A 72,089-nucleotide genomic window follows, 5' to 3' on the forward strand; every position below is an offset into this window, starting at 1 on the left:
GACGTTGATGTGGCCTTTGTTTACTAAGAAAAGTTATTGGTTGGTTTAAGGGCAGCGTCACGTAGTGCTCTACATGCATTATAATTGGGAGAGAGATAAAATCCACGATTTTGTATTAAGTAATTATAGAACATAAGGGAAAATGATGGTTTATGATTGATAAGGATATAACCACGTAATGTCGCTAGACCAACTAATAATTTTTCATTCATCAATTGGAGTAACCAGAATGGTCATCGCAGATGACATCTTCTGCATAATGTAGGTATAAAATTGAAACTTCTTGGACAAAATTGAAATTAAAACATTAGATATTTCTTGTGGTTTGGTCTATGTACAGATGATCCCTTTTCATTTGCTAAAAAAAAAAAAAAGTGTATAATCTATATAGTTTGTGGACTAAAAATACATCATCGTTAATAGCTCAAGTAAAAGGATTAAAATGTCTTTGTATATAAGTAATATCATTGTGCACACCACATACATTTTCATCGTTTTGTTGGAAAAAAAAAATGCAATTTTGTGTGTATGTAGTTCACCGACTTTGACATTTTAAAACAAGCACGTAACTCCCTTACCGTTATCATGTTATGTCATAATCAAATTCGTTTGAAAAATTGTTAATCCCAATTTGTTTGAGACTTCGTACACAATTCATGTCATGTCATAATCGAATTCGTGTAAAAAAAATATCAAGACATACCCATTAACTATATATACAATTAATATTGTGTTAACATGTCAAAAAAATATCAAGCTAAACCCATTAACTTTATATACAATGGCCTTGTTTGGGGTGTCATAAAAAAATCAAAAAGTCAAAAAATTACTATCATATTTAAGACACATCATCTTATTTAAGTTATATCATCTCTCCACCACATCATTTCAAACTTAATCCATATTTTATAAAAAGTCAAAAAATATATTTATTTAGAACATCTCAAAAAACCCTTAATATCATGTTAACGTGTCAAAAATAACCTTTTTTTTTTTTCTGCTTTCTTCTCTACTACATCACTAAGACTCAATTAAAATTTAAAAATTACAACTAGGTATCATTGTTCATTCCCCTCCACCCCCGTGCCATGCCGCTGAATAGTGGACCCAAAAAATAGTAAAGCTGTCACGCGTGTATGTGTAGTACAAGGGACAACAGTTTTATTTTAGATGGGACAACAGCTAAGTTAAATAGTGTTGGGCTTCTGAAAAAGAAAAAAATACTAGGGATTGTAAATATTTTATCAAATATTCTATTAAATATTTTATGAATAATGTTTGGTAGCTCAAGGATTCCCCCCCCCCAAATCCCCCTAATGCTCAAAATGACATCGTTTTGGGCATTAGCCTTTTTTTGTTTCTTTTTTTTCTTCCATTTTCGATCAGCTCAGGAACGGGAGGAGAGAAAGAGAAGAGAGAAAGAGAGAAAGAGAAGAGGGAATGGAGAGGGCCCTCCTTGCCGCCGCCGACCTGCCGATCGTCGAGCAGCTCCGATTGTCGCAGCAGCAGCTCCGCCGTCGCAGCCCCGCCCCTCGCAGCCCCTGCCTCTACCGCCTCCGCCCCTGGCCTCCGCTTCCAGCCCCATTTGTTGGGTCTCCTCCAGTCTCTCCTCCTCCTCCTCCTCCTCCTCCCTCCTCCTTCTTCTTTTTCCTGCTTCTGATCTGCAAAAAAAACAAAACAAAACAAAATAAAAAACAAAACAAAAACGGCGTTGTTTTTGGTTCGGTGGATTCGAGGGGAGGGGTTTCGAGCTACGTAGCACTGCCGATATTTTATATGAATATAAGACTTACACTATATAAATTTTATGTGAGTTTCGTACTTATGTAAGATATTTGATAAAATATTTAAAATCCCTAACAATACGCTTTGAAAAAAAAGTTGTACAATTGATAGTAATTTATAGTGAAAAAGTTAGGAGCTAGGAATGGTGGCACTTTTCAAAGTGGATCTTATTTTGGTTGTACCAAATATATGACCCATAAGGTATGAAATGCGGTACTAATGGAGTGAGCCTAGTTAAAAGTCCAAGTTGTTACCCATTGAAGTGAAGTCCAATTGAGAACCTTGATCAAAATCCCAACCCAAATATTGCAAATTCCAATTTTAAATTTGTATGAAAATACAGTTTAGCTATTTTTAAGTTATTCCTATCGAGTTCCACTCTTAAAAAAAATTGTTCCTTTCGAGTCAGGATGATTTATTTTAAAGTGGTCTAAAAGTGGTAAGGTTAAAGTTTAGGAATTGAAAGGTGAAATGATATTTTATTTGTGTACTAAGGCCTCGTTTGGCAAGTGCCCTTTTAGCTAAAAAGTCAAAAAGTTATTAAAAAAATTAAAAAGTCAACAACTCATACCAAAAAGTCAAAGATTCTATTTTCTCTCTACTTTTTGCACATCTTTTCGTAAAAATTCAAAAAGTCATCCCAAATATACTAATTTTTTTTACATCACATTTTAGTCAAAAAACTAAAAAATTACTAAAAAAAACCTACTCCCAAACGAGGCCTAAATTTTTATATAATTAAATCTCAATCGTCTACCTTATTCTTTTACGATCACTCACTGTAGAACATCATGAGTTATTTCTTTGTATCTTTTTGAGAAAAAATACAAAAAGATTTAGGCCTCGTTTGGGGACTAGTCAGATTAGCTAAAAAGTTAAAAAATTATTAAAAAAGTCAAAAAGCCAACAACTCATACTAAAAAGTCAAAGATTCTCTTTTCTCTCTACTTTTTATATATCTTTTCGTAAAAAGTCAAAAAATCGTCCCAAACATGCTAGTTTTTTTTAACTCATATTTTTGCCAAATAATTAAAAAGTTACTAAATTAGCATGTTCCCAAACGAGACCTTAGCCTACACAATTGAGAACTTTAGTTAAAATCTCAAACCAAAATGAAGTTAATGTTAAATGTAAATTCCAATTTTAAATTTGTTCAAATAAGAAAAACACATTTTTACCGTTGTTTAGGTTATTTCTCTAGTATCTAATTGACTAAAAATATAAAAAGAATTAGACTATGCAATATTGATTAAGATAAATTATTACAATACCAAAAAGATAAAAATTTGATCTTGTTTTATAAATTAGTGAAATTCAATTTACAACAAGGAAAAATGCATCAAATAAAAGCTAAAGTTATAATACAAAATAAAAAGTAAATAGTAAATCAATTGCAATATAATATTGCTTAAACATTACTCTTATTGTATTTTTACCTACAATTAAGTTTGCATAATCTAATTATCTTTTATATCATTTTCAATAGATAATATACTTAATTCATTCAATTTTTTTTTGTGACATGGCTTAATGTAGATAAAATTATGGACTTAAATAAGTTGAATTAGACTCTCATTTTTCAACCTATACTAATACTACAAAAATAAAATATTTTAGGACTCTTTCCGTTTGGCAAGAAAAAGCCCAGGCTTTTTTGGCTAAAATAGCCACAAAAAACAAAATAGGCTATTTTAGCCACAAAAAACAAAACATCAAATCCAACCCATAATCATTACAATCCTCTCTCACAAAAAAAGCCAAAAAAGTCAAAAAGCCAAAAAGCCCTTTCCAAACCAGGCTAAAATAGCCCAGGCTAAAATAGCCAAAAAACCAAAAAGCCAAAAAGCCAACCCACTTCCCAAACGGATTACGGTCCAAGACAATGGCCTTGCTAAGCCTATTGTTCTTAATTACTACCCCATCTTAATTACATTATCATCAAAAAATTATATTTTGAGCACACACGACATATTACATATATAAGTTTTCGGTATTTATATAGTACGTAATAATGATATAATAGTCATATTTTATTTATTATATTATATTACTTTAATAAATTTCACCACCTATATCTAACACTTATATGACATTGACAAATCATATAATAAATATAATTAGTTATCATAATGTGTTTATATACATCATGTTGCTTACCTTGTGTGATTGAAGACCACATTTAGAGAGAGAATGTGATTTTTGTATGCATTATATATATGGTCCTACTGGCAGTACATACCTTTGGTCCCATATTTATAAAACACATAAAGATGGTCCCAATTAACCAATAAAATTACGAAAAATGATATGATAAACAAAATATAATGAGAAATACTATTTATCTCCAGTTTTAACTAATAAAACCAAAAAAATCAATATAAATTTGATTATTATAGCACTACTCTATTTATGAGTGTAGTTGGGCAAATATCTAGTTAGGCCGGCCAACCCGTTTAATTTGACTCAATTCAATTTAAATTGGACAGCTTTGATGTAACGAGCAGATAGATGTTGGCCTAACAATTTTAAAAAATCAGATTTTGATTGGGGGATGAATATACAATGTTGAATCCACAAAATCCATTCCAACCACATGAAATAAGGAATTCTTCATAAATATTTATAAATGTACATATTATTTATTTTTTTTAATAAACAAACTATTGTAACTTGAAATGTATGCTTTTTACTTCTCCGAAACACAAAACCCTCCCTCTTCATTTTTTTTGTCAATCAATAAGAGAGTAATTATAAATATGATAAATATTTACATCATTAAATAGACTACTAGTCTGTAATAGTTAGAAAGTCAACAAAACCTAACAACTAACCTACCATGCGTACCAAGCCCAAATTCAACAATCATTACTAACTACATGCAACCTCATATTAGGAGAGAAACAAACCACAACCACAAATATATCAAACTCTTCTTTATAAAAGTTGAACCCAAATGTCATACTGTAAAACGTGTTACACAACGATTAGGCCAAACGACCTAATTCCTCACTCCTCATTGTTCACTTGAAAAAATTAGATTTTTCCTTTTAAAATAAACATTAGAGTTTTGTTCAATCTGCAATTCGATTCGCACTCACTTGTCACTTCGTCCAACCTCCTTAATCAATTTCAAAATCATAAATGAATTAATTGTAGATGAAATTTTCTCAATCCAAACCGAACTGACCCAGCAAATGCAATCATTTATGAGGATGTAAAAGAGCATACGTATGAAGCTCAGAAGTCAATAGTAAAAATAAAATAAAATAATTAACCTATTAACTTATTTGAGTCATAGTTTTTACACACTTTCTTCCAAAAGAAAGCAATAAATTAATTTTTTCTCTACTCCCAAAACAAGTCTCTAAATACAAAATACTCTTGTAAACAGCGATTTGAGAGGTTCTCTCATTTGCTCTCTCTATTTATTATATAAGAAAATGCTTGAGATCACTAATTAGTGATAGCTCTAATGATGTGACAGTAGACTCCACCCACTGCCACAATGTTTCTGTGCCTTATTTTTTATTTTTATTTTTTTTTTAAATTATCACATCAATAAAGCTCTTGTTAAAGCTCTATTATTAGAGGTCCTGCCACTGTCGTATTATATATTCACATGTTTCTTATAAGGGTGCACAAAAAATCAAACGCAACTTTCATCAATGGTCAAACCAATTTCAGTGGTTAGATAATATGATATCATTTGATAGTATTTTATTCCCTTATCTTTTAAAAATAGTCATATTGTTATGTGATTTTAGACTAAAATATAACTGTTGACTTCATTAACTATAAATGTAAAATAACTATAATACTCTCAAATCTTATATTTTTTGTTATTTTCTTTTTCTCATATTTCATACGTATAATTTTTAAGGGGACTAGAGTGTATTATTGGACCCGTGGAGCATATCACATGTTCCGTTTCAATAATCCAAATTATTTAATGTGTAAAACTTATCGAATACTTTGTGCATATAAAAAATCATGTTACTCGGATATCGATATTCCCTTGATCGGAAAACATTTTTGTTAACAATTTATTTTTAAAATCATATTTACCACTGACAAAAATGTGTTCGATCAAGGGACTACCGATACCCAATCAATGTGATTTTTTACAAACATGAGGTACTCGATGAGTTCTACACATTGATGGTTCGGATTATCTAAATAGGACCTTATGGTGGGCCCCACATGCCCAACAGTACACTCTCATCCATATAGTAGATTAAAGAGAAGCCTCTCCCGATTTTTAATGTATTAATTCAATCAGATCACAATTAATTATGAATTCTTAATTATTTATTATAATTCTTAAATTTTTATTTTAATTTAATTATATTTTAGATCACAAGTAATCCTAAATATTTAAATATTTATGGTAATTACTAACTTTTTTATATAATTTTAATTTAATTATATTTTATATCACAATTAATCCTAAATTCTTGATTATTTATTATAATTTTGTTAAATCTAATTTTAATTTAATTACATTTTAGATCACATCTTAATTATTGTTTATTTTATATTTCATTTAATTATATTTTAAATTAATTATTAATTATATTTTATATTTTATTTTATTTTATTTTAATTAACATATTAATCTAATTTTAGATTTGTAGAAAATTGGGGTAAAATTATCCTTTTGTTATATTAATTTTATTCTAATTTTTCAAAAAACAAAACTCACTTTAAAAAATGATGTGTAATACACTTTCCGTTAGTTTGGATGAAAAAATTAACTGTAACACTTTAATTTAAAACCACATAAGGGCTTTCTGGCCATATTTAAATGACAAGAGAGTAAAGTACTCTAACCCCAAATCCCAAGGGGTAAAGTGAATTAAACCCTAAATTTACTGATACGTAATTTAAGAATTTATTAAGAAAAAATTTGAGCGCACAAAAAGTTTTAAATACATAATGTATAGGTACACGAACATTTTTATCTTCCTTTTGTGTATTTCATATTTGGAATAACACAGCTTTTATATTTACTCGCTTATAAACTGATCAAACTTATTTATATACTTATGTATGAAATTATTTTATCTTCATCCTAATACAATCAATCCCCAAACCTAATAGCATACCATTAATTGATTGTTTGGTTTTGGTATCTTAATTTGTGAAAATTAATTTTAAATATATTTGATAAACTTTTGGATTTTTGGTTGAAATATAATTTTGTTTTAAACTAGAAAAAAAATTATAATTATATGTTCAGTGAACTTTTTCCCATTATATATTTCAAACCCACCCAATCCGCTCAAATTGTTGTTTAAAATTGCCAAAATATTATAATAGTCATATTTTATTTATTATATGGGTAAATTACAAATACACTCCTGAGGTTTATTTAAAATATAAATTATCTCCTGTGGTTTGAAAAATTACAAATTCTTCCTTGTCAAAATTTTTTATTTAACAGAATTAACTGAAAAAGTGAAATTTTTAATTGTTCACCTATGCAATAATAAAATTTTCTGAATTATTAATTGAAATAAAATTTTAACGTTATTAAAAATTGTTAATTAACTTGATGATTTATTAATAAAATGACTTATTTATTATGAAATTAGAAATATTATGAGATATATTGTAATTTCTAAAATTATAGAAAATAATTTATAATTTAAGTATATTTCAGGGGATGTGTTTGTAATTTACCTTAAATAAACCCATCACGTTGCTTACCTTGTGTGATTGAAGACCACATTTAGAGAGAGAATATGATTTTTGTATGCATTATATATGTGGTCCTACTGGCAGTACATACCTTTAGTCCCATGTTTATATAACAAATAAAGATGGTCCCAATTAACCAATAAAATTAAGAAAAATGATATATGATAAACAAAATATGATGAGAAATACTATTTATCACCAGTTTTAACTAATAAAACCAAACAAATCAATATAAATTTGATTATTATAGCACTACTCTATTTATGAGTATAGTTGGGCAAATATCCAGTTAGGTCGTCTAACCCGTTTAACTTGACTCAATTCGATTTAAATTGGACAACTTTGATGTAACAAACAAATAGATGTTGGTCTAACAATTTTAAAAAGTCAGATTTTGATTGGGTGGCGAATATCCAATGTTAACAAAACCTAACAACCAACATACCATGCATACCAAGCCTAAATTCAGCAATCATTACGTAGTACATGTAACCTCATAATATGAGAGAAACAAACCACAACCACAAAAGTATCAAACTCTTCTCTATAAAAATTGAACCCGAGACATCATACTGTAAATGGTGTTACACAACCATTGGGCCAAATGACTTAATTCCTCACTCCTTCTCATTGTTCACTTGAAAAAAATTAGTTTTTTTTATTTTATTTTATAAAATAAACAATAGGATTTCTCTTTTTTGATGAATAAAATTAAAATTGGTTCAATCCACAATTCAATTCGCATTCACTTGTCACTTCGTCCAACCTCCTTAATCAATTTCAAAATCATAAATGAATTAATTGTAGATGAAATTTTCTCAATCCAAAACCTTATTCAATCAATAGATAAATGACATACAATTCACCGAACTGACCCAGCAAATACAATCATTTACGAGGATGCAAAAGAGCACAGGTATGAAGTTCAGAAGTCAATCAATACTATAAAATAAAATAATAATAAAAAAAAAGTCAACTTATTAATTTATTTGAGTCACATTTTTTACACAATTTCTTAAAAAAAAAAAATCAATAAATTAATTTTTTCTCTACTCCCAAAACAAGTCTCTAATTACCAAGTACTCCTGAAAACAGCAATTTGAGGGGGTGTCTCATTTTCTCTCTCTACTTATTATATATTCATATGTTTCTTGAAAGGGTGCACAAGAAATCAAACGCAACTTTCATCAACTGTCAAACCAATTTCAGTGGTTAGATGATAAAAATTAATAAATTTATGAATAAGATTTATTTTATCTCTCTATGATATTATTTGATAGTATTTTACTGCCTTATCTTTTAAAAATAGTCCTATACTATTATATAATTTTAGATTAAAATATAACTGTTAACTCCATTAACTATAAATATAAAATAACTATAATAACCTTAAATCTTTTTTTTTTTTCCTCTTCTTTCATACATATAATTTTTAAGAGAGAGACTTCTCTTTAGTTCACTGTGCAGGCTGGAGCGTACTGTTAGATCCATGGAGACCATCACAAGTTCCGTTTCGATAATCTGAACCATGCAATATGTAAAACTCATCGAGTACTTTGTGTTTATAAAAAAATCACGTTACTCGGATATCGGTAGCCCCTTGATCGGAAAATATTTTTGTTAACAATTTATTTTTAAAATCATATTTACAATTGACAAAAATGTGTTTCGATCAAGAGGCTATTGATATCCGATCAACGTGATTTTTTGCAAACATGAAGTACTCAACGATTTCTACATATTAAACGGTTCGGATTATCGAAACGAGACCTGTGGTGGACCCCACATGCCCAACAATACTCCAATCCACATAGTGGACTATAGAGAGGCATCTCTCAATTTTTAATGTCTAGTATTAATTCAATTAGATCACAATTAATTATAAATTCTTAATTATTTATTGTAATTCTTCAATTTTTATTTTTATTTAATTATATTTTAGATCACAATTAATCCTAAATATTTATTATAATTACTAATTTTTTAATATATTTTTAATTTAATTATATTTTATATCACAATTAATTCTAAATTCTTAATTATTTATTATAATTCAGTTAATCTAATTTTAATTTAATTATATTTTAGATCACATCTTAATCATTGTTTATTTTATATTTTATTTAATTATATTTTAAATTAATTCTTAATTATATTTTATATTTTAATTTATTTTATTTTATTTTATTTTAATTAACATATTTATCTAATTTTAGATTTGATGAAAATGGTGGTAAAATTATCCTTTTGTTGTATTAATTTTATTCTAATTTTTTAAAAAACAAAACTCACTCTAAAAAATGGTGTGTAATACACTTTCCGTTACTTTAGATGGAAAAACTAACGGTAGCACTTTAATATAAAACCATATAGGGCCTTTCTCGCTATATTTATTTCAATTAAATTCATTGATATGTAATTTAAGAATTTATTAAGAAAAATTTTGAGTGCAAAAAAAGTTTTACATACATAATGTATAGATACACGAACATTTTTATCTTCCATTTGTGTATTTCATATTTGGAATAACACAGCTGTTATATTTACTCACTTATAAACTGATCAAACTTATTTATATATTTATGTATGAAATTATTTTTTCTTCAACCTAATACAATCAATCCCCAAACCTAATAGCATACCATTAATTTGATTGTTTGGTGTCTTAATTTGTGAAAATTAATTTTAAATATATTTGATCACCTGTTGGATTTTTTGTTGAAATATAATTTTGTTTAAAACTAGAAAAAAAAATCATAGTTATATGTTCAATGATGTTCTTACCATTATAAATTTCAAACCCACCCAATTTGCTCAAATTGTTGTTTAAAATTGCCAAAACATTCAACTAATTCACCAATTTTGAGGATGGATGATTCGATGAAATATTAGAAAATTCTCAATTTGCCAAGAGCAATTTAGTTGATATATTTTCTCAAAATTTAACTAAACCGACTGACGCACATCTCTCTCTTTATTCATGGCAAGAGAGTGAAAACATTTTAGAATCCAATTTTATTCACTCATCATCTCTCTTTTTTTTATTCAAAAAAAGTTTAGGAGGAGGGGTGGCTACCCCCACTCCAGGGTCAGGGAAAGTGTTACGCAATATCGCCCTCCAACAAAGGATTGCCGACAGCGAGACTCAAACCTAAACCAAATACGTGAAGGGAACGAGCCTTACCAACTAAACCAACCCTTGTTGGTATTATTCACTCATATCACCTTCCTATGTGATTGACTCTTTCACGGTGATACACCAATCTGAGCTCACTTAAAACAGTGAATTCGAATAAAAAAACCATTTACATAACAGGTTAATATTTACCTATTTATCAAGTGGATAAACAAATTTATTTTGAAAAATTCTATTCACACCGTACAAAAAATCTCAATACATATACTATTTATGTCATTCGGACATAAATTTCAAAATAAAAGTTAAATATTTTAACATAAACTTCCGAATAAAAAATAATTATTCAGATATATATTAAGCCTTCGTTTGATTTTCATTGTGGTTTTCATTGTGAGTTATATAATCACAAAAGATAAAAAAAAAGTTACAAAATCACAAAAAGACAAAAAAAACTACAAAAGTACCAAACTACCCCATATACAAACAAAAAGTCAAAAAAGCATCATTCTATACTAAGGGCAATTTTGTCATTCTAAAGCCAAAAAGTCAAAAAAACCAAACAAGAATACCAAACGACTAAAAAAGTCTCAGGTTAAAAAAGTCAAAAAAATCAAAAAATCAATTAAAAAAGCCAAAACCAAACGACACCTAAACAAAATATGTATTTAAAGAATTTATTTGTATTTGGACACAAATGATGTGTATTGAAATTTTTTATATTGTGCGAACAAAATTGCTCATTTATTTTTGGCATTTTGGGCGCAAAACAGATGCAGCCTTTTAAAATCTGGAAGCAGAAGCACTTTTCCTTGAGCAATGCCAATGAAATGAAATGTCAGGAATTTCAGTGAGGTTGCATTACAAGAGTCCCTTTGATTTGATCAAAAGCGTAAACACCTTAACTATAAGGTCAAAAAAATGGTGAAACATGCAAAACGACTTATCCAAAGTGAAACTTGTGGCAACTTAGTAAGCCCTTGAAATATAAATATTGAGGTCTCAAGTTTCACTCTCTGACATTAACCGCAGGCAATATTATATATGGTTGATAAGACATACCTTTCAAATAGGGGTGTAATCTTGGCCCGTGGCCTGCGGGCGGCCCGAAGTCTGCCTGCAGCCCGAGGTGGACCGGCCCGTTTAGATCCGAGCCCGAGCCCAGTCCGATGGCTTGGACCATCATTTTGAAGCCCGGCCCGACCCATTGGCCCACTCAAAGCCCGCCCAAAAGCCCAACCCAAGGCCCGACCCACCCGATACCTAGTGTTATTTTTAATGAAAAATAATAAAATTTTAATGGAAAAAATTAAAAAAAAAATTAAAAATGGGTTAAGCCCGCTCAAAGCCCGAGCCTAGGCCCAAGCCCAGGGGTCTGGCCCACTGGCCCGTCCAAGCCCGAATACCCCTTGGGCCTGGGCTTAGTTTTCTGGCCCGTGGCTCGGCCCGGCCCGATTTTTTTGCGGGAGCTTGCAAGGCCCAATATGATCTGGGCTCGGGCCAGACCAAAATTACACCCCTACTTTCAAACCTGGGCAAATTGTACCCAGTATCAAGAGTTTAGGTTTGAATATCCGCCTATTTATGAGTCCCGCAACTTACTACTACATAGTTGAGTAATCCTGCTATATAATATCATATAAGGATGACCTCTGAAATCTCGACTCCTTAGGATGAGATCACCCTTTCTAATTAAACCTTTGACTTTTTCAAAGTAACTTATTAACATCTTCAAAGAGTAACTCAATTTTACCAGTCATTTTTGCTAGTAAAAAGGAACAAAAAGTACAATCTTTATTTTAGCTCAATAACTTATTCTAACACTTTGTCTCTCTCTCTCTCTAGTTCTCAATTGCTATATTTTTTTTTTAGATACATTAGAAAACCTTAATTGTTATATTTGAATCATAAGTTTAGATAAGAATTTGAAAAAGTAAACAAAAAAAGAAAATGATGAGTGAAATATAATTATATTTTATTCACATGTCACCTTGATTATCGAAGGTTGGAGGTGCAAATCGGAGATAGTTGGCAACTGTGAAATATGGTGGTGATTTCTAACAAGACATGGTAAGCAAACATGATTGTCAGTGGTGGTTGGTAGTAATTGAAAATGACTTCCATCGAGAGGTAGTGGCAAAAAGTGACCATCACTAGTGATTTCCAAAAGAGGTCATCGACAAAGGTGGACCGGAGGTGGTGGTGATAAGTGGTGGGTGGAGAAATAAACAAAAGAATTTTAAACAAGTGAAACCTAATTTTTTGTGATTACAAAAATTTAATAAAATTTATAAATTGTTTACAAATTTTTAAAAACCAAAAAGGATATCAAACAAGTTTTTGTTTACAATTTTTTAAATTATTGCATATATAAACATAACTGTAAATACAAATGTTACCAAACAAGCGTTAAACAATACCCAAAAAGTGTATTGAAAATTCCATAATGCAATACCAAACAAGACCTTAGAATGTGTATATATATTATAGAAACAAACACAATACAAGTAACAAGGTTGTCCTGAGTCCACAAGCATAATCTCACAAGCACAAATGCCAAGTTCTAAAATGCAAGGCCAGGCCAGCAAAGTTGTACACAAATTGTGATTAGCACAAACTCAACATCAATTTTCTCATCTTCCAGATTGAAATGTATTTTTCAGATTTACAAATTGAATTTAAAATAATAAAAAAAAAATGAAAATCAAATGAACATTTACCGGCACAATGAAGAATGGGCATATGTACAGTTTACCTATCATCTTTGCTGCCTTCTAAAGTACTCTAGATCTTCCAGTTGTGCTTTCAAGAATGTGTGCTCGTGCCGCATCTTTTCTAGCAAGGTCTCAATCACATGCATTTCGTCCTTGAGATGGTCAATCCGCTTCTCCACCCAGGCCATCGTTCCAGGCATTCGTTCGCTTAAACTGCACGTGGTACTCATGTAATCGGGTTGAGGAATCAATTGGACTTGTTGAGGTCTACTTAGCAGCATGACTATGCTTAGCTGCAGCAAATGAAGAAACCAAAAACAAGTCCTAAGTTTGAGCATAAGAAAAAGTTTAAGCAATATGGAGAAGTAACAATAGTTAGTTTTTTTCCTTCTATAAATAATGTTATGAAAAACAGTTAAATAAACATGAGCAAAAATTGAAATAGTAATAATATAGTAATAGTAATTATAAATGGTCATTGATAATATTGAACAAGGAAAATGGATATGGATAGATGGGAAAATTAAATCCTGGTAACCAGCTCAACAACAGAATGGAGCACATAACAAGAAAAAAACTAGTCTCACCAGGCAAATTTGTCCTACATGTGCAACATGGCAGCTGCCGTACAATAGCCAACAGCGGAAAAAGGTTAAAAAAATATTAAGATATTCTCTAACTATTTTTGTAATTCTCATGTTTGAAGCTCATTAATTTGTTCAGTTCAACATGAACTCAGCTTAACAAGCTAAGAAGCGCTCTGGGACTAGATAGAATCCAACTAATCCAACTCAAGCCAAGATCAAATGAAGTAGGAATTCATTGAAACTAATGAGGAACCCACTAATTGGTTTGGCCCGGCTCATTTTTACCCTACATATAAGGGTTACACTCTCTTCATGTGTGCACATATTTAAGACACCCTCAATATACTTCACCCACAAACTAAACCAGGTATATTTTCAAACAGCAAGGACAAACTAAATTCCAATCAATATTAACTAAGAGGCAAGATGGACTTTCTTGCACACACCACGGATTTCCAGTCACGTTCAACAACTTATTCTAGCATTATGGCAATACTTATTATTAAAATATCAAAAGACTATTTACATCATGTGCGCTCCTAAGACATCCTCAATATATTTCACTGTCTAAACAAGGTATATTTCCAAATAGCAAGGATAAAATAATTTCCAATAAATATTATCTTATGGGGGCAAGATGAACTTTCTTGCACACATTGCAGATATGATCCAGTCATGCCCATCAATTTATAATAGCATTAAAGGAATACTAAAACTTTCAAAGATAATTCCTTTCTAGACTGATATCATAACATTAATATATAACCAACACATCAAAATTAATTCAAAAACAAGAAGAATTGAATTTTGAATTGATATTGATATGTAAATCGCTTGAATTTTTAACATAATACTAAACAACAGAAATTTTTAAAATTGAATTCTATGACAAATCAACATACTACTCTATGCCATTTAAGTCCTGCATCATTGTACGAAAAATCAAAATTCAAAACCATAAACAAATTTGCAGGTAATGGTCGAGATAAAACAGAAAACATACCCTATCATTTAGCAAGATGGTTTAAATAACTACCATGGAACAACAACAATGGCGCAAATGAATAAATTAAGACTATATAAACACTTCAGCAGTAAAACATCTTGGATTGTCTCTAACAAGAAATCCAAAAATGGATCACCCCTCAACCATAATAATAAGAACAACTATCGTCATAAGCTAAATGAACCAAATTCCTAATTCAAATGAAAGAATTACTTAACCCAATTACCCTCAATGTAAATTGGAAAGATACTCATGAAAGTTAAGAAGTATTTACCTGCATCAGTAGAAGAATCATAACAAGGGTAATCACTACAACCAGTGGAACTTGGCTTTGAGATTTCAAAGACAAATAGAATTTCACCATGGATTCTCTAAATAAAGATGCAAGGGAAGTAACACCATTCGACATCCCATGCAAGCGATCACCAACTAGTTGGTTAACATCCTCAGAATCTGGCAACATCTGTGACATCCTTGAGTCGCTTGCTCCTTGTGACCCTTCCAAAAGTTCCCCGGTTTTTTCTTGCCTTTCTTCATGAATTTGACCATTCATAATGAGGACAGCTGTAGGACCAAAAAAAAAAAAACAATAGGAGAAGCACTCCTATTATCAGTATCACCTAAAGCATGAAAAATATAGAGCAGTAACTAGTTATTAAAAAATTGCCACTTTAACAAACCTACCTTCTTCTTTCTCAAGGTTCTTTTGCTTCAACAGTACATGTGCCTGAATAAAAAGCTAATATATCAATCCATAATAGAAAGTAAAACTCTTGATAGAGAGCAAATTCAATGAACATGCAAGAAATGGGAAGCAAGAAGTACATGTTTCATCCAAACCACATAAGCATCTCGAGCCTCTTCAACAGTAGTCTGCACTATCTTCCCTGCAAAAACGTTCACCAACCGGGCATTCATCAAACCAAAACTCAAGATAATGCTTATAAGGAATTTTAATCAGCATTTCAAGCCAAAAGAACAGCATACAGAGGAAAAAGCCACAGTCAAGCATACTCATAGTAAGTTATTTTGGCCTGCATCCAAGCATATATCAACAAGATGTACAGTGCAGCAATGAATAAAACACAAGGGTCACAACATGCCTTAATTTACCCCACATGAAAAAATATTAATCACTAGATATTAACCTTTTTTATTGATTCATTTGCTTAGGCGGAATCTTTTGTCTATCAACATGTTCAACATCTCAGTAAATCTAACAAGTCTAACAAAGCTTCACAATTGCAGAAAGTCCTATTGCAACCACAGGACCAGAAAATCACTTTTGCTGCACCCTTGGCAGATGTTCAATAGAATCCTAGTCTAATATATATCAGTTAGTAGAGTTAACCTTTGTATCAACCACTAACCTTAACTCATGAAGATATCAACTAGTTAAGAGACTGCCAAATTAGGCTTGTGAACTCAAATCCAACTAACCATTTGCATTAAAACTATATTTTTGTAAATAACTGGTTTCCTACATATCTATAATACGCAAGGACTCAAACTGCAATTTATTTCATTTTGCATTGTCATTATTTTTTTACAGACTATAAAGTGCATATTCTTTTCAGTACTATTTCTAATTTAACAAACAATATATGAATGGTGCTATTTATCCCCACAACAAGTAGCTGCTAAATATAAAAATGTTAGTTCTAGACAAATTCGAAATAGATGTGGAATCATGACACTGTCAACACCACCTAGATATATCCAAAACATTTGAGACATATTTCCAAACTGAGATCAGAAAAAAGTGACATTAAGTTGTGCTTACCCAACAACTTAGTCCAAACTACTATCTGCAAGGAACTAAAATCATAACATGAATGCATAGCCTAAACACATTTGTTTGTCAATTTAGGCACACCTTTCCACATAGTTTTCTTGGAAAATACGACATTCACATATACTCTCACAATGCAGCCTTCTTTTGATTCGTCACCATCTCTCTCAACATCCCAGAGCCCCTGAGCAATCGACGGGAAAAAGAGAAACAAAAAATATGTTAACTGCATGAGAAATTTCATTAGTTCTGTACAATCTACAAAGGCAACGGCCCACTAAAAGTCCAATAAGGAAAACAATAACATCTTCAGAAGGGTCTGTCTGTTGTCTGTTGCTTTTCTTTGAACTCTTTCATCACTTAAACAGTTTTAAGTTTCTACGGTTCCTCTTGGATTTGTGTGTTTAGCACCTTGATATACAAAGCCAAAGTACAGCTCCCTGCCATTGAAAAGGCGTACTAATCCATACAGCTCATAAACAAAAACAAAATCCTAATGCAGAGTGCCAACAATTAATATGCCATCTTAACTACTACTAAATATATACAAAATTTACAAGAAATATCGAGATGGTTACCACAGCACAACATCAGCAGTGATATTAAAATTTAATACATAGCATGTAAATCAATTAGGTAAAGTATATCTCATACCTCAACATGGAAGTAATCTCCATAAGGTACATCACGGACTTCTTGGGAGGTTTCAATAACCAAATGACTGGCATAAATCAAAAACCAAAGTGTCAAAAACCAACTGTTGCATGCCCAATGATTAGAGTAACCAAATAAGAATGTACTATACAATCATGGACTGACACACAACATTACACAGAACAAAGACGATTAACGCATTGAAGGAATCAGTGGGCTTGGTGATCACCACGAAAAACTAGAGACACATAAACTACGGACAATTGGGGAACAAATAAACATGAATGGTACATTACCAGACCCAGTCTAAACATGAATGGTACATTAACAGTAGCGGCTACCGTCACAGTTGAAGTAGCAGTGACAGAGACGCAAGTTGGAGCAGACTTTGCATAATAGTCGCAACTACCAGAACTATCAAATTATTCTATGGATTGCACAACTTCACCAAATAACAATACAACATCATGTATTAACTCTACAATCACATAAATTTTGATTTCCACATGAATCTTCTCATAAACACAATTCAATATGTCCAATAAATTTTAAATTCTGTTTATACAAAAATTACTTATTTACAAGTTTATTTTTTGTACACCTACCATTGGTGTCATTTAAATCTAAACCATAGTTACCAGCAAAAAAACAACCCAAGAAATTTATGTTTTGGAACATGCATCCTGAAAAACTAAATTTAGCAAACCAAAGAGATCCAAACATTTTTTCCTACTCCTTAATTCTTTCCTCCTTGAGGAAAAACCATCAAATGCAATTAATTTAAATCAAGAAAGCCTCAAATTTTGAAGGGAACACATCTACAAAAAGCTGACTGTAATGCATCCAAAGCTGGTTCTATATGACTAGTTTGAAATTAGAGAACTAAAAAAAATAACTACAAATGCATTTTAATATATTGTGTTCCATTGAGTGTCCAGTTGTTAATAAAAAATTACACTCGACATTTAGCATTATCACTTAATACATTAACTACTGTGCTCTATTTAAACTAACCCTTATCATATCCCATTCTCAAGCATTTCCCATTCCCATTTTACGAACTACCACGATCATTTTCCAAGTAAGATCGACATAAACATATAAAAATCCAATATGTAAATATACAATCTAAATTGACAGTGATAGGCTAGAGAAAGAGAGCTTTCGCTACAATGGACTTGCAAAATTATAAAGGTCTTCACAATTTCAAGCCTAGCCTTTACGGTTTATTAATTAAACCCGACCTCAAATGAAGCCACAGCTTTGTTTCCTCTTCAACCATTCTTTTCTCGGCCTTCATATATATATACACATGATTCACTGCAGCACCAAACGAGCATAAATTTATTCCTCTCCCTCAAAAAATCAATGGTCAAATTGGCCTCGATTGCCACTGACCTAGCGAATAAAGCTATCTTTGGAGTAGCTAAGGAAAATACAATTCTACCCCCAAGACAAATAACAACAATAACAACAACAAATTACACCTACCCAACATATACCAACTATCCTAAACCCAACTCTTTCCCCAACTCCCCACTCTTCCTCGTTTTCACTCAAAAATCACAATCAATCTTATAAATTATAGTCATTGTTGTATTATTCACATTTATTTGAGTGATGAGAGCGTTCTAGAAATGAAAACATGTATATTTTTCAACATAATTGATGATTTGAAGACTTTTTCTGATTTCGAGCTTATTTGCCCAACCAGGCCCAAACAAATTTCATATGTTTGGACAAATGCGGCTAAATTGAGCTTCCTCTCTCTCTTTTCAAATCACACAGATGTACATCAAACCATTCTCAAATAACTCTCCGATGCATACCAAATTACTCCAAAACTATTGTAAACACTAAACAACATACACAAAAATAAATAAATAAAAACAATAAGATCGATAGTTACAAAACTATAATTACAACAAACTAATAATTGTAAATCCTATAAAAAATTAAAAAACTAGAACTAAAACACACACGCAAAGAATGGCCAACAATGGAACAATGGACCGACCTGGAATGGACGGTCATTGGAGGTTGTCATTTGGCAATGAACTAACCGACGACGGGAGAATGGGTGGAAAGAATGGTTGATGTGTTGGATTGTATAAAATGAGTGGGTGTGGAAAGAAAATTATTTTTTTAAATCTTTGGAAGGAGCAAAAGAAAAAGTTGGTGTTCATGAAGTATACACTCCATTTTAGTCATTGTATCTGTGCGAACGTCAGACACACCTCTAGCACGCTAGAACATGTGGAAAACACACCACATAGCATGTCAAGTTTTTTAATAACAATACACATTTAAGGTTTTATCATAATTTTAGACATGTGGCTTGGGGTAGTGAAGGTATAGCATTTAAGAACAAAAAGGGGTAGAAATTGGTGGGGGGGGAGACAAAACAAAAACAAAAATTTTCCCCTAATGTGTTCAATCTTCAATGTCTATCATATGTGCTCTAATATTCATTTGAGAGAGGCAAAGAGCATATCTCCTTGAAAACTTGGTCACTCCTCTCATCTTCTTTCTTCTCTTTTTTTTTCTTCTTTTTTTTTTTTTTTCCCCCGGGGGGGGGGGGTGTTTACTGAAAAGAAAAAAAGAAATACAAGAAAGCTTATGACACATGTCCCAAAGGGCAAACATTGGCATAGCTAAGAGACCCACTACCTCACAAAACAAAGCAATTAAAGAACATACCTAAGCCTACATAATCACCCACATGCCCAAGAGGATAGGCCAACTGAACAAGACATCGTCCTACAACCCGAGAAGAATGGATAACACAAAGCAACATAACGAAAGACAAAAAACAATCCGCTTGGTTTAGTTTTGAAATTCATTTTGAAAGATAAGTTTTTGAAAAGAGTTTTGAAAATTTAAAACTTTCTTGGTTATGAGTTTTGAAACTAGTTTTTGAACTGCACATCTTTTAAAGTAGTTTTTAGAATTTGCAAATTGAAAACTTGTTTGGTTAAGAGTTTTCAAAATTAGTTTTTAATAGAGTTTTTTCGAGTCTTGTATATATATATATATTTTTTTTTTGATCTTGTAGTCAAAATTTTTTACAATATTATAGTCAATTTTGATTACTTCTTTTACATACGTAGTCAAAACTTTTATAGTTATTTTTCTTTTTATTTTTTATTATCATATATTTTTATTTTTATTTTGTTTACTTCTTTTAAATATGTAATCTAAATGTATTTTGTAAATAGATCTAATATAATCTATAGGGCAGAGTTTCATATATATATATATATATTAGTTCCTAACAATGTTTTTAAAATTTTAAAACTGCTTTTTCTGATTTATATCCACTCAATTTACATACATTTAAAACGTTTCATATTTATGACATTTATTTTTCATTTGTTTACTATTTACGTATATTTTTTGGATCGTCCATGTATATCTAAAACATAACAAATTATTTGCCCAATATTTGGAAAAAAATTTAGAAAAAAAATTTAAAATCACTTTTCTTTTTACTACGCATCAATCAATTATTTTTTTCTTACTTTTTCTCTCACACCCATCTATTCAACTACAAAATATATATATATATATATATATCAAATCATTCCAAACTCCAAAAACTATTTTCAAACAATCAAACAAATTTTTAAATTTTCTAAACTCCCTCCAAAAATTTTTTTTGAAATAATATCTCAAAACACAGACCAAACAAAGCCAAATTTAAAACTTGTTTAGTTATGAGTTTTGAAAAGAGTTGAAAATTTAAAACTTGTTTGGTTATGAGTTTTGAAAATTTAAAATTTATTTAGTTATGAGTTTTGAAAAGAGTTTTCAAATGGTTGAGTTGAATATAGGTTTGAAAACCCAAAACCAAATAGGTTTTTGGGTTTTGGGTTGTCAAATTGTGATTTGAAAAGTAAACCAAACGGAATCAAAATATTTTATGAGTCCCCGTCACCTTGTTCTAGTAAGTTTGAAGTTGCTAATCTTTTCCTTAAGCTTCTTTTGGTTTTCCTTCATGGGAGGAAGTGTGCCTTCCAATTTTCCCGTCATTCCATTTAGAGAGGCACAACTACTTTCCACCTCAACAAAGCCCTTTGAACCATCTTCTTTGGTAAAACAACTTGCTTCGCTCTTGCTTTTTAATTCACCACTTGAATCATTTTCTTCCTTGAGAATACACGAGGAAAACACCTCAAACATAATTTGAAGATGAAACTTTAGCCCCACTTTTTTGGGTTGCTCCTCTCATCTTGCTAGCCTTCCTATTATCTACTTACATTATGTTTGATTATGTGGAATTTTTTAGTAAACTTACGGTTAAAGTTAACAAAAAAATTATTTCTTCTTAAGTTATTAAACAAAATAATAGGATTTTACTCAATTTTTATGGGTGATCTATTAATTACTGAACTTGAATGCTTTTCACATTTGTGATGTAATGATTTATGATTGATGAAATAGTATTTTGTATCTTAAATGACATTAAATTATAGATTGAGTGGTCTTTTATATTGAATTAGTGTTAGTTTTTCCTTATTTTTTGCTGTTTATAGATATAGATTAGCATATGAAGATATATGTTTGACACTTCATCTGATCTATTAGTAATTTGTATAATAATTGCCGCCTTCAGTTAGCACAACCCTGCACTTCTAGGAAAGAAGGGTCGGGACTGGACTAGGGTTCATACATCCCCGTTGTATCCCAGGACAGAAGGGTAGGGTCTTGACTTTGTGTTCATATATCCCCCTGTCATATCGCAGCAGTGTTCCGTATCCTTTTTTTTTTTTTTTTAAATTATCATGTTGTGTGCCCATGCTCGTGTTTCTTCATAGAGAGAAAATTTGGAGGTGTATTTAGAAGCACTCCCAACGGTAAAATGTTCACACCAAACACTGGATTGAACTAACCTTGGGATATTGTAGTAGCAAAAATAGTAAATAATTAGGTCAAGGTGTTTATTGTGTGCCTAACTGATAAATAATACATAACTACTCACTATAAAAAATAAAAATAAAAAACAGCTCAGACACTCCATATTAGCACTAGATTTCCATTTTGCAAATAAACCCCAAAATTATATACCTGTTCCTATAAACTCGAAATTTCTGAACCTCCTGACAGCTGCCGTATTTTGCACCTAACAAAAAGTTGAAAAAAACAACACTAAGAGACAAAATAGCATAATATCTGTTGCGGAAAATATAAACCAGTTACAATTTCTTGCCAATTTGAAAACACATGAATACCAAAATAAATTTTAATTGGGTGTTGAAACGACACATCACGAGCATGCCCAAATTTTTCATGAGGATACCATGAGCTGCACCTAAATTCTGCAAAGCAAGAGGGTGCAATTATAGAATGATGACCTCCATCTATCATCAAGATTTACAAAATATTGAAACAAAATAAAATGGCTCTTTCATAAAAATTCAGACCGAGGTACCTTTATCTCCACATTTTTCATGATATGATTCAAGGAAATCAACAGCATCATCCGAATAAAAAAAATTAAAAAACTCATCTACCCTAATCTGCACACCAAGAGTTGAAAGCGTACATCAGAACAATTTCTTAGGCCTCGTTTGGAAACAGGCTTTTTTAGTAACTTTTTGGCTTTTTGGCCAAAAAGGACACTTGCCAAACGAGGCCTTAGTACATGCCAACATTATAAAAGGTAACCAAAAAGAAACATGATGGAATATTATTATAACATTAGGTTTGAAAAAGAAAATCCTACCGGGAACTTTGATTCTGCCACCTTTGTATAATAGTCAGGTACTGCACATCAGAGACAAGCAACTCAACACAAACTAGAAAAATTAAATCTAATGACTAATGGAAGAGTTTTAATAGACATTCCAAAGAACATAGTACTGTGTAAAAAGTAATTTAAGATCTTAAAAGTAATTAATTATGTCCCAAAGTGAAAGTGTGCCACCCCTCCTGCAAGATTGTGCACAATCATGTGGACAAGTATGAATATGCATAGTATAACAGATTACCCGATCAGGGACAGAAGAAAATAAAAGGACAAACACAACCACCAAGGTAGAGTCTAGTTTGCTAGAATGATTTTGGGTAGGAAAGGAATGATTATTCCTTGTCCTCCCAATGGAACGGTCATACTCAAGGCTCTGAAAAGCGGTTGCGGTCGCGGTCGCCGTAACGGTGGCGGTGACTCGGTTGCGGTTGCGGGGTGTAAAGGCCGTAGTGTAACAGTTGCGGTAATCGGAACCGTGAATTTTTTTATTTTTCGCACAATTTGAAAAAAACTTAACGATACGCATATTTTTTTTCCATGATCATATTTATTGGGTTAAAAATAGATATTGATCAAATTTTTATAAATTTTTAAATATGATCCAATATATTTCATATTTTTAAATCACTATAAACTGAGTTTTTTACATTTTATTTTAATAATTAATGACTTTATATTTTACAAAAAATCAATCACTAACTATTATATATAAGATAAATAATGACAAAAATAAGAGAATAAATAAGAGCCTAAATATTTATATATATATACATATTTTAACCAAGCCAAATAGATAATGACCACACTTATTATTATTATTATTATTATTTTCAAACAATATATAGATACACACACACAAACAAAATGGTTTAGTGAAAGCAGCTGAATAGAATAGCATAGGTCTTATAGTTTCAACAAATCAATGACATGTTCTTCATCTTCCCTCTTCTCTCTCTCTCTCTCTCTCTATCTCTTGCTCCTCTATTTTCTCTCTTTATCTTCCCTCTTCTCACTATCCCTCTTCCCCTATTTTCAGCTTTTTTTTATGTGTTTTTTCGAAAGAAACAGTTTGGAACCGTTACGTAATAGGCCGTTACGGCACCGTTACGACCGCTACTACGGCCGACACACCTGTGAATCTCAATCACACTGCAAAAGCGGCCGTAACGGGTGGCGGTAACCGCCAAAACCGTTACGTAACGGCGTTACGTAATGGTTGCGGCCGCTTTTTAAAACCTTGGTCATACTCCTAAATTAGTGAATGGTGATTCCATTTTGAATGTATATTCCTCTTTTTTTTGTAATGAACTAAACATGAGAATGGGTATTCTAACAGAATGATCATTCCAGTCTAGCCTTCATTCCAGTGAACTAAACACTCCCTAACCGTAAAGAATTAAGTATGTCAAGGTGGTGAAATGATGCGGAACAAATCCATGGTACAGTAGCAGTAACAGCAAGTTCAACAGAGGTGTTACAACCTACCAACAATCTCAAGTACACATTATCCATCAATACATTTGCTCAACTGAAGTCATAGTCCAAAAATGAGACCAAAATTTAACTAACCTTTAGGAGCATCAGAATTCTCCTCAACCCATGCCGAACACTTTCCGGAAGATGAAGATTCATTATTTATAACTTCTTCTGCATCTTCTTCCATGTTATTTTGCACCACTGAAGATGATACAATTTCACCTTCAACTTCCAGTGGAAGATCGGAGTCTTCAAATATAGGAATTTCCTCAGGCCTGCTTCACATAGATGTTATAGACCAAAATGATTGAGAACTCGCCTTCAATAATATTAATACTGGTTATGAAAATACCTTTCACTGGAATCTGACTCATATATGTGTTTGGAACTCTTGGCCTTTTCGGCCACAACATCTCCATTCTCTTGGCTATTGAACTCCAACTTTGTATCCTAATACAAATAAAAACAGATGAAAAAAACCCACACGTGCATCTAACTTGGACTAACATATGGTACCTAAGTTTCACTACTTCTAACATAGCCGTACTTAAGGACGGACAGTGCTTTTGCGAATGTAATATGACTCAGCAAGTAATAATCTTGCTTGAATGAGTCTGGCCCTACTACAAGTGGCTAAACATCACTTACTTATCACAAATTATTAATGAGACAAGCACAAATGTTCGACATATGTTTGGAAGCTCCAATGTCATTCACCAACCCACAAGCTACATTGGGCACAAGTAGGCCAGGTTATTTAAGAGCAACAATGAGATTATATATGAAAAAACCTGAAACTAATTATACATGAAAAAACAAGAAACTAAGTGCCACAAACCACATCATCAGAAGGAACAAGAAGATCAAATCAAAATGTGACCCCAAAACTGTCAAAAAATGTAGTGTCCAGCAAATTAATGTGGTCAACCTATTCAACCAACATATGATCATGAGGACAATGTAACAGACCGTACAAAAAGGAAACCCTACACTAAGTAATGATAAGTTCAAAAAATCAATTTAATCACATTTAGTAGTTATAAGAATTATGTAGAGCATAAAATTCAAGGGTTAGGAAGCAATCTGAGATTTAAGGTACGACAGAAATGTTTCAGTTTGCTGCCATTGTCAATACTGTAATGATCTCAGTTCTAAATTCCAATCATCCGCAGAAAACAGGGCATCAAAACTAATAGAGTAGCAGAGCCTAAAAATCAATACATTCAAGTTTCACAGCCCTGTATTTTACACACTCGGTTCCAGAAACCTTCTATTTATCATGACAGTCAATCTGATCAATCAGGTATCTCCTTAAAGGTCCTTAAAATTCCTTAAATCTTCTCTACTACAAAATTCTTATTCTGACTCCCCAACAGTGATTAGCAGTTGAGCCATGTCCATATCATTACACGAACAAACTTGAACTCAAAGCCTAAAATTTTATTTCTTTAGCGGTTAGCCGTCTCAAAAGAAAACCAGTGGCATCACTCAACCAACAACATAAACCTGGTCACTGTGGACATCACCTCTAAGTTAAGGTACATAATTACATTTGTGGGTACTTGTACCATGCTGGGAACATGGTAAGCCTTATGTGTGCCACATCATCATCACCATACCCCCACATTGCAGACCTCTAAGGCACCATGATGTCCTGAATTGTCACAGATCCAGATCCTCTCCAAGACTTTATTCCTCCAGCCATCCTCCAGCGCTTATCCAAAATCCACAATTCAACAGGTAGTCATTATCATATTTTTGTGACCTTTAGATCAATTGTTGGATAATGGCTGTAGGAAGAAAGTGCTAAAAGAGATCCTCTTCGGGTTGTATGCCTACCCTAAGAGGGGACATACACACCACCAAGTATGGATACTCAACTCCCTAGTGCGGTTGCCAACCTAGTAGGCATGAGCTCTAAAGTGAATGAGTCAAAGTATGAAGAGCCCAACGCCGCTCGCACAGTAGAGTGAAGCTCGCTTGCTGCCAGCCTGGCATAGCCCACTCAGCAGCACCATGGCTCACCTAGAGCCCTCGCTCGCCATGGGCCTTCTTGCCTCTTTCTCATAGGGAAAGCTCCAGGGTGACTATTGTTATGGTATATATGATTAATACCAAACTCCAGGATGTGAGCAAACAATCACGCACACAACAAATCTAGAACGGAGAAATAAAAGAAATAAAAAACAAACAAACAAACAAACTCACAAAACAACACGAGATTCACGTGGTTCACCCAAATCATGGGCCACGTCCACGGAGACACTGCGGATTTACTAAGATCAATATGAAAGGAGTTACAAGAATCTCTCGTACTCAATCTCACAAACTATCTCTCTACAATGATCTGTATCTCACTCTCATTATTGTGTCTCTCTCTCTAAAATCACAAAATTAATGAATGAATTAAAAACATAGAGCTACATGGGTGTATTTATAGAGCTAGCCTTAAACCCAATCCTAAAGTAATAAGGAAACCAAAACCTAAACTAACAAAGAAAAAAACTCAACTAATAAGGAAATAGTTCAGGGTCCAAATTTAACCAAATACTAATTTCCTTGTTTCCTTTTCCTAATCTAAATAGGTTTAGTCTTGTTTCAAGCTCCATCAATAACAACTATCTCTTTACAAGACATTCCCGCTCAACTACAACATGTTTGGACCTTTGGCTTGCATATGCCTCTCCTATGTGCTCACTTCTAAATGAGGATTACTCTATTTAATCACTTAGTTGCCTAGGTTGAGATCAGATCCTAGGCATCCCTTGCTGGCGATCATTGGAGGATTGTAAAGTGCCAAGATCGTGGGTTCCTCAAGGTTGCCTGCCTGTCTACACTGGCATGACAGCTCCACCTTAACTAGTCTTAGAGAGTGAGGACATTGAACTTACACTCCCACTTGCTACATGCATGATACACTCCCTGAGATAACATACCTACCTCTATAGCTCCTATGATACAGCATCCCAAGGGCCTGAATCATAAGACATGGCAGTAGGGCTGATGTCACCATCATATCGAGTTGAGGAGAGCTCGCCACTTGTCCATAGGTGACTTGGACTCCAATACTCATGAAGTCTATATAATGGTATTATGAATGCAGCCACAAAACACAATCACAACACATTACAATACACAGCAAGATAAGAGTTGTCGCCTAAAAAACACGGACACTTCTAAGAAGGTGATGTATCCGTGTTGTGTCCGTGTTAGACACTGACGCTCTTTGGACACTGACACTCTTTGGACACTCTTAAGACACGTGTCCAACACTCTTCAAAACGCGTATTATTTTTTAAATTTGTTTAAAGACCCGGAGACTCTTTGGACACTTGGAGGACACTTGTCAATTGTTTAAACACACGTGAAACTAATTATAAGTTTGAACAAAACAACTTGAGAGACAATAATAATATATTCATTTATACAACATATAATAAATATATAAAATTATATATTATAATGCGTCTCCCTCACGTGTCGTGTCCTACATTTTTTGAAAATTAACCTGTCGGCATGTCTGTATCGTATCCGTGTCGTGTCACGTGTCCATGCTTCTTAGGTTGTCGCCTATCTTGCATACAACCACACCCTACAACCTAAGTGTTCAAGGTCTCTCACTACCACCCTCTCTATCTCTAAGGTTTCCTAGGTCTTTCTCCTTCACTGCATCTGGTGATCTTGAGCCATTGCAGTGACTGTCATCTTCCCATAGGTCAACAATCAACCACCTCTAACACTCACTACCCACAACATTCTTCCCAAGCTGAACAATACCTCTTCAAGGGAAAACTAAGAGTGAATCTCTAATTTGGATCCTCATCCATTCCTTCTGTTTACAACAGTAAAACCCAGTAATATTTAATTCAAGAACTGTACTGTGGAACACAATTTAAAATAACTCTTAAAAAAGAATTCTCCGTAAAAGGCTTACAAGTTCAGAAGTGATAGTGAAACTATAGATTGCAAACTCAGCAAGCTCTGTAAAAGATTAAACCAAAGACAAGCACAAGCAAGCATTGCCAGAAGTGCACGTCTTTAGGACAGAGCAACCATCAAATCACCCACATGGGAGTATTAAATGGGATGAACTGAACATAAATTGCTGTCTTTAATATATACAAGTCTAATTGCTGTCTTCAACAAGTACAAAGCAAACAGGTTCAATCCCTCATCAGAATGATAGATGCTTCTTCCAGAATATTAACTTCATGTGATAGCAAACCAGCAGCTGGATTTGCATCTCCTTGACTTGAAAATGGTTCCTCTTTTATTGGTCAAAGTATCGAGTATGATTATATTAAAGAAAGGCACCAAGAGGCCATATAGACTTTAAGGCAAACAAAAACATCACTTTACCATACCTAAGTCTTTACTCAAAAGTCTCTGCAAAGTCCAAGAATTGCTTCAAGGATGAGTCAACTACATCCAAGAGAAACAAAAGGAGTAATATTCTACTTTTCAATTCAAGATTGGAGCTTCCTTTCCATAAAAAATCCTCTGGTTATGCTCCCCCAAATAATACACAACAAGCTAAAGGTTTCAAAACCCAAGCTTTCTTCCTTCTCTTCTCCACTCAAGCCCCCCTCCAAGATAGGATAAGATGCATAACGCTCTCAACTCACACCGACATCATCCCAACACAGTCACAATTACCATTTTAAGAATCTAAAACCTATCTCCCTGATGTCTCTAAGGATGCGTAACTCTGAAAATAGATATAATCGCAGCAATTCCATTTAGTTAATATCTTGATTAAGGCTAGAAGAAAACAAATGTTCTAATAAGTGCAAGCCAAACTTATAAAGACAGACTAGTTATGAATGGCAATGCACCACAGCAGTCGAATAAATAAACATCCAGCTTTATAAAATGCTAAAACCCCACAAATCCAACACAATTCAATCATGAAATTTCCAACTAGCTCGTCCATTAGCTAAATTCATTTTGAGGAAGGGGTAAGGAAACCAAAAGCTTTGCCGCTCTGAAATCCAATCAATCATCCAACTCCAATAAGAAACTTAATACCAGAAACAGATTACTAATCAAGACCATCTTCTATGATGTGCCATCATCCCAAATGAATGGAGAGAGGGATAAAATACCTGCAAATCTGTGATTTCTTTAACCACATTACCATGTTGCGACCAACCATCATTCATTAGCTTAAAAGCTTCATCGCGGGACAGAAAAGATGTAAAGAAGTACTGCAAAACAATAGGTGAATTAAGAGGTCACCCATACAATATAGAAATATCAAATTCTGGTCATTCCCTTCGAAATACCCTTGAAATGCAAGCATTAGAGAACATGGCAGCACTGGTCAAGCTTACTACCTTCTTTCCTCCAGCCATAACTTCTATGGCAGTTGGAAATATTCCTGCAGCCTTTGCTCTTCGTACAGATGTGACTTCATGAAATGGGATTACTTTCTGCATTATAAAACCGTCAAAATTCCAATGGATAATTTACAACCAGAAATTAGAACAAAAAGACACATTAACTTCTCAATAGGAATTGATTATATTATGTATGAATAGCAATTAATTATATGATGTTTCAATAATAACTAAATATAGTGAACAACCAAATCCACAAATACATGCTTTGAACCACAACTACACCTCAAATGAGTCATATTTTTTAAAAAATTTTACAGCAGCATGTCTTACTGTGAAAAAAAATCAACATCAGAAGCAATATCAAATTTTACAACATACTTGGAACAGCACAAAAAGGATCTAGTGCAGATAACTACAACCAATTTATCCTCCAACATTAAGTAAACTTGACTATAGATCTTTTTACATAATTCAAAAGCAACTTAAAATATACAACCAGGATTCTACAAAGTAGAATTTGAAACCTGAAGGCAGTAGCAACAAATTGCACATCATATATTAGTTTTTTTTTATCAGCATATATTCCATGGTCATTGTGTACAAGTACATAGCTAAACTTCTACAACTACAATTTTTTATTTCTTTTGGGGTGTGAAAATAAAATTCTTTCAAAAAGTCATTTAACAGAGAAAAAAAAAAGTGCATACTTCACAAGGTACTTCCAGTGTATGTCATAATCTTTGCAGATTATGCAATAGAGTGAAAATGTAATATTTCAACGAGTCACTCTAACTCGTATGATTTTATGTATAAATGAAAGGTTGCTTCATCCTTAATATAAATATACCTTTAAGCTATTAAGCATGGACACTCCAAAATCAGTGCCGTGGCAATGTCCGACAAGGGGACACGTACGGGACACACCATCTGGCGTGTCCCTTTAATTTAATGATTTTTTTGTAGGGAACACAGTGGGGACACGCGTGTCCATATGGGGACACAGCAGGGTTAGTATTTTTTTTTTTTCCTCTCTTATTTAGTGCTTTTGTGAAGAATATTGTTGGATGTTGAATGTTTTTCCCTTCTCGTCTTAGTTCTTGTTATTGTTTATTATGACTTTTTTGTGAATGGATGATCTATTAATTTGTTTAAATGTAGTGGTTATATTTATTAAATTAATGTTACTATGTTAGTGTTTGTTAATTTTGATTTAAGATGAATGTAATATAAATCTACATAACACATAAAAATATATCAAAATAAATAATAAAAAAATTCGTCATGCCCCCCGCCATGTCCGTGTCCCCATATTTTGGAAATTGCCGTGTCCCGTGTCCGTGTCCGTGTTCGTGCTTCATGGCCTTTAAGGAATCAATTTCTGAATCTTACTTCTAAAAGTCCAACAAGAAGCACTCCTGGTGCTCAAACCCAAAGATCTAGCTTATTAATTCTAACTGTAATCATATACGAATCTTTGGCCCTTTTTCATATCATTTAGGGTTTATTAAAATTTCTACCTTTAAATTATCGCCAAATTGGCTATTTAGTGCCTAAACTATCAATTGAATCTCCTTAGTCCCTAAAGTATATAAATTAAAATCTATCTGGTCCTTACACTATCAATTGAATCTATCAAGTCCCTAAAGTATTTAATTTAAACATATTTAGTCTCTAAAAGGATTATAAAAATAAAATATAATCCCATAAGTATTACAAATTAATAAAATATCCTATCTAGTTAAAATTTTATTTCAAAAAAACCTTAAATTTTTATATTGTCTTCGAAAAATAGGCGTAAGATCTTCTGGAGAATTTTCTTTATAAGAGTAAAAGTAATTATTTATAATATTTTCTTACTTATCTTGTACAACGACTATTTGTTTGCTTTTATCTAGAATTACATACCGAATTTCATTTAAAATTTCTAATTGATTGTTTTCAAGTTTTTTGATAAATTCTTTTTATAACTTAATTAATGTATTATTTTGTTCTATTATAATTTGTAGCGCAGTGATACTATTTAAATTATATAATTCTACTTCTTTAATATGTCTAATACTCGTATAATTTTATTGACAAAACTGAGAAACCAGACTCAGATAATAATTTAAACACATCGCAAAATAAAACACTTTTTAAAAACCAAATAGAAATTTAAAGGTAGCGTTTAGTAGAGTTTTAGAATTATGATTTGATAATAGAATTGTATTTTGAGTTTTTGAGTTTTCGAATTATGATTTGAGTGAAAAATTTGTTTGCTTATGAGTTTTGAAAAGAGTTTTGAATTGAGTTTGAAATTTTTTATGTGACATATAATATTTGATTCAAAAACTTACAATTCATAACCAAATACAACCCAAAATTCCATTCAAAACTAATAAAAAAAATTTAAAAATTTTGAAAATATTTTTTATTTAAAATATAAAAAATAACATGTGCCAATTTTGTCCCAAAAAAAAAAAGAGAGAGAACATTGTTCCAGACGACCGGGTAGGCCAAATTTCAAAATTCAAAACCCCGCCTGAAACGAGCTTGCAAAAGTGGGTGTGGAATTAATTTTTGAAATTTGTATCCAAACACCACATTCAAATATAGGTGTGGAATCATGATTAGAATTGCATATCAAACACAACCAAAATTCTCTAAAATAAAATCTTAACTTGGTAGGATCTTTTACTAATTTATAATACTTTGTAAAAATATATGTATTATTGATTGATTGATTACAAGATTGATTGATTTTGTGTTATGTATTACAACTCCTATATATAGAAGAGAAGGTGGTAGTAGGTGTAGTGTAGTGGAGGTGGTAGGTGAAGTGGGTGCTAGTGGAGATGGTAGGTGGAGGAGTAAATTGGTAAATTCTAACAGCCCCCCGCAAACTCAAGGAGGATAGAAACTAACCAACTTGAGTTTGAAGAGAGGAACAAAACAAGAAAATACATAAAAAATAAAATAAAGATAGGAGACACTGTATGGTCGTGTCAGACCGTTGGTGAAGACACTGAAAGGTGGTGCCATAACGTGGTAGAGGACACTGTATGGTGGTGTCATAACGTTGTAGAAGACACTGTATGGGGGTGTCATAACGTTGTAGAGGACACTGTATGGTGGTGTCATAACGTTGTAGAAGACACTGTATGGGGGTGTCATAACGTTGTAGAGGACACTGTATGGTGGTGTCAGACCGATGTAGAAGACAGTTTATGGGGTCATGTCGGACCGTTGTAGAAGACAGTTTATGGGGTCATGTCGGACCGTTGTAGCAGACAATGTTGTGACAGTTGTTGTGACAGTTTACGGAGTCTTGCTGGACCCTTGTAGAAACTAACCGGAATCAATGTCGGGACAGTTTACAGAGTCTTGTCGGACCCTTGTAGAAACTAACCGGAATCTAAGTCGGGACAGTTTACAGAGTCTTGTCGGACCCATAAAGGAGCTAACCGGAATCAATGTCGGGACAGTTTACAGAGTCTTGTCGGACCCATAAAGGAGCTAACCGGAATCAATGTCGGGACAGTTTACAGAGTCTTGTCGGACCCTTAAAAAGTCGCACCCTCAAAAGGTGTGCCCAATCTTTCAAAAGGCGTGCCATCAAAAGGCGTGCCCAATTCATCAAAAGGTGTGCCGGACATGATGGCGAGGCACGTGGGCGCCTTGGCTTGCGTGCCCGTTTGTCGGCTGGTGGCAAGAGGCGCGCGATGCGCGTGGCTGCCTCGGCTATTTAACCATGACAGAGCCTGAGGCCGAGGCAGAAGCAAAAAAACTGCGAAATCCTCTGTAAAACTCTTCGTTGTGCTGAGAGAGAGAGGCAGTAACACTCTGTTTTCTGAGAGAGATTTCTGAGAGAGATACTGTGTAACACTCTGTTGCCTAGAAAATGGCTTCATCGTCTTCCCGCGGGCTGCTCACCCTCTTTCCCGACCTCAACGAGTCAACGAGAGAGAGAACTGGTGCGGTGGCACTGGAACCTCAACCAAGTGCCCCGGAGTTTGCTCCGTTGAACTTTCCGATGCGGTCGGTGGAGCAAAGAATGGCAGGGCAGTCGGATGTGGAGGCCAATCAGTATACTTTGAAGGCATGTGTGGAAAGCATGACAGCGGTCACAAACCTGTCGAACCGGCTGCAGAGTAGGACAAATGAGGTGCAGCATTTAAACTCCCAGCTGGCTCTGCTCCAACGCATGTATAAGGATGCGCGAGCAGAGATAAGCGTGCTAAGGGCAGAAAACAAGGAGCTGAAGCGGAAGGCCACCGTGATGTTCCGATTTGGAGGGCCGCCATATGCGGCAGTGGAGGAGCAGGGAGTAAATGTGCTCGGTGGCGTGGGAAATCCGGAGGCAACATCGTCAAGGGCCGTCCAAGACGGAGGCAAGAAGAAGAGACCTGCAGCAGAGTAGAGAAAAAAAAAAAAATCCCACTGTGGGTGTGGATGTTTGTTTTTTTTTTTTTTTTTTTTTTTTTTTTTTTTTTTTTTTTTTGTGTTGTTGTTGTAAAATGGTGATCGGGGTGAGTCCCAACATGAATAAAATGAGTTAAGATTTGGTGTGCAAACTTTATCACACGGATTTGTGAAAAACAGCAATGGTGTTTGGAAATTTTGTGTGTTTTTTTTTTTTTTTTTTTTTTTTTTTTTTTTTTTTTTTAATGTTGAAAAGAAGAGATAATAAAAAATAAAAAATAAAAAATAAAGAAACAAATAGTAAAAGTAAGCAAAATATATATACTATGGAAAAGTAATAAAAATATAGATGTGTGGCCAGCAGGATGATTAGGTTTTGGTGGGAGAGAGAAAATCTTTTTTTTTTTTTTTTTTTTTTTTTTTTTTTTTGACTCAACTTTCTTTTATTTTAATATATATATATATATATATTAAAATAGGGTGTTGGGTTTGCAGATGAGCAGGTTTTGGGTTTAAAAAAAAAAAACATAAAAAAAAAGGAGATGGATGTGCAAAAGGTGTTGGAGGGATGAGTTGGAAAGGTAGACATATCGTGGATGGAGCATACACGGTCTGACCCAACTCAAGTGCATTTTGCAGTGAGTGGAGCATATACTTAGTGCAGTCCACCATGTGTCCCCCATACCCCTTGAGTTTGTCTCCCGTGAAAGCGGGTGCGACAATATGGCGCTTGTGATGCCAATCATCGCCGTTGGCATTATACACATTTTATATTTGCTTTCTAAATTCAGTTTCTCTCTCTGAGTTTGCTTTGCATTCATGGCTTCTGTGACGGCGAAAGCGAACTCTGCGAAAGTGACGAAAGGGAAGAAAGCGTCTGCTCCGAAGGTGCCTCGAGCACATCCTCCTTACGTTGAGATGATTACGGATGTGATTGTGGCAATGAAGGAGAGGACTGGTTCGAGCCAGTACGCGATTGCGAAGTTCATCGAAGAGAAGCAAAAGGCTCATCTGCCGCCGAATTTCAAGAAGCTTTTGCTCATTCAGTTGAAGAAGCTCGTCGCATCTGAGAAGCTTGTTAAGGTTAAGAACTCGTTCAAGCTGTCTTCGGCGGCGAAGCCTGTATCAGCCGCTGTCAAGAAGGCTCCTGCTGCGGCGGCGACAGTGAAAGTTCCTGTGAAGAAGACGGTTGTTGTGAAGGCGAAGGCGAAGGCTGTAGGCGGTGCGAAGGCGAAGGGTGTTACGCCGGTGAAGACAAAGAAGGTTGCGCCGAAGCCAAAGGCCGTGCAGAAGAAAGCTGCGAAGACAGCGAGGGTGAAGTCGCCGGGGAAGAAGGTGGCGTCGAAGAAGGGGAGGAAGTGAGGAGGTAGTGTATAGAAAATTCGAGCGGACTAGGTTGAGGTCCGGCGGGCGGTCAAGGCAAGGTTGCCGCCCGCCGGAAGGCGAAGAACACCAAGATCTTTAACCTATAGCTCTGATACCATGTAAAAATATATGTATTATTGATTGATTGATTACAAGATTGATTGATTTTGTGTTATGTATTACAACTCCTATATATAGAAGAGAAGGTGGTAGTAGGTGTAGTGTAGTGGAGGTGGTAGGTGAAGTGGGTGCTAGTGGAGATGGTAGGTGGAGGAGTAAATTGGTAAATTCTAACATACTTGTGCGCATATATTTTATTTTTGTAATCCTTTCAGGGACTAAATAAATTTGAATTAAATATTTTAGAGACTTCGGCCTCGTTTGGCAAGTAAAAGTTTTAGCCTAAAAGTCAAAGTTACTAAAAAAATCAAAAAGCATATAACCTATACCAAAAAGTCAAGGATTTCATTTTCTCTCTACTTTTTGCACATCTTTTTGTAAAAAATCAAAAAGTCATTCTAAACATACTAGTTTTTTTTACCCCATATTTAAGCAAAAAAGTTATTAAAATAGCCTATTCCCAAACGAGGCCTTAATAGATTCAATCAATAGTTTATGGACTAAATAAATTTTAATCACTAGAAATTTGCCAAGCTTTTTTCTCACATATTTCAGGTAACCTAAAGCAAATTCAATCACAAATAAAGTGTATTGTTTAAGAGTATATAATTTCTTTTTTGCAACATCAAGATTTAAAAAAAAAAAAAATTCCCAAAAAGAAAAATAGACAAAGAAGAATCCTAATTGATGCTTTGACAAATATTTGGCCATAACACTAGCAGCTTCCTTCTTTATGATGCTTTGAGTATTTGACCATAGCGGGTACCAACTTTCATCTTTATGAGCTTTCAAACAATCCAAAATAAATTATAACAGGAACTCAAATCAGAAGAGATGTGCTCTGAACGTTGATCTCAGAAAAGCTTATGATTCTATGAACTGGACTTTTGCCATTCAGACTCCTAATGCCATGGGTTTTGCGCACTGGTTGCATCTCCTCAACCAACTTCTCTATTAACATGAATGGGAAATTAAAAGGCTATTTTACAGGCGCTAGGGATAGGGCTGTTAATACAAACTACATACCCGATGAAACCGACCGGCACGACTCAGCCCTCATCACCACGGACAGTTTCGAAATACTTTTGGGCCAGCAACGGTTCTGATTTAGGAAAATTAGTGAGTTCACAGTCAGCCGTAGATTTAATATATACTATTGTCCGTCGGAACATATTTCCTTCTTCAGCCGTCCACTTGTCAACCATCCATTTAATTTCAAACCTTTGAGATTGCAAATCTTGAATGACTCCTCTGTGTATCACATGATAATTTGACTTATAGGAGACGCACTCTCTCTCATATTTCCAAACACTTGGTACTTATAAGTTACAAAACTCAAAAAAAAATAATAATAATAATAAAAGAAAATATCTCTCTCATATTTCCAAACACTTAGTAATTACACTCATTGATATTTTCAGAAGACCAAAACAACAGAGCAGCTGAGAAGACTCTCTGGCTGCCTCTCTACTTTATACCTCCCCCCCCCCCCCCTTCTCTCTCTCTCTCATGCACATTTCGCCTCAATCATCTCTCTATCACCATTTGATTTGATGTCGTTTGCTCTTCCTTGATTTCTTTCTTCAATCTACTGGCTAGTTTGAAGCATAAATGTGACAAGGTCAATCTTCAACCCTAGAAGAGGGTTTTAATCTTCCAAATATTGAGGTATCTTTCTTAGGATTTTTACTTTTGATCCTGATTTTTTTACCTATGTTTGTTGATAGTTTCATATTTTGATTCATTGGTTTAAAATCTTTTGAACTGATGATGGATAATTTAGATTCTTTTGAATTGATCATGATTGATTTAGGTTTTGTACTTATTTCATGATTTCGTATTTCATTTAGGGTTTTTAAAAAAATTATTTTATTTGTTTATTTTTTATTTAGGGTTTTCGGTTTTTTTTAACAGCAATGCATATTAAAACAGGCCCAGCATTTTATCTATCAAACCCACTTAACTCAACTGCAACCAATCCGACAAACTAAACAGGTGCTTAGCCGATTTCGAAAGTCAAATGGTTCGAAAGTAGTTTCACTAATTGGAAACCCTACTATGGGGATATAATTTTTTGAATGACAACACGTGGCCGAAGTGTCACCGAAGTGACAGCCGAGAAGAGTGAAGAAGGGAAACACTCTCACCGGCCTTCAAGGGAGGTCGAGCGAGGGGAGTCAAGAAGGGAAGAATCAAGGAGGACGCATCGCACCAAGGAAGCCGACCCCAAACAGCATCGACATGTCCAAGGGCAAAAGTTGTACTTCGACGCAACCAACGGAGAAAGGACCAAGAGGACTCACAATGACACAGGCAGTAGTGCACCGAAAAAACTGAAGTCAGGAGATAGCCGAGCTCCTGGGCGGATCAAAGAGACTTGAGAGATTACCTCAAGAGGAAGCAACAAAATGCCGAGGTAACTTCCCCTATTAAGCCGAGAACACCATTCTTGGTGGAGTTGAACAAATTTGAGACCCTGAAAAGATTCAGTATGCCGAGGTTCCAGATATACGATGGTAAGTCGGACCCTAACTTTCACGTCGGTTTATACCTGAACTCGATGGCATTGTACACTAGGAATGAGTCGTTGCTCTGCAAGGTGTTCCCTTCATCCTTCGGGGAAATTGCATAGGATTGGTTTCACAAATTGCCGAAAGGAACTGTGAAGACCTAGGAAGGCCTGACTGAGATGTTCGTGGCCAGGTTCGTGACAAACAAACTACAGCCATTAAGGGTAGACGCCCTGATGGCTCTGAGAATCAGTGAGGATGAAGGCCTTAAGGCCTACGCTAAAAGGTATTATGAGGTGTTCAACCGAATACCCGAGTGCAACCAAGAGGTGGCGGTCGTGTCTTTCAAGAACAGCCTAAAAGATGATTGTCCACTACGAAAGTCATTAGCAAAGACATTGCCAAAAAACATGAAGGAGCTCATGGCCAGAATTGAGAAATATGCCAGAGCCGAGGAAGACACGTCAGGGACAAAGGCGCCGAAACCAGAGAAGAAAAACGGCTCACCGAAGCGAGGCCGAGGTGATGGTGGACACAACAAACCAGAGACAGGACTAAAGGCTACACAGGCAGTCATGACTGTATTCCGAATCCCAATTCACAAAGTCCTGGATAAAATCCGAACCCAGCCCTATTTCAGAGCACCAGCAAGGGTACCAGGAGAGTTTATGGGAAGGAGCCTAGGTAAGCATTGTGCTTACCACAATGAAGATGGGCATCTGACTCAGGGTTGCAGAGCCCTAAAGGCACACCTGGAAGACCTGGTAAAGCAAGGCCATTTAAGGGACCTTGTAGATGAGGCCAAGACAAGGGAAGAGCAGGCAAAACTGCCTCAGGCACTAGCGGCTGCACCTCCCCCAGCACAGCAACCACAGGCAGGCCGACCTCGGGTAATTAATGTAATTCACTCGAAGGTCAACGAAAACGAAATACGGGGAGAGACCCGGAAGGTAAAGCACTTGCAGCATGTGTACCAGGTCCAACAGAAAAGACCTCGGGACGAGGAGTGCCAGGGACCAGTAGTGTCCTTTACTGAAGCCGACCTGGAGATGGTACAACATCCGCACAACGATGCCTTGGTAGTATCCCTCCAGGTTGGGGAGTGCTAAGTGAAGCGCATCCTAATTAACCAAGACAACTCTTGTGACATCATGTATGTCAGGTGTTACAAAGAGTTTGGCCTTCACCCAGACGATAAGGAGCAATCCAATGGCCCAATGGTCAAATTCAATGGAACGTCGACGTGGCCACTGGGAGCAGCAAGCTTGGAGGTGCAAGCTGGCAGCAAGAAGATAAAGACAGAGTTCACCATAATCGACACACCCTCCCCTTACAATGCTATCCTGGGAAGGCCATGGTCGCATGCAATGGGGTTGTTCCCTCAACATTACATCAGCTATTGCGGTTTCCGATAGAACATGGGATAAAGGAGGTTAGAGGGGATCAGCTGCAGGCAAAGAATTGCTCCATGGCAGCAATGAAATCCACTTACAGCATACGAGAACCAGAAAGGGCAGAGATCGAAGACGAAGACGTGGAAGTCCTAGAGGACATCGGCAAGGAGCCAGCCGAGAAGAGTGAAGAAGCCCTGAAGAAAATCCTCGTCCAGCAGGAGGATGAAGAACGCTTCTTCCTTCTCAGCTCAGGCTTAGCCGAAGAAGAGGAAAAAGAATTGGAGGCTTTATTGAGAGCAAACATTGAAGTGCTTGCCTGGACGCCTTACGAAATGCCGGGCATTGACCCCGAGGTCACTTGCCATAAACTGAACGTAGACAGGCCGGCCAAACCTGTAATCCAACGGGGAAGAAGACCGACGTTGATGCATGTTGAGGCAGTGGAAGAGGAAGTAGACAGACTTTTGGAGGCCAGAGCCATTCGAGAGGTAAATTACCGGCCATGGCTATCGAATACAGTGGCGGTGAAGAAAAAGAATGGTAAATGGAGGGTCTGCGTGGACTTTACCAGCCTAAACAAGGCCTGTCCCAAAGACAGTTTTCCTTTATCCAAGATTGACCAACTTGTGGATGCCACTTCAGGGCATGGAAGGATAAGTTTCCTGAATACCTACAGGAGGTACCATCAGATAGCCATGTACCTCCCAAACGAGAAGAAGACTGCGTTTATCACCCCAAAGGGGCTGTATTGCTACAGAGTGATGCCTTTTGGGTTGAAAAATGCAGGAGCAACTTACCAGAGATTGGTAACCAAGATGTTCAGACACCTAATTAGCCGAACAGTGGAGGTATACATCGATGACATGGTTGTGAAGACCAGGGAAACTAAGGACCATCTGGAAGACTTAAAGACAGTCTTTGACATCCTAAAAACATATCGGCTCTAACTCAATGCATCGAAGTGTGCATTTGTAGTTAGATCTGGTAAGTTCTTGGGATACTTGGTGACCAGAAGGGGTATTGAGGCCAGCCCAGATCAGATCAAGGCCATCCTAGAACTGAAAAGCCCAACATCGGCGAAGCAAGTACAGATGTTGACTAGAAGGGCTACAGCCCTGAATAGGTTCATAAGCAGAAGCTCAGACAAATGCAAACCCTTCTTCAACTTAGTGAAGAAAGCCACAGACTTCTTATGGACAGAAGAGTACGAAGTCGCCTTGGCCGACTTGAAGAAGTATTTGACCACGACTCCAGTTCTCTCAAATCCAAAACCTGGAGAGGAGCTATTCCTGTACTTAGCAGTTTCGGAACATGCGGTAAGTGCAGTGGTAATCCGAGAAGAAAAAAGAGAACAAAGGGCTGTTTACTATGTAAGCAAAACCCTGGCTGATGCAGAAACCAGGTATTTACCCTTGGAGAAGTTAACGCTGGCTTTAGTAATGGCTTCAAAGAAACTGAACCATTACTTTCAAGCCCACAAAATTATGGTGCTAACTGAACATCCTTTGAAGTCCCTGTTACAACAGGGAGATCTGACAGGCAGAATAGCAAGGTGGGCAGTGGCCTTGGGCCAGTATGACCTGGAATACAGACCCATAACAGCAATTAAAGGCCAAGTTTTGGCCGACTTCGTGGCCGAGTTCACGCCAGGATCCATCGTACATCGGGCTTCGTTGAGCCAAGATGAACGATGTCCAAGCGAGCAAAGAGGAGCCCAGCCGAAGGCAACGGAACAAAGGAAGGAAGAAAAACTCAGACCCTGCAGCATTTACATCGGCGACTCCTTTCGCCTGTTTGTTGATGGGAGTTCAAACCGACAAGGAGCGGAGGCAGGAGTAGTACTAGTATCTCCAGATGGACAAATACTAGAACAATCCATTCATTTGGGGTTCAAGGCCTCAAACAATGAAACAGAGTATGAAACACTGATTGCAGGACTGAAACTGGCAGTAGCAGTAGAAGCAGATGAGGTGATAGTCTTCTGTGACTCTCAACTTATAGTCAACCAGACAACAGGCGAGTTCGCAGCCCGAGACGAAAGGATGTCGGCATATGTAAAGAAGGTCGGCAGATTGGTGGCCCTATTTCAGAATTGCCGACTACAGCAAATTAGCCGAGATGATAACAGTCACGCTGATGCCCTAGCCAACCTGGCTAGTGCAATACAACCTGGAAAGGCAAGGACGATAATGGTTGACTACTTGTCGGGCCCGAGCATCGAACCACTAACCATAGAGCGTGAAGCGATGTGTGTGGACATGGGATCAAGCTGGATAGATGCAATAATAGCATTCCTAAAAAGAGGAAAACTGCCAGATGATCACAAGGAGGCACACAAGATCAGATTGAAGTCGGCAAGATTCAGTCTGACAGCAAAGGGACATCTCTACAGAAGATCCTTCACTGGACCCCTTTTGAGGTGTATGCATCCTTCACAAGTTGACGATTTTTTGTACGAAATATATAGGATATGTGGAAGCCACGCTGGGGGCAGATCACTTGCTCATAGGGCCATTACCCAGGGGTATTGGTAGCCCTACATGCAGAAAGATGCAGAAGCCTATGTCAAGAAGTGTGAAAAGTGCCAAAGGTTTGCACCTCTGATACACCAACCAGCAGCAGACCTAAACCCAATATCCAGTCCCTGGCCGTTTGCCCAATGGGGCATGGATCTTGTTGGAAAACTGCCCCAAGCAACTAGGCAAAGGAAGTACCTGCTGGTAGCAACAGATTACTTCACCAAGTAGATAGAAGCTGAACCCCTTGCCAAGATTCAAGACGTGGATGTGAAGAGCTTCATATGAAAGAACATCATCACCAGGTTTAAGATCCCAAGAGCAATAGTTGCAGACAATGGAACACAATTTGACAGTAAGCTAATCAAGAGCTTCTATGCAAAATTCAAAATCAAGAATTACTTTTCGACCCCAAGTTTTCCTCAAAGCAATAGACAAGTAGAACCGTCCAACAAAGTTTTCTTAGATGGGATTAAGAAGAGGCTACAAGCAGCAAAGGGAAAATGGGTGGATGAGTTGCCCAGTGTACTCTGGGCATATCGGACTACACCGAGAAGATCAAGCGGGGAATCCCCATTTGCCATGGCTTATGGTACAAAAGCAGTAATTCCACTAGAGGTCGGCATCCCAAGAATCAGAACTCAAGGAGTAGAGAATGGAACTAATGATGTATTATTAGCCCGAGATCTGAATCTGCTAGAAGAAAGAAGGGAGAGAGTCGCAATTCAGCTGGTGGCATACCAGCAGCAGCTTGCCAAGGCTTATAATAAGAAAGTCAACCCAAGGGAGTTTCAAGTCGGTGACCTCGTCTTGAGAAAGGTCGTCAGCAACAAGAAGGATCCCACATAGGGCAAGCTTGGCCCGAATTGGGAGGAACCCTATAGAATCATCTCGGTATTGGGCAATGGGGCATATCGGCTTGAAGATAATGAAGACAAAGAGATGCAAAGGCTCTGGAATACTTGCAATCTGAAATTTTTTTATCATTAGACTTTCTTGTTCTTTGTTATTAGCCGAAGTAATAAATAAAGTTTTAGCTTAATTATTTACACTTGTGACTGACAAAATAGTTGATGATGTTTTTGGAATACATACATAATGAGAACCCAAGTGGAACTTAGGTTCACATTAGGGGGCAGAGAGTTGGAAAATGGTTCCTGAAAAAGTAGAATTTACAAGCTAAAATTAGTTTAACGCTTGTTGAAATTTAAGTTTACAAGTTGAAGTTAAACCGAAGATATGTTTAACACTTGTTGAAATTTAAGTTCACAAGTTGAAGTTAAACCAAAGACATGTTTAACACTTGTTGAAATTTAAGTTCACAAGTTGAAGTTAAACCGAGGTCATGTTTAACACTTGTTGAAACTTGAGTTTACAAGTTGAAGTTAAGGTCATGTTCAACACTTGTTGAAATTTGTGAAAATTTTACAAGTTGAAATTAAACTGAGGTTATGTTTAACACTTGTTGAAATAAGTGAAAAATTTATAAGTTGAAGTTACAAGTTAAAGTTAAAGTTAAACCGAGGTCATGACTAAAAGAAAATTGGTCTAAACACTTGTTGAAATTTTGTCTAAAAATTTACAAGTTAAGGTCAAGGTTGTATTAAAATAAGTATTTATGTATTTACCGAGGTAAACTATTGGTTTGTATACCCAAGGTACATCACCCCGAGAAGATTGCACAGACTAAGATGTATGTTGAAGAAATCCAAATCAGTCCAAGTATAGAGTCATATAAAACAAACATACAAGCATTCAAAAGAGGAAGTTGCATTTACATTCAAAAGAAGGCACATCGGCCACATGGAGAGCTTACATTATTTCAAAGAAAGAAAAAAGTACAAGGTACAGAAAAAATGAGAAAAGCATCAAACTAAGACTCTTCGGCGCCTCTGACTGGTGTGGTCTGGAGTTCGAAAGACTGCTGAGAAGACATCTCGGCGGCCTTCTCAGCCGCGAGCTCGACATCTATTTCTTGAAGGGTTTGGTCGAGGCTCTTGTCGACAATAGGCGCGTCCAATGTTGCCTTCTCAGGAGTAGCATCTTTGGAGACCTCCTCACCTTCCTCATCCTGAGTCAAGTCCAGGACTTGCTCATTTGGAGTAGGGAACTTGGCCCCATCAACTTCCTTCGATTTCCTCACCAAAGCTTCCTCCTCAGACTCAGAGTCGTCTTCGGATTGGCTTGGAGTAGGAGGGAATGGCAAAGTGAGGACGTTGGCATTCTTGAAAGAGGAGTCATCGGGGACGTCAAGCTTTTTTAGAGCAGCCATCCAACCAAGGATGAAACCCTTGTTGCATGCCTGCTTCACCTGACTCTTGTAGTCCGCCGTGACATCAGCCACCCCCTCATTGTATGCCTTTTCATCTGCGGCCCTGATCTCGGCATCTTCTGTGGCCAGGGCAGCCCGGAGCTCGGCTTAAGCCTCAGCAATTTTTGTTAAGGCCTCGTTCTTCAAGGACCTTCTTAATGGCCTCTGCAGCGTCAGCATTCTCCTCAGCCGCGTCCTGAGCTTTTACAGCTGCCTCGGCTTGATCTGCCAAGGTCTTCATCTTGTCCTTGGCCCTGTTGAGGGACTTTTCTAAAGCGGTGACCTCCCTGATTTTGTCGGCCAACTCCTTCCTCATTTCAAAAGCTTGCATTAAGAAGGAGTGGGCATGCTGGATCGCCTGAAAGAAAATGAACAAGACAGAAGTTGGTAAAATTCTCTGAGTATGAAAGAATGGAGAAAGAAAAACACCAAGTGTGAAAGACTTACTTGAACTAAATGCTGGGGCATCAGAGCAAAATTCTCGTACTCGCTCATCTCGGCGTTTCGGTTAAGATCGTTTGGAAGGAGCAGAGCCGTAGAGAGGGCGACGCCGACTTCGAGGTCGGTCGCACTGTCGCCAGCTCTGACCGGCTTGTCCTCAATGGTGATTGGGGGAGCCCAGGGGGCATCTGGTTTCATGGGCTCTGAAGTTGTGGCAGACTCGGACCTCAGCCTCTTTGACCTGGTTGATTGGGATGGTTCGGCCTCAGCGGCCCTCTTCTCAGCGGCCGAACATGTCTTTTCACTCTCAGCCAATTTTGAAATTGGCAAGGTGTCCTCAGTGTCAATCTGAGTCACTATTGCCTTTGGCTGAGCCTTCTTCAGCCTTTTTTGCTTTGGCTTTGGTGGAGGCTGGGACTGCGCTGGTTGGGCGTCGACAGTGGATGGGATGTCGGCCAAAAGATCTTCAGCAACTGCTTTCTTGCGACCCATCCCAGCAGCGAAAACAGTTTGGCATCATCAACAGCGTTGAGATGGTGGGATCAGTTGTGGAGCCGAGGTAGATAGCTGCTCTGCTGGATCAGAGGTTGACCCTTGATCTGGCCAAGATGATGAAGTTGTGGGAGAAATAGTAGCAGACGGAGGAGACTGACTCTTCTTCTTCTTTGGAACGTCGGGAAGAACCGACTTGTAAGTAGGAATGAAGTTGAGTAGCAAAGGGGCTCTCCGCTTATGAACGCCAGTAGCTTCTTCAAGTCCTTGCTAGGGAAAAAGGACTTGCGAAAGCCCTTTGGTGGCTTTGGAAGAACTGCAAAAAGGGGAGCACAAACGTTAGAACAAAGTATTGAAAATTTGGAAAAAAGTAAGGAAATGTGACACTTGACTCTTACCATCTCCTTCCCTGAAAACTGTTCGGCTTAGGGGATAAAGGTGGAGGTCATCGTTTGGCCCAGTTACCCGAGATGATGATGTAATCGTCCCCAGCACCCTTGTTTGAGTTAGGGAGGTCGGCAATGAGCATGTACTCAGTGGACCTCAGCTTGAGGTAATAGATGTGTCCTTTTTCCGATTTTGGGCGACACATGATGTAGCAGCATTGGATATCGGCTAAGGTTACCCTAGCATTCTCTTGTTTGGCTAAGGCTATTATACCATTGATAACTCGGTAAGAGTTAATGGCAAGCTGCATCGGGTTCAATTTGTAGTAATGGAGAACTTCTCGAAAAATGATGTCTAAAGGAAACCTAAGTCCACATTCTATAAAGGCCACAACAGGTAAAGGCATGAGATTTTCATCAGGCATGATGGGGTCATTTTCCCCGGCCAACCTCAGATGAACGTCGGCAGCGATAGAAAACTCCTGCATAAAGTACTCTAACTTGGTCGGGGTGACTACCCTATGCTTCCACATACCCATGACGTCGGCTTAATGGGAGGAGTTGGATTTCAGAATGAAGTGTTTTGGAAGGGTTTAAGGGAACTCGGCAAAACCTAAGTTCACGCTATGGTAAGAATTTGTATGGATCTAAGGGGAATTTGTGTCAGTTCTTCCTAGGATTTGTAAGTTCTATAGACAAATCCCAAAACCTAAGTTCAGGCAAATGAAGATTGAAGGCAAGAATCTGAAAAAGAAACACGACAAACAGAAACAAGAACATGATTCAGAAACAAGAACAGTGACGAATCGTCAAGAACACAGTGACAAAACTTGTAAAGGTGTGTGAGGCCAAGAACAGTGACAAAAATCAATAGATATGTAAGCAATGTGAATATTCAAGAAAGGATTGGGCAAAAACAGAATCACGAAGCAAACATACTCAAACACATGGTGAAAATCAAGGTACAGATTAAAATGATCAAAGACATAAGCATGTTCGCAAAATACGACAGAGTTCGCAGTGAAATCAAGAACTAAAAACTAGGAGGAATAGTGGCTTACCAGAGAAAGTGAGGCCTGTGTGAGGATCGCCGAAGTCAGACGATGGTTGCAAAAGCGACGGAGCGGTGAAAATCACGCCAGAGGAGGTAAACGGAGCAAGTTGCAGAGCTAAGAAAGCTTGAACAATGATCGATTAGAGTGAGAGAGAGAGAGTTAGCGCGAGAATGAAGAGGCAAAAGTGAAACGATGAAGAGGGGTGAAAGGTTTTGTCAAAACTCGAAATGGCGGCATAAAGGCAATTAATGTGCCTAAGATGATACACGTGTCAGACGGTGCACACAAAAAGCAACACGACTTAGTGGCGTGTATCAGGTACAGCCCAGAAGGAGAAGGACGCGTGGCAAGAATGGTTGAGTTGTTATGCGTAACAGCTCATACGCGTAAAAGAGCTCTTGGAGTTCTAGATTTAATGGAGTAGTACCTCGGCTTGGAGAATGATCTCAGCTGAGAAACTTGAACAAACCTGGTTAATGGTTCTGAGACATTAGTGAAAGCAGGCTATAGGTCTTGGACATATTAAGCCGACAAGTTCTGACTTCGGCAATAAATATTGAAACGAGCTTAACCGACGTGCAATATGGAAGAAATGATATAGGTTCCATCACCTCAGGATGCCGCAGTAATAGAACCTAGGGGGCAGTTGTGGGGATATAATTTTTTGAATGACAACACGTGGCCGAGGTGTCACCGAAATGACAGCCGAGGTGCCACGTGTCCTGGTCATGACGCCGAGGTGACCTTGGCTAGGCCGAGGTTATCTCCGAAGATACCGGAGTCCGAAATAAGCGGTTAAGGGACAAGAGTCCTAAAATGAGTAAGGACCTCAGCCTGGATAAGGATAAGACTTTTAGGGAGTTTATCTTTATCTATTGAAAAATCCAAGATAAGCACTGAGCTGAAGTCCATTAAAGCTAGGCTTCTATTGGGACTAGGATTGAGTTGGCCATAAAAGAGAAGTACCCCCATGGGTCTAAGGTACGCAATTTATATTCTGAATAGTGAGTTAAGCATTTTGGCTATCTTCGAGAGATAACTGACTTGATCGTCGGAGTGCCCCCGGGTGGACGAACTACCGCCGGAATCTCTTCTTTCTATTGCAGGTCGTTCGGGCTTAATCTATTCTGTCAGTATTCTCCAGCTGAGTACTTGATTGGCAGTATGGTCGGAAATCAATACACACCTACTATGTTCGGTCAACTAATGGATTGAGACTAAACCCGACCGAGACCAACCCGTGAACACCCTAACTAGGGAGCTTAGGCAAGGGGACCCTATACCTTTTGTCCTTGTCATTGTTATAAGTGTTTTTTCCAATATTCTTCGGTTTAAAACTGAGCAAGATGATTTCCAATACCACTGGCAGTGTACCAAGGCAAATTGACCCACCTCAGTTTCGCAAATGAACTGATGCTATTTTGTAGAGCTGAAATACAATCTGTTACCATTCTTCAAGAGTCTTTAGCTGAGTTCGAAAACCTCTTTGGTTTTACTCCCAACCATTCAAAAAGATATGTTTTCATGCCTAGTGTTTCAGTGGAGGAAAGGTTGCTATTCTCCATATCATTAGTTTCAGAGAGGGCAAGCTTCCTATCTGATACCTAGGTGTCCCTCTTATTACTACAAAGCTCAAGGCAGAGAGCTAATGGCCTTTGATCGAGAGGTTTACAGCTAGAGTTGAGCTTTGGACTAACAGATTCTTGTTTTACTGGTCGAACTCAACTTATAAAATCAAGTATCTTCTCCATTCAGATTTATTGATCTAGTGTATTCATCCTCCCAAAAGAGATGCTTAACAGTTATGAAGCATGGATACTCCAAGAATGGTGTTGTACGAGTACCGGGTACTTACCAGGTGCGGGTACGCATACTGATCTAGTGTATTCATCTTCCCAAAAGGGATGCTTAACAGTTATGAAGCATGGGTACTCCAAGAATGGTGTTGTACGAGTACCGGGTACTTACCATGTGTGGGTATGCGTACCGGTACGGCGGCACATGTACCGGATATGCCAAATACATGCCAAGTACGGAAAATACATTTGGGTACGTCATTAGTACGACATGGGTACAGCACCGGTACAGCGATTTTTTTTTTTTTTTTTTTTTTTGCAGCTGTTAGAATTTATTGCAACCTTTATTATTCTTCTTTCAATTTTAAAAATATCAAGTAATTTATTTCCGACACCCTTTACCCATGAGTCATGGTTTTGCTCTCTTTTGCATCCTGTTTTAGACAATCAAAAAAGAAAAAGAAAAAATTATAGAACTTTTTAGACAAGTTGTTCTCTTTTTAGTTTTGATATTGAAATTTTGATTTGTATGTTGGATGTTTAGCTATAAATTTTTAAAAAAAACAACAACAACAACAAATTGACGTACCCTAATTGTACCCGTACCTTATTTTTTTAAGAATTTGTCGTATCGATGTACCCGTATCGTATCCGTACCCGCACCCAAGCTTCATAGGGTGTTGAATTGTTGCAGCTTTATTCCAAGTGCTCAAATTCTTAAAGCCTAGACCCCTCTCTTCTTTTGGACAACATAGGGACTCTCAAGCCACCTTTGTACTGGTTGTACTCAGACTTACCCCTTTCCATACAAAGAACCTCAAGATTTTTTCAATATTGTTAAGCTATGAAGTACGGATACGGGTACGGGTACAGGTACAAGTACACCGATACAGCAAATTCTTAAAAAAAATAAGGTACGGGTACGGCTGGGGTACATCAAATTTTATTTTATTTTAAATTTACAGCTAAACATCCAACATAAAAATCAAAGTTTCAATATCAAAACTAAAAATAGAACAGCTTGTCTAAAAAGTTATATAATTCTTTCTTTTTCTTTTTCTTTTTTTATTGTCTAAAACAATATGCAAAAGAAAGCAAAACCATGACTCATGGGTAAAGGGTGCTGAAAATAAATTACTTGATATTTTTAAAATTGAAAAAAGAATAATAAAGGCTACAATAAATTCTAGCAGCTGCAAAAAAAAAATGGTCATACTGGTGCCATACCCACGACGTACCCATGCTGTACCCAAATGTATTTGCCGTACATGACATGTATTCAACGTGCGTACCAATGTACCGGTATGCGTACCCACACTTGGTGAGTACCCGGTACTCATACGGCACCATTTTTGGAGTACCCATGCTTCATAGTCAACACCTTGGCTTTTAATCAGTGATGAAGGTTGCTCATTATGGACCAAAAAATGGGTCAGATCTCAATTTCTTAAAGGTAGATCAATATGGAATGTTACTACACCCACTGATTGTTCATGGGCCTGAAGAAACCTTTTGGTTTTTAGGGATAAGATCAGACCCTACGTCAAACACAGAATTGGGGATGGGAAGAGAACATCTTTGTCGTTTGAGTACTAGCTACCACAGGGACCTATAGCAGTGGTTAAAAAAGGCGAAAAAAATATCTCCGACTCTAGCCTTGGAAGAGATGTGAAGGTGGCTAACATTCATGCTGGTAACTCATAGAGGCAGAGTATGCCCCGTGGCATTAGCCCTTGTGCAGGGATACCTGACTCTATCAACTGGACTCCATCAAATACTAGTGCATGGGAGCTTTTAAGGCTTGGTAGACAGAACATGGAATGGTACAAGTTGATCTGGTCCACAAAGCATGTTCCCCGACATGCCTTCATCCTTTGGAAAGCTTCTTATGGCTCTATCTCTTCTATAAGCTGTGTCTTTTGTAGATTGTCTGTTGAAAATCATGATCATCCGTTATCAGTTTTTTGACTGGTTTTTTTCTTATGCCTCTGTCTCTTCTATAAGTTGTGAGAAATGCAATGTTCAATGGCCTGTTTGTGATTGACCATGGCCCCGTTTCGTGTAGCTGTTAAAACAGCTTATAGATTATAACTTAACAAATTATAGATTATGACTTTAATCAGAAGTTGTTAATCTGTTTGGTGTAACTGTTGGATTATAGATTTAAGTTGTTGAGTAGTGTTTGTTAAATAAGCTGTAAAATAACTTTTTCAATTAATTTTTATTTTTTGTTTGTCTACATTTCTCATAAAAAAAAATAATAATAATCTATAGTCCATTTGAGTCTTTTTCTATTTTTAAAAAAATAAAAAATAAAAAAATTTAAGAATATAACCATAAATTAACATATCCACAGCAGAAGCTGATAATCAGAAGCAAGGAGTGAGCAGCTTCTCAGAATCAGCTTTTTTGAGTTAAAATAAGCTGTTAGAATCAGAAACTGTTTGAAATAAGTTTAACCAAACAGTCCAAAATAACTTTTTCAAAGCTAAAAGCCATAAGTTGGCTCTGAAAAGCTGAAACAAACACCTTGCATCTCTGATTTCATAGGCAGATCTCACATCAAGGGCAAGAAATTTAGTAACCTCATCAGTCGATGTATGCTCTTTGGAGAGAGAGAGAGAGAGAGAGAGAGAGAGAGAGAAATGCTAGTTTATATCAAAATGACTACAAGGACAATTGAAACATTATTCAAGAAGTGTGGAGAACATTAAGGGAAATTATTCTCTTTCAGAGGTATTGAAGATAATCAACCAAATAGATGGCTTCAATAGGCTTGAAGACTTCCCCTTGAGATCTTCAAAGCCCCGGGTGTGTAGACTATTTGAAACATAATAACTATGGCTTTGAATGCTGATTTTTATGCTTGTGTCCTTGTGGACTTTGTTCTTAATATCTGATGGTTTTGATGGCCCCCATCTAGTTTGAATCAGATGGTCTCCATCCTTCATTGTTTTTTCCTAGGGAAAGCCCCTTGTACGATGTATATTTGTTTTTTGTTTTTTGTTTTTTTCTTTTTATGCAACTTAACTCTTCCAAAAATAAAAGAGATTGGATATAACTAGTGAAGGTATCCATTCTACAATAGAACTAAAACTCAACCTAAAACAAAATTCAAGAATATGAAAATGACAAAAGAGAATTCACCACCAAACCTTTGTCTCAAATCCAAAGAGATTAGAATAAAAGCAAATATAATGGCCAAACACGTACATATGACCCTGCAATCAATAAATAAAACTAACATTCAGAAATAAAAATAGTGTTGCGAAGCCAAAACTAACAAAGGAAAGTATTGATGATACGAAACTCAGCATGAATGAGCATATATGATCTTGATTGATAGGAGAAACAAATTAGTATCACCTGCTTTAGTTCTTTCAGAAGCAATAAGAGGATCATAATTTACTTACATTATATGCAGTAAATCAAATTACTTATCAAGTGAAGCATGAAATCCCAAGTAAGGAATTCAAGACATCATCACAAACATACCTGAAGAAGAAAATTCTCTTGCAATGCACAATTAAAATCTTGAATAAGGACCTGTGCAACAGACAAGGAAAAGAAAAATATTAACCATGCCTTGAAATAATAGATGAAAAGAGATCTACGCAAAACTTGAGGGATGTTGCACTTGAAAAAGAGAGACAACCATTCATCCAATAGGAGTATAATCAAAGTAGACACAATAAGGACTGTCCAATTGCAAATTCATAATACATAAACAGTGCAAAATTAAGTGTGGAGAGAGAGAGCTTGCAAGGATAATTGCATAAAGCAACCTTTTTTCTTTTTTTTCTTTTTTATTGGCACCGGAGTGTCCGGATCAAAGTCCGACTAATCCCCAGGGGTGCATAGACCCTAAACAAGGAGTTGTGCACCACGGTTAATTCAAGAGTTTCCCTTAGTCCGATGCCCCAAGGAATTGTTAGCACCTAAGAGATTTCGATCCTTGAATCTCGGAAGAAGCACACCCTCAAGAGCCAAGACCTTGCCACCAAGCTAACCCCTTGGAGTTGACTGCAAAAAGCAACTTTGACCACTCAAAAGCTACTTTGATTAATTGACAACTGAACAGCCTATCAATTTATGTCAACTCAACTCAACAAGGGTTAGTCCCAATTACCTGGGTCAGCCACATGGATCTGTTTTCCCTAGCTGACTCTATTAAAAGCCATATCCTTGGGTTAAGCCTAAGGCAATCATATCCTTTCTCACCACCTCAATCCATGTTCTTATAGACCTATCACTTTGCACCTTTTGGCACCCGTCATTCCATTATCCAAACACATTAGTTATCTACATTACACATAGTTGTACCATCTCAAATGACTCTCCCTCGTGTTATCTTCAACCAGTGCCACTTCTAACTTTCCAAAAATGCATTCAGTTCTTTTTATCTTCTACCACGCAACCCCAATCATCTATCTCAATGTCATCATTTATGCTACACTTGTTTTTTAAGCATGTCATTTCTTAACCAACTAACATTTAGTATCGTAAAACAAAGACAGCCTTACCAAAGATCAGTGATATTGTCATGAGAAGTGTGGCAAGTCGATAGTGTACTCGAAGATTGAAGGACCTATCGACTTGCATTAACTAGGGAGGACTTTAAATGCACATTTAATACACAATTTGGGATCATCTTTTGAGAAATAAAATGAATATTAAATCTTTTCAAATTTTAAAGTTTACAAAATAGTGCCTTATTGTGGTAATTGATCCATATCATCCATGTTAACATACTGCCATCTAAAAAAGGCAGCACAGTTCACAGGTTTCAGTGTCGTCTCTTACAACTTTTTTTGAAGGAAGGAAAACAATGGATTGGATGGGAGCTCTCTTCTTTCTTGCTTTCCTGTAGTTTTGTTCTCTCTAGGGCGGTCATGCGAGTTGGAAGCTATGGACCCCACAACCTTTCTAAAGCGCTAACATGCTAGAACTCAAGTTTCATGCAAGTTGCTTAATCTGCTCCCACCAAGGGTCTGACTAACATAGTCTTATTCCGGGTTTGAACTCATGACGCCTAGGTTACGGTGGAGCAATCTCACCATTGCGCCAATGTACTGCCATCTCATTCTCTAAAATTGTCATTCACCGATAAGGAGTATTTTACGTCATGTAATATCCTATTTTTTAGTGTGAATCATATGTTTGCATACAAACCATTGAACCATTCCAAATATCTTTTATACCTTTTAGTGGTTCAATTGAATCCATCATGTAGTCCCCAAAACTTCAATAAGATGAGAATATGTTAATCTATTCAGATTAAAAGTAAGTTATTTATGAGTCTGTAACCGAGCTCTCAAAGATAGTTTTTTCACATTCGTAAGCATTTAACTATTTTCTCCAATGAAAGAATGAGGAAAACTTGATCAAACACTTTTTAAGTATTCAAATATCAAGAACGAACAAATAAAACAATATACTTCCATAATTGAAGATAATAACCGGCTGCACAACAACAACAACAACAAAAACAAAAAGACCTTCAAGAAAGAAAAAAAGAATAAGTTCTGATAAGCTCACTCACTTCCTCAGGTGGAAGACGAAACAGTCGTCGATACTCTTCACTCCTCTGAGACGCTTGAGGCTGTAATAGAAACACTCAAAATCACTATTTCAGGCACACGAAACACAAATTACCCAAAGTCAACTACAATAGTTTTCCAATCAATTTTCTTGAATTTTCTCGAGAACCAAACAGAGAGACAAGTAAAAGAAAAAGAAAAAGAAAAAGAAAAATCGAGGATAGAATCAATTAAGCAGAGAAGATGAAGAGAAGGAGTAGAGAAGCATGAATCACACCTGAAATTCAAGGTCTCTGGGAGGGTTGGGTGAAGAATTGGGTGGATCTGCGGCTGTTGCTGATGAGAGTCCAGCGGAAGATGAGGACTCAGAGGCGGCGTCGGAGACTCGTCCGGAAGGCGATGAGTCCATTGATTGTGAGGTCTCGGTTTTCACTGAGTTCGCAGATGCCACTGCCATTAGAGAGCGAGAGAGAGAGAGAGAGAGATCTAGGGTATGAATGGTAGAGAGAGAGTAGAGAGAGAGAGAGAGAGTAGAGAGGAGGAAACGTGAAACGCAATGCAATGGTAGCTGGGGTTGCCCGAAATTGACAACGGAGGAGAGAGAGAAAGAAGTGTCGGTTCGAAGAGGCCAGAAGTGGAGTCCGTCAACACTGTTTCACTGGCCAGTTGGTAACGGAAGGAAGGAAAAGCCTTTGCTTTATTCATAGGTAGTTTCCACGTGGCATTATACTTCAACTCGACGATATTTCTGTTTGTTTGTGTACATCAATTTCTTTTTTCAAGAAAATTAAAATACAAGCTTACTTTCAGATTCATTTTATAGATTTAATAATATATAAATAATATGATTAATTGATAATTAAAAAATATATAAGAAAATATTATTTTTAATATTTTAGTTGATTGCTACATTATTGAATTTTAAAATTAGGTCTAATTTTTTTGTCTTAAATAACAATAATACTTTCTTTTTTTTAAACTGATAAAAAAAAGACACTTAGTGAGACATTATAGCATGTGTGAGCTCTTGTTTCGAGATAATCAGTTGTTAGCTAAATTTAACCTAATTCATAGAAAATAGCCTACCACCAAAACATCTAATGGCTTGTAGAAACGCAAAGCATTGTCCACGAGGCCACATTCCCAGTAGTATTTTTTATTTGATTCTCAAAAAATTACAATAGGTATTTGGTGCAAATTAAATATGCTACTTATAAATTATTTTAATTTAAAATTTTGTTTCAAATTGTTTAGTACAATTTATCTTTATAATTTATTAAACATAAATAATTTAAATAAACTAAAAAAAAATTAATAGTCTCAAAGCTGGGTGAATGATGTTATTGGTTTTTACTTTCTGATTATTATTTTTTAACTTAACAAGATACACTAAACAAGGCCAATATAATGAATAAAAAAAAAATTCTCATAGTGTGAAAAATCACACACGTGTGGAAACTCGACCTTATTTTTGAACTATTGACCTCCTAAGTGAGTTGCAAGAGCTATAGTCAATCGGACTAAGTAGGAAAAAAAATGGAATGAAAAATATAGTCATTTGTTTACCCAAAAAAAATTATAAACTTTTACTCCTAATAAAATTGTGTAGTTTAAATTAAATTTACGTAGTGTAGTTTAAATTGAATTTACGTAGTGTAAGGTTTATGTGTAAAATAAATCTATATCACAAGTTGATATTTCTAAGTAAAATTTTAAATAAATTTTATAGATATGTAATATTATTGATAAAAAAAAATGTGATTTTAAAAATAGGCTGCAACTGTTTGGCAATATGTAATCGTTAAGGGCTGTTTTAGGTATAACTTATTTTTTTGACTCTTTTATTTATTACAAAAAGATGTATCAAAAAATAAAAAGATGATATAATTGAAATAAGTTAATAAATTAATAAACAATTTCTTTGAATGGTTCCCGAAAGAGACCTTACTATAGCTGCTATACTAACGTGATTGAATTTAATAAGTGTAACCACCATTAACATAACATCCATGTTATGCCATTACGATACCTATACATTTGTTGTAATGGTGACAACACCAACCACATTTAAAAATAATTTATTGTTTTATTTATTTATTTATTTATTTTCTATTTGGATTTGTGTTTTTTCATATCTATTTGTAACTTGTAAGTTGTGTTTTGTGTTACTTGTATAATTTGAAAATATGTTTCAGTTTGTTGAATAAAATAAAAGCAATGATGCTCATGTTTATTACTAAACATAGGTAACTTGCAAATTTAAAATACAACGTAGCATTAAAAGTTTATAACTACTATTAATAACTAATAACAAAATAAATAATAGTAGAGTGGTGCATTATGAATTTATGATACATGAAATTATTACTTCTTTCGTTTTAAAATATTAGTCTTTTATTTTATGTTTTATTAATATTAGTCCATTTTAAACAATCAATAACTAAAATAATATGAATTTCTTTTTTTGTCATTCTTTTAAATTTACTAACAACACAAAAAGTATGACAACTGATATTTTCAAAAAAATATATTATCAAAGGATAATTTTAGAAAATTAATATTTTAAAATACAATAAGTGTATTATCAACAAAAAAAAAGGTTTCTCAAAAGAGACAATTATTTTGAAATAGATGGAGTAAATATTAATATATATATATATATATACATGTATAAACATTTATTCATGTTTTAGAAATTTAATGTAACAAGGATATGATATATATTTTATAATAGTAAATAAATTAATAAAAACTAACTTAATTAAGTTAAGTAATTGTCAATTTTACAATGAGGACTAAAGTTTAAATCTTATTGGCCATATCCAAGATCAATATGTTCTATTTAGTAAACTGAAAATATTATCAATTTTTTTTAATTTTTAAAACTAAGAACATTATTAATTTTGCATAATAATATTCTAGATAGTTGTTTCACTAACTGATGGGGGAAAAAACATGAGATTAAACGTTTTTGCCCTTCTACTTATTAGTTTTATTCAACTATCTAATAAAACTGAGAATATCATCAGTTTGTTCCAGTTTAAAAACTGAGAACATTATTAGTTTTTTCATATTTTTCATTTTTTTTCAATTTTGCATATCAATGTTCTACCATCATGCTCCTTTTATAGACACAAAATTTTTAGTTTTGCACATAAAAAAAAAAAAAAACAGTTGTTTCAAAAAAAAAATTTTGTTCTTTTTTTTTTTGTTGCACATAATTTTTTTAAAAAGTTTATTCAATTTGAAAGTTGATATTTTAAAATTTTAAAAATCAAAATAAATGTCAAATCATTATGTTGCTTCATAGATAATCATTATCAACCCGCTCCCCGTACTCAAGAGTTAAGCATTGTGATGGCCAGTAACTGAAGTTACCTCCGGCCAATTATTGAACAAATTAATAAACGCGAGAGGAAATAATATTTAAGTGAGGGTACCAAAATAATTATCGGAGTTTTTATTTTTATTACAAAATTTATTGACCAAGAATGCTGATATTTACATATAAAAATATCATAAAAGTATTGTGTGTGTCTATTCTGCAGTCTTGCATCTAAGATTTTCCAAAAGCTATTTATGAATTGCATTGTTTCCTGAAAATTAGTAAACAGTCATAAGCACATGACAGAGTAATAAATATTATGCCAAGAGTATAAGGGACACAAAACAACTATGGATATTTATGTAACTAAAATATTTAAGATAACTTAGTCTGAACAAATACTCATTTAAGTAGCAAACTTGAGATTATGTAAATAGATAACCATAACCACGGTACTAAACAAAACAAAACAGAACAGAACAGAGGTCTCAGGAGTGACAGTCAAAACAGAGGTACAGATTCAATAGGTGGCTCGTACGGATTATAGAGGTAGCTCCCACAATAGTGTAGCACTTATCTCCACATAACACTTTACTTCGCACAGAACAGAGGTCAATAGATCCACGACAATAGAGGACCACAAAGTGATCAAACAGAGGTCAATGGTTATTTAAGTCTCCCAAGGAATTAGACTTCTGTGGTGGTACTTACGAAATATAATTGTGTTATAAAATCATTGTCAAATAATCATTAAAAATTAAATAAACATATCCATGTGTTTCATTTTAAGCAAATAAAGTTTAGAAAATAATCAACGTAATTAAAATATAAATATAAGTTATAAAATATAACTTGTATAAAATGAATTATGATAACTCAAAATATACGTAAAATATATTACGGTAACTCAAGATATAATATCACTCACCTTAAAATTAATACATCGTTCTTTCTTTTCACCATCAAAACCTTCTTAACTTTCATTACTTTCTTTCCCCTTCTTTATTTGTTTTTTTTTTTTCTTTTCACTTCGTGCCTTTCTTTTATACCCGAGTTATAGTGACGACTCACCCCCTAATCAAAGGAATTGGGGTCATTGCTGTGTCTTTGGCACCGCAGTAATTATTGTGCCTCATTTTGTGGTGTATTATGGATTTATTTTTATAATCTGAACTGTTTATGTTGTAAGGTTTGTTGAGTACTTCATGCCTATCAAAAATCATATTAATTAGATACCAATAACTATATGGTTGATAACCAAAAAAATAAACATATAGTTATTGATATCCGATTAATATGATTTTTGGTAGGTTTGAAGTACTCAACAAATCATACAAAATGAACGATTCAAATCATAAAAATAAACCCATAATATATTTTAAAATGAGGCACAACAGTTACTGATGTGCCTTTGGCACAACAATGACCCCAAGTCCATAATCAAACACTCTAGTTGATGATTCACATCCTCTATTCCGTAGACGTAACAGGTGGCCTATCGTCCGTGGTCCAACTCATTTGTATACCTTTCACTATATTACCGTTTGACCCAACTATTCTCATAATTTCATAGTTGTATTACTTTGGTCTCATAATTTCATAGTTGTATTACTTTGGTCTCAACTAATATATTAATCACATATTTGACGACCACATGCCAAAGTAGATTACATTCAGCACATTTAGCTATGAAATTGGATATGTTATTTTATATATTTACATTATTTTATTATTATTATTATTATTTCGTTTTTTTTATTTTTAATAATATATTATTACATACGACCATAATACTAGTATAAAATTTAAGGGACAATTTAAATTTTCGAGTTGTTACAATATTCTTTTCTTTTAAAAATTCCGTCCTCGAAATTTATCATATGTGTAAACTATCCGCTGCGCACTCTGATAAATATATATTAGATGATTAATCTGATAGAAAATGTTACTTCAAAAAAAAATTTAACAAAAATAACTCACTGTTTAGTTGTCAAAAATTATTTTGTGCCAAAATGAGAAACAATCGGTAACTTTAAAAACTTTTCATTGGTTTTATTTCCGAAAAAAAAAATTAAATAAATAAAATGAGAACACAATCAAACAAGCGACTGGAAGTGAAATGATAGAATCATATCCAGGAGTTGAAGGAATTTTAGATGAACTCCCATTTTTTTTATCCGTGAACTTTTCACTGATGAAAAATAATTTCAAAATTAGTATTTTTAAAATTTGAACCCACTTTTAAAAAGTCTAAATGATTTTTTTTTTTTGAATACTGAACTGGAAATTATATGTATTTAGTTATATTATAATTTTTGTGGGTGCTTGAGCTCGACATCCTTTGTTTCTTTTCCTTCTTTTACTATAACAAATATAAATTATATCTAATATCCTTCACAAATTAGGCACAAAAAAAAAAATATATATATATATATATATGAAAAATCATATAAAATTATAATTAAATCGACTAACAAAATATAATATTTAGGTACTAATTATATGTTATCCTACTTTTTAAATATGCGTGTGTCCTATGCTCCAATGATGATTTTTTTTTTTTTTATAAACCATTGCTCTGATACCATTTGTCACAACCCACTCCTCGTACCCAAGGGTTAAGCATCGCGATGGCCAGTAACTGAAATTAGCTCCGACTAATTCTTAAACAAATTAATAAATGCGAGTGAAAATAATATTTAAGTGAGGGTACCAAAATAATCATCAAAGCTTCTATTTTTATTACAAAATTTATTGACAAAAAATGTCAATATTTACATATAAAAATATCATAAAAGTGTTGTGTGTGTATATTCCGCAGCCCCGCATCTAAGATTTTTCAAAACCTATTTCTGAATTGCATTGTTTCGTGAAAATTGGTAAACAACTATAAACACATGGCAGAGTGAGAAATATTATGTCAAGACTATAAGGGACACAAAACAACCATGGATAGTTATGTAACTAAATTATTTAAAATAACTTAGTCTGAACAAATAATCATTTAAGTAGCAAAACTGAGATTATGTAAATAAATAACCATAATCACGATACTGAGTAAAACAGAACAGAGGTTACTGGAGTGACAGTCAGAACAGAGGTATGGATTCAATAGGTGGCTCATACGGATTATAGAGGTGGCTCCCACAATAGTGTCATACTTATCTCCGCACAACACTTTGTTCCGCACAGAACAGAGGTCAATAGATCCATGACAATAGAGGACCACAAAGTGACCAAACAAAGGCCCCGTGGTGGTACTTACAAAATATAATTGTTTACAAAATCATTATCAAATAATCATTAAAAGTTAAACAAACATATCTATGAATTTTCCTTATTATATAAAATAAGGTTCATAAACTAGAAATGCTAATATGATTTATAAAACACAATTTACATAAAATAAATTATGAGAACTCAAAATATACGTAAAATATATAATGGTAAGTCAAGATATAACTCATTTTAAAATTAATACCTCACTCTTTCTTTCCACCATCAAAATCTTCTTAACTTTCATTACTTTCTTTCCCTTTCTTTATTTGTTTTTTTTTTTTTCTTCAACTTCGTGGCTTCCTTTTATACACGAGCTATAGTGATACCTCAACCCCGTAATCAAACACTCTAGTTGATGATTCATATCATCTATTCCGCAGACGTAACAGGTGGCCTATCGTCCATGGTCCAACTCATTCGTATACCTTTCATTATATTAACATTTGGCCTAACTATTCTCATAATTTCATAATTGTATTACTTTGGTCCCAACTAATATATTAATCACATATTTAATAACCCCATGTCAAAGTAGATTACATTTAGCGTATATAGCTATGAAATTAGATATGTTATTTTATATATTTACATTATTTTATTATTATTATTATTATTTCGTTTGTTTAGGATGTACTAAATAAATACATTTTTTTATTTTTTTAGACTAAAAAATTGAGGTTAAAAATATGAATGTTTGGGTTAATTTTTTAACTTTTTATGAAAAAATGTGTAATAAAAAATTGTAAAAATTGATTTGTAGGAAAAAATTAGAATTGTGCAGCCGCAATTGTTGACTTTTGGTGAATAGTAATAACTTTTTAATTTTTTGAGTAACTTTTTGATTTTTTTTAGACTTCTCAAACTTTGCCTTATTTTTATTTTTATTTTTATTTTTAATAATATATTATCATATACAACCATAATACTAGTATAAAATTTAAGGGACAACTTAAATTTTCGAGTTGTTACAATCATTATTTGAAGGGTATTTCCAACTATTAAAATTTTAATGGGTCTTGAAGGTTCAAAAAATCTTAGTTAGGACTTAATGGAGTATAAGGCCTCGTTTAGGAACCATCACTTTTAGTCAAAAAGTCAAAAAGTTATTAAATTAGCCAAAAAGTCAACAACTCATACCAAAAAGTCAAAGATTCTCTTTTCTCTCTACTTTTTGCACATCTTTTCGTAAAAGTCAAGAAGTCATCTAAAACATACTAGTTTTTTTTTAACTCATATTTTAGCCAAATAGCCAAAAAGTTACTAAATTAACTTGTTCCCCAACGAGGCCTAAGTTCACAAATTAAGACGTATGTATAAATGCCCATTTATTTTTACATATAAAAATAGAATGTACCAATTAGTGTATTAACTAATGTACCAATTGATGATTAGACATAATATAAGAGATTTTTGATATTTATAATTTGTATAATAAGTGGGGTCAATAATAACATCATACCTAATGGTGGTACACTAATTAGTACATATAACACCGTCGATAAAAATATTAAAAGAACATAATCGGGCCAATTTAAACGGTTTTACTATTTTCAAAACCGGAATAAAAGTAATGGCAATTGGACTACTTCTATTGATTTTTTTAAGGGCAACTTACATATACCTCTCTCAAAATTTAGTTAAATTATAGATACCTCCATGAGGTTTCGAAAATTACATCCCGCCCTCTAAGGTTTATATTTTCATAACAATTTACCTCCTGAGATTTATATTTCATAACAAATTAGCCCCTAATTTGTTATGCAAATATAACATTCAGGGAGGAATTTGTAATTTCTCAAATCTTAGGAGGTATCTGTAATTTAACCAAAACTCGAGGGGTATATGTAATTTGCCTTTTTTAACATTCCAACAAAAACTGGCTCGAAAGCAGGCCGGGGATCTAAAATGATTGGGGTCATCAATCTAATTGGGCTCACACTGCATAAGCATTCTTTTGGTTTAATGATCGGGCCAACCCAACTCCAAATGCTGGGCCCACCTGTTCAAACCATGAAATGGGTTAGGAGTTGTCTGGGATGAACTTTTTGGGACTAAAATTAGATAATAAAGACAAAAACAGATTATTTTAACAAATAATATAAAATGTCATACTTAAATTATAATTATTTTATTTTATTTTTCATATTATCAAATCAATTACAAAAAGAGCCCATCATCATCCCAAATATAATTTTTTTGTCAGACTAAGGCCTCGTTTGGGAACTGAATTTTTAGGTATTTTTTTGATTTTTTATAAAAAGATGTGCAGAAAAGAAGAGAGAGTGATGTGATAACTTATAGTAATTTTTTAATTTTTTCATTAAAATTGAAGATTATCAAACGGGGCCTAAAATAATTAAAAATCAAATTAAAAAAATTCATTTCAAACGAAGGCTAAGCTCACATGAGTTGTGAAAGTGTCACGTGACACATTTAGAACTTCAATTTGACGGGTCTAATTGATATGAAATTATTGGGTCCAATAATGGGCTTTTGGATCAATATATTTTGGATTTGAGGACAAAGGTTGGGGCCTACTAGGACAAAGCCCATCACCAAAGCTAGAGATCACATTGCTCAAATCAAAGGCTAACACCATTCCTTTTTATTTTAAAAAAAAAGAAAGAAAACTATCATCAATTCCATAATAAAAACCATCAAGCAAGAAATGCCATTGGTTGTTTTTCTTTTGAGAAATATTAAAGACACCAAATTGGTTACCCCGGGCTCCATCGCCCCATTCGCCTGCTCCCACCGCTAACCACCCACCTTCGACCAAAGTATGTCTATTTGTTTTTATTTTTATTTATTTTTCAAGTTTTTTATGGGGTTAAAAACAAAAAAATGTGTTTTTGTAAAAAACTCGTTATAAATGACATAAATTATAACCTCTTCACGGGAGGGGATTCACCCCTTTGTGAGATGAGGTAATTTAGGGAGTAATAGCTTCTCTTTTTTTTTTCTAGAACAAAATATTTAAGCCAATTTTAATTTTATTTCTTTAAACAATATTTTATAAACAACTATGAAAAACTATAAAATATTTTAGCTATTATTGGTTAGACAGTCATTTAAAATAAAATTCAATTTGAAGTTTTGATGTGAAATTGTATGAAACTTCTAGTGAAGACTGCAAACATAAAAGTTCATGAACTTTTTTACTTGTCTAAATGCTGGAGAGTTTTAATAATTCTTGAGAATCCATTAACTTTATTAGATCAGATTTATTGAATGCAACCTATTTAATTTTATAAAAGGAGGATGCACTCTTATTGAAAAAATGTACCAATGGTAAATCTTAGATAATTTTATGAGGGGTGTATGAATAAAAATTCTTACATTAATGTTGTGTTTTAATCTTTATTTTGTCAACAACAACAGGAAAAAAAAAAAAAGAAAAAAAAAGAAGGGGAAAATGAAACATAAGTGAAATTACTTTTGCATATTCATCTTTCATAACCAATTAAGTGAGCTGATTTGCAAGGGTTCAAGTTATGTCTCAAACACATGGGTAGCTTTTGGTTTAAAACTCAGATAATGATTTGGATAAAAAAAATTCAAAGCTCTATTTAAATATATATATATTTTTTCAAAAACTATATATTTTTTATTTTTTTAAGTATTGGCCAAATAATTTGTTATGATTTAGATATATATGGGGCGATCCAAAGTTTTTTGGGGATTTTTTTTAAGATCCCTGGTATTAAGATTTTATAGTATAAAAGACACCCAATATTTTCATAATGTCTAAGGTCCCTTAACATTGATCTAGAGAATTTCTCTAGACTTTGTAGAGAAAATTCAATCCAAAGAAAATTCGATCCAGAGAATTTCTTTAGACTTTCCAGAGAATTTCTAGAAATTCTGGGAATGCCAGAAAATTTCTCTAATTTGAAATTTCTCTGATATGTTCACAAATTTCTCTAATTTACTCAATTTTATTTGTTTTGCTTATAATTTTCTCTGTGTTTTGATCAAACCAGAGAAAATTGTGTTTTCCACTAATTCCATTCATCAAACCAGTTCTCAAACAAGTACAGTATCAACTTACTTTGCTCAAACTATCAAATATGATCTCACAATAGATTTCACAAATTTGAGAAGAATTGAACATCAAAGAGTACCTGTATAGTTTATATTGTTGTAGTTCATTAAAAGCACCATTTCTCCATGGAAATTGACAATCTCTTTTCTGATTTTACCTAGAGAAAATTCGATCCATAGAATTTCTCTAGACTTTTTAGAGAATTTTCTTTAGAGAAATTCTGGGAAGGCCAGAGAATTTCTCTGATTTGAAATTTCTTTGATATGTTCACAAATTTCTCTGATTTGTTTACAATTTTCTTTGTGTTTTGATCAAACTAGAGAAAATTGTATTTTCTACTAATTCCATCCATCAAACCAGTTCTCAAACAAGTATAGTATCAACTTGCTTTGCTCAAACTATAAAATATGATCTCACAACAGATTTCACAAATTTGGGAAGAACTGAACATCAAGGAGTACCTGTGTAGTTTATATTACTGTAGTTCATTAAAAGCACTATTTCACCATGGAAATTGACAATCTCTTTTTTGATTTTACCCATTTCCTCTTTGTAATCCATCTCTGATAGTTGACTGCCATTTGGTCCCCAAATCATTTATTCTCTTAACCCTTTGTTACAACTCCTGCAACCAATATGTAAACTCACTTGTTACCTTTCCACCACCATTCCCCTACTTCTTTGTTGGTGATGAAGGCAGAGTTGCGGCGATAGAGGCAAAGCCATGGTGGCAACTAGGGGTGTGCGCGGTGTGGTTTGGGCTGTTTGAGAGTAAAATTACAAACCAAATGGCGGGTTGGCGGATTGGCGGATTGACAAATTGCGATTTGGGTGGTTTTTGGCAGATTGGCGGATTGAAGAATATTCTAACCAATTATCATACATTTGCATAATATATAACACTAATTTGTATAATATATTTTAGATATATAACACAAAGTAATTTTACATAATATGTTTAATATATATAACTACTAATTTGTAATAAAATTATATCTTAAATCTCTCTCATACTCATTTTTACATTGAAATTTCATTGGAAGTTAAAAAATATATATATATTAACTATAGTAGAGCGGAACGGTTCGGTTTGGTTGGCGGATTATAAATTTTAAATTTTAAACCGCGGTTAGCGGTTAGAGCGGTGCGGATTGATGCAAATCGGTGCGGTTTTAGCGGATTAGGCGGTATTTTGCACGGCCCTAGTGGCAACGACAGTAGCAGTGAAGGACGCTGATGGTGGCTGGAAAAGAGAGAAGATGAGAAGACAATGATAGAAACGGCGACGACAATCGCGATCTAAGATGATGATGGTGGCGGCGATCTGAGGAGATGATCGAGACGACAGCAGCAGTGAGAAGCCAAAAATGAGAAAAGAAGAAGAGAGAGATAAATCTAGGAAATGAGAGAGAGAAAGATCTAGGGTTTTAAATTGATAGATGGAGATAAATCTGGCAGAGATCGACGGGAAGGCGAAGGCAATCTCGTCATTAAGATCAAGGAGAGAGAAAGAGAGAGAGAGAGGAGCAGCGAGGAAAGAGAAGAGATGAGGCACGAGTGTGAGAGAGAGAGAAGAGAGAGGGGTGAGGGTTTGAAGCCGTGAGATATATCAAATTTTTATATGATACATGAGTGTGGGGCTGAGGGACCTTAGATATCATAAAATAATATTGTGGATATCTTCTATTACTAGAAATTGGAGAGAGACCTTACACTAATTTTTTTTTAATTTTTTTTTAAATTAAAAAAATAAAATTAATATTTAAAAAATAAATAAAAATAATCAAAAATATTAAAAATATTAAAAAAACATTTAAAATATTTAAAATTAAAAATTTTAAAATAAAAAATAATTTTTAAATTTTTTTAAATATTTAAAATGTTAAAAAAAACAGAGCGCACAAATGTAGTACACATCAAAAAAATAAAGAAATATTTATAATTAAAAATATTTACCCTAAAAAAATAAAATTAAGAATTTTTATTAAATATTTAAAAAAACATAAACCCAAAAAATTTCAAAATACTGCTTAAAATTCAAAAACTCAAATCTCAAAATATAACTCAAAACTTTTTTCAAAATTTATAATCAAATAAAATTTGTCTTTTTAAAACTCATTTCGAAAATTCAAAACTCAAAATACAATTCAAAACTCAAATCATGATCTAAAAACTAAACCAAACGGAATGTTTTCCTCCCTTGATTCCAATCGAATGTACCCTAAAAAAATGTTCATTTTTTACAAGTAATTAAATAAAATATTAGTTTTTTAATACAAATATTTATTCATTTTTTGTTCTCATTTTTCTAATCCAACCAGGAGAGAAAAAAAATAGTTGATTTCAATTTATTTCCCCAATTTTCTTTCTTTCTCTTCATCTCTCTCTCTCTCCTTACTCTAAACTAAATAAAGCCAAAATACAAATTGATTCCAGCTCTCTATAGAATGATCCTTCTTTGATCTCCATATAAAATGTTAATGTTGTCACTATGGTTAATAATAATTCAATTAAAAATATATATTTTATTTTTATTTTTTATAGAATGTTAGTGTCTATCATATTTTTTAAATATGATGAAGTGCTATTGTGTTACCCTTTTGTTCCACTAAAGTTTAACATCATTTCCCTCAATTTCACTATCTCAAATCAATGACCAATCACTAATTGTCATACTCTCCCACTATTTTTGCATCACCAATAAAAAATTTGTGAATCTTAGGGGTTGTTTGGGGTGTCCTAGATAAGTGTACTTTTTGTCTTTTTGGACTAAAAGATTGAGGAAAAAAATATTGATGTTTGAGTTAACTTTTTGACTTTTTATGAAAAAATGTGTATTAAAAAATTGTATAAATTAGCGTGCAAGAAAAAATTAGAATTAGAAGTTGTACAGCCGTAATTTTTGACTTTTGGTGAATAGTGATAACTTTTTAATTTTTTGAATAACTTTTTGACTTTTGAACTTTTTTTCAACTTGCCAAACTTGACCTTACTATTTTACCAATCACATTCAATTAAAAACACCAATCACCATATCCCTCAAGTACCAACTAACTTTTCCAAAATACAACAAGGATGAAAATACAAAAACATTTGAGAGTCTTGAGTGGACCAAAACTAAACCACAAATGAGAAAGGAATCATTGAAAATACCCACCTTTGAATGCTCTTCTTTTGCCAATTCCAATGCCATTTTGCCCACACTTTCAAACCTCTTGCTTGCCCTTTTTCAAAAAGCAAAAGGAGGAATTCCATGGTCCACAAAGAGTGATTACAAAACACTTCTTTTTTTGGAAATGTGGGTGTGAAACTCATAATTATTAGTTGTGAAAATAAAATATTGAGCTAATCATTTTAATCACTAATTATAAGTCTAGCTTTCATGGGATTGGAGACCCACATGACAATTTGTCTCAATTGATAATGGCCATCATCAACAATAGAAAGTTGGCCTAATCATGATCCTCATCATCCACCCATTATCTTGCCACATCATTTCTTCTTCTATCATTTTTTTTTTTTCATTGTAGTTTTAATGAAATTTTGGAGCAAAAGTTGTCTAGCTAAATTGAATTTGGCTTGGGCAACATTCTCTGCTTCGTTTGGAATGTTTAAAAACAATTTTTAAAATTTTAATTTGTATTTTTTAATTAAAAAAATTACTTTTTAAATTCACTTAACTTATATACACTTGAAAAAGTATAAAATTTATTTTAAAAATTCAAAAATTCACTAAATACTAAAAGATACAAAATTCATTATATTTCAATATTATTTTTGTATTTATTGAATCTTTTAAAGAAAATTTCACACATATTTTACTTTTTAAATACATCTAAATTAGGTGTATCTAAAGATCAAAAGAAAATTTGACTACAATATTAAAAATAAATAAAAAAATCACTAAAAATTAAAAAAAAATACGAATTAAAAACTCAATTTTTTTTTTTGACAACTCAAAACAAAAACAATAAAATCAAATTCACACGTAAGCAGAGAGATCCGAACTCCAAATTTATTCAAGAGATGCAACATCTTGATCAAATGGTATTTTAATTAAAGGGTTGTTTGGAATGATCTAAATAAGTTCACTTTTTATCTTTTTATAAAAAAATATACAGAAAAGTAGAGAGGTGATGTGATGAAAAAAAGATAAAAAGATAGATTATTTTAAGAATGCCAAACTTGACCTAATTAAAATTCACTACATAAATCATTTTTCTCTAATACATTATTTTGTCACTATCCAATAGTGGCTTAGTTGATTAGTGCTCTATCACTATCCACAGTGGCTTAGTTGCTTTATATAATTGGAATGAGTTGCTCTGATGATACTATTACCATGTCCAAGTTGCCCGTAAATGCAGGATGAGTCAAGGACTCAAGGGTCAAATTTTGAGGCTGTCAAATTTTATTTTGCATATATATTTATGTACATATAAATATGTTCCTAATATGAGTGAGTAATGAGTATTTTTTATCAAATATCCCTATATTATTTCAATAATCAAGTTTTTATTGACTGTTTTCTTGTGTTATTCTCACTTTTACATCAAAAGGATACCCAAAAAATGTTTTTGTTTTTTGTTTTTTAATTATTTATAGGGCAAATTACATGTACCCCTTGAGGTTTGGCTAAATTATAAATACCCTCTGAGGTTTGAGAAATTACAAATTCCTCCCTACATGCTATATTTGCATAACAAACTAGGGGATAAATTGTTATGAAATATAAACCTCAAGGGGTAAATTATTATAAAAATACAAACCTTATGAGGCGGGATGTGATTTCCGAAACTTTAAAAGGTATCTGTAATTTAGTCAAATCTCGAGAGAGATATATGCAATTTGCCCTTATTTATAGTAGTGTGCAGTATATGTGGCACATAACAAGAAATTTCCATTCAAAGGATTGGTGGACAACTCCAGAATCATCATCATGCTGCATGATTTGTATGGTTAGGAAGAAAACTGTAATGGGATATTATCGAACCACTAAGTGACATTGTTTATGTGATAATTTAAATCATTAGTGTAATAAAAAAATTTAAGGATGAGAAATCGCGACTCATTTTCCTTAGAATTTTAAGTCTATATAAAGTAAGTAAATCTAAAAGATAAAAAAATAATTCAAATATTTAAAAATTTCACTAAAAAAATACATATTGAAAACTCAAAAAAAAAAAAAAAAAGAATTTTTTTAACCAAATATTGTTAAAAAAATTATGATTTATTACACTTTCTACCTCTAAACTGTTATCAAATTGTCTATTTAGTCTCTGAACTATTGATTGAGTATATTCAATCCCTAAAGTATATAAATCAAAACTATCGACTGAATCTATTAATTTCCTAAAATATTTAATTCAAGCATATTTAGTTCATGAAATGATTACAAAAATAAAATATAAGCCCTAGGTATTATAAATTAATAAAACAAACTCTATCTAAATAAGATTTTATTACAGAAAAATCTTAGATTTTTATTTTGTCTTTAAAAAGTATTTTAATTCATCGTGTGTTTAAATTAATATTAAAGTCTGGTTTCACAATTTTGCTAATAAAATTATATGTCTATTAAATACTCTAAAAAAGTAGAATTAGATAATTTAAATAATAACACTTCGCTATAAACAATAATAGAATAAAATAATACATTAATTAAGTTATAAACAAAACTTAACGAAAAACTTAAAAATAATAAATTATAAAATATAAATGAAATCTGGCCTATTATAGTAGATAAAGACAAATACATAGCGTAACCATTATAGAAGATAAGCAAAAAAATGCTTTATATAATTACCGTTGCTCTTATAAAGGAAATTCATCATATAAGATAATATGTCCACTTTTCAAAAACATAATAAAAATTTAATATTTTTTTGAAATACAAAATTTAAATAGATAGGGTATTTTACTAATTTGAAATACTTATGAGCTTATATTTTTGGAAAATTGATTTTTTTGACTTTTTTTGATTTTTTGAAAACACGTGAAAAAAGTAGAAAGGTGATGTGATCCGAAAAAGCTAAAAAACTAAAAAATTGGCTTTTAATCGTGTTGCAAAAATAAGTTGTTTTGGGTATGGCTTAAGTTGACTTTTTTACTTATTACAAAAAGAAATATAAAAAAGTAAAAGGTGGTGAGACGCAAATAAGTCCGTGAATAACTTATAAGCAAAGTGCTCAAAAGAGACCTAAGTTTGATTAAAATACTTTAGTAACTTAATAGATTCAATCGATACTGTGGGGATATATTTTCTGAATACCAACACGTGGCATGGTGACGCCGACGTGTCAGCCGAGGTGCCACGTGCCCTGGTAGTTAAGCCGAGGTAATCCCGGAGAAGCCGAGGTCATCTCCGAAGATATCAGAATCCGAGATAAGGGATAAGAGTCCTAAGGCAAAGAGGGGACTTAACCAAGATAAGGATAAAGCTCTTAGGGAGTTTATCTTTATCTCTTAAAGAGTCCAGAGTAAACAGTAAATTGGAGTTCATAGAAGTCATACTTCTAGTGGGACATGGATTGAGTATATTATAAAAGAGAGGCACCCCCGTGTGTCTAAGGTATGTAATTTATGTTTTGAGTATTCAGTTTAGTACTTGATTATCTTTGAGAGATATACTGACTTGATCGTCGGAGTGCCCCCGGGTGGAAGAACCACCGCCGGAGCTTTTTCTTTCTATTACAGGTTGCTAAAGCCATCTATTCTGCCTGTGCTCTCCAGCTGATCACTAAACGGGCAGTGTGGTCAGATTTTCACCCACACAATTTGGCGCCGTCTGTGGGAACGAAGGAAGAATAGATGGCCAGTAACGGACAACAGGAAAAAACTGGGGATGACGCTCCTACTGGGAGTGGCAGACCAATTGATCTTGACATTGAAGGAGACAACCACAATATAGAAGCCCGTGACCAGGGTCACAGAGAGAACGACGTCATCCCAGAAGGCGACACGTCAAAAAAGACAAACCAGGGAAAGTATTACAATGAAGATAACCTCCAGGTATGGAGGGATAGGTGCCTACGAAGGGATGAGGAAGTGAAAGAACTGGCGAACAAGTTGTCGGACCTTCAGTCAGTCGTCAACTTCATGATGCAGAATAATGTTATGCAGCCACCCTACCCGCTGCAAGATACGCCGATGCCAGCGACCAATACCCAGAA

General features: G+C 34.4%; 3 protein-coding genes across 3 annotated transcripts; 1 reads left to right on the top strand and 2 right to left on the bottom strand.

The window, feature by feature from the left end:
* Positions 1 to 13,082: 13,082 nt before the first annotated feature.
* On the bottom strand, positions 13,083 to 55,324 carry VAD1 (GRAM domain family protein). Its single transcript, XM_028236836.2, has 18 exons — positions 54,546 to 55,324; positions 54,271 to 54,330; positions 52,224 to 52,274; positions 51,884 to 51,949; positions 29,936 to 30,031; positions 29,705 to 29,806; positions 24,952 to 25,049; positions 24,693 to 24,874; positions 23,100 to 23,140; positions 22,806 to 22,893; positions 22,606 to 22,692; positions 22,442 to 22,496; positions 17,375 to 17,441; positions 16,805 to 16,904; positions 15,754 to 15,815; positions 15,613 to 15,655; positions 15,203 to 15,492; positions 13,083 to 13,628 (listed from the first exon to the last, which is right to left on the bottom strand). Exons 1-18 carry the CDS (start codon positions 54,723 to 54,725, stop codon positions 13,380 to 13,382), a joined length of 1,917 nt encoding a protein of 638 aa, XP_028092637.2. The 5' UTR covers positions 54,726 to 55,324; the 3' UTR covers positions 13,083 to 13,379.
* Positions 35,126 to 35,719, top strand: LOC114300586 (histone H1-like). The gene has a single exon (XM_082916439.1). It carries the CDS (start codon positions 35,162 to 35,164, stop codon positions 35,702 to 35,704), a length of 543 nt encoding a protein of 180 aa, XP_082772565.1. The 5' UTR covers positions 35,126 to 35,161; the 3' UTR covers positions 35,705 to 35,719.
* On the bottom strand, positions 43,994 to 49,470 carry LOC145820513 (uncharacterized). Its single transcript, XM_082916438.1, has 2 exons — positions 45,006 to 49,470; positions 43,994 to 44,916 (listed from the first exon to the last, which is right to left on the bottom strand). Exons 1-2 carry the CDS (start codon positions 45,489 to 45,491, stop codon positions 44,674 to 44,676), a joined length of 729 nt encoding a protein of 242 aa, XP_082772564.1. The 5' UTR covers positions 45,492 to 49,470; the 3' UTR covers positions 43,994 to 44,673.
* Positions 55,325 to 72,089: the final 16,765 nt, after the last annotated feature.

Source organism: Camellia sinensis, chromosome 2 (assembly GCF_055761805.1).
Source record: "Camellia sinensis isolate YWXY chromosome 2, ASM5576180v1, whole genome shotgun sequence".
Taxonomy (NCBI): domain Eukaryota; kingdom Viridiplantae; phylum Streptophyta; class Magnoliopsida; order Ericales; family Theaceae; genus Camellia; species Camellia sinensis.

Coding starts and splice junctions, on each gene's coding strand:
- VAD1 (XM_028236836.2), bottom strand. CDS start 54,725: ATGGCAGTGGCATCTGCGAACTCAGTGAAAACCGAGACCTCACAATCA. Junction 22,497..22,605: donor CCCAATTAAAATTTATTTTG/GTATTCATGTGT, acceptor ACTTTTTGTTAG/GTGCAAAATACGGCAGCTGT. Junction 17,442..22,441: donor TTTCGAGTTTATAGGAACAG/GTATATAATTTT, acceptor GATTTATGCCAG/TCATTTGGTTATTGAAACCT.
- LOC145820513 (XM_082916438.1), bottom strand. CDS start 45,491: ATGGGTCGCAAGAAAGCAGTTGCTGAAGATCTTTTGGCCGACATCCCA. Junction 44,917..45,005: donor TGCCCCAGCATTTAGTTCAA/GTAAGTCTTTCA, acceptor ATTTTCTTTCAG/GCGATCCAGCATGCCCACTC.
- LOC114300586 (XM_082916439.1), top strand. CDS start 35,162: ATGGCTTCTGTGACGGCGAAAGCGAACTCTGCGAAAGTGACGAAAGGG.